The sequence below is a fragment of the Epinephelus lanceolatus genome, chromosome 6, assembly GCF_041903045.1.
Source record: "Epinephelus lanceolatus isolate andai-2023 chromosome 6, ASM4190304v1, whole genome shotgun sequence".
In the NCBI taxonomy this organism is placed as follows: domain Eukaryota; kingdom Metazoa; phylum Chordata; class Actinopteri; order Perciformes; family Serranidae; genus Epinephelus; species Epinephelus lanceolatus.
Window position 1 is genome coordinate 22,843,354 of NC_135739.1, and position 72,089 is coordinate 22,915,442.

A 72,089-nucleotide genomic window follows, 5' to 3' on the forward strand; every position below is an offset into this window, starting at 1 on the left:
GCTTTTTATTAAAGTGTTGTTGTTCTTAATGCAGTATCATCTGCCTGAAACATTTCATTACTGTCAGGGGAGAGTAAAGGCAATCACTGCTGAGTTAGACACATAATAACTAGTTGTCCAAACCTTGCTGAGACTCGTCTTTGAAAGTCTATAGCATCAGTTGCTGCCTTTGCTGAAAGCGTGATTTATCGCTCACAAAAATGTCAACTTTGTAACTTTCTCATGAGCACTAGTGGAAGAAGCATTGAGATCTTTTACTTGAAGGAATAATTCACCCACAAAATGACCATTAGTATATCAGTGGTGATGTGTACCTTGAATTTTTGAACAAAACCTTCCTTTTCTTGCATGCCTCCATGGAAAACGGTGAACATATTGATTTACTGATTTAGGGACCACGTCTAACAACAGCCTCTACAATAATTTGCAAACTCTCACACAACGCATGAAGTATAATCCAAGTCTCTCTTTATCCAGCTGTATGCTTGGGACTTCCAGAACACATGCATTTTGCTTAAACCTTAATATTGGAGTCTGGCTCTGAAAAGAATATAGATAAGTTTCACTTTCAGTTCAGTTTTAAATAATAAGGTTTTAGCAAAAATGCATGTGTTTGGGAAGTTTTGAGCATACGACTGGATACATGAGACTGCACGACTTGTGTGAGGGTTTGTAATCAATACGTTCGCTGTTTCTCGTGAAGGCATGTAATAAAAACAAAGTTTGTCCTCACAAATTCAAGGTAACACAGCATGACTTACAGATATACAAGTCATCATTTTGTGGGTGAAATATTCCTTTCAGTAAAAGTAGCAATATCACAATATAAAGATACTACAGTATTTAGAATTTTACTCAAGTAAAAGTACATTTTGCAACAAGAAAACCTGAAATATCAAAAATAAAATAATAATTACTAGCAAAATGGCTCAATTAAGACTGTACTCCATCATCTGTATGACTTTCTACCCTCTGGAAAACACTACAGATCATTCAAAACCTGGACAAACAGACCCAAACACAGCTTTTTCCCACAGCAATACAGTCTTTGAACGAATTCAAGTACTCTGGATGAATCTTTTTTATGGGTATACTTATGTGCAATATTCAGAAACACACAATGTATAGTTTTTACCTATTACACTTATTGTCTGTTATTTATTAGTGTGAGGATTGGATGGTTGAATGTCAGGAAGATGTGGTCAGCACCTTACAGGAGTAGCACCCCGGATTTCGTAGTGTTTTTTAATGATACAATAACAATAAAAGGCATTCTGATCTGATTCTGATGAGTTTTTCATATATATCAACATATCATTATCACTGTTGCTTTTTGCATGCAGAGGTGGGTAGTATACAATATTTGGCTACTCTACTCACCTCTGAGTACATAATTACATATATATATATATATATATATATATATATATATATATATATATATATATGTACAGTATATATAAGAATATATTTGTGTTTATTGTGCCGTGATTTATGTTATGTTTGTAAAGATTTAATTTATTTTTGTTTTAGTTAAAGGGGTATCGTTTAAAATACATGAATTTGCAGATTATTATTTTTGATTGATTGATTACGTTCATGTTCTTATTTTACAAATAAATCAGACGTTACTCAACAGTTACTCAGTACTTGAGTAGTTTTTTTCACCAAATACTCTTTTACTCTTACTCAAGTAATTATTTGGATGACTACTTTTTACTTTTACTTGAGTAATATTGTTCTAAAGTATCAGTACTCTTACTTGAGTACAATATTTGGCTACTCTACCCACCTCTGTTTGCATGTAAGCTGAATTTTATGGTAAAGCTCAAGTTTAACTGTTTTTATGATGTCACTTTTTATAAGATGACCATGTGTTGTACATGTACAATCTTAGTCACTATAGCTGTCAGATAAATGTAATGTAGACTTACAAGTAGAATATATGCCTCTGAAAAGTATTTATAATGTAAGGAAATGCTCTAAGAAGTCACACTTACACTACGATTGTGCGTAAGAGCAGTACTTTTACACTCCACCACCGCTCATAGATGGATATGTAATCAGTTCTCAAGTTGCAGGATTAGATGTCAGCGTCAACTAGTATGTTGAATGTTTTACGTTATGAATGCATTTAATTGACAGTTATATTACTATTTAATCTAATTTATAATCACCCTGTTGTTTTACTCTGTATTTGACTGAAAGTGCACCAACTTTCTGTCGTAATGTATGTATGCTTATATTCCATACATATATTTTTGCACTTTAATTTGTTCTTGAATTCTGTGACCATTGACTTCTTATCAGTGTTGGGTAGTAACTAGTTACATGCTATCAAATTACAAAATAAATATTTTCATTTACAGTTACTGATTTAAAAAAAAATTGTAATTGAATTACAGTAATCAAAATGTTGCTGATTACAAAGGGGTTACATCCTTTTTGGTAAAAAGCTTATATTTAGAATAAAACATTCATTCTGTCGCTCTGCATCTCTTCACTGTGCAGCACTGCCGTCTTTTAGCATGGCCCATTATAAGATATTTTTCAGCTTTATTGCCTAGTTTAAAACATTTTTGAGTAGTAAGATACACTACTTTGATAAGGTAATTACAATAGTTACATTACATACTACATGTTTTACAGGGTAACCGATAATCTGGTACCTATTATTATATTTCAAAAGTAACCTTCTCAGCACAGCTTCTTGTCAGTTTCCTGTATTGGAAAACTCTTTGGATAATTATTGTTTTGATACAAAAATGACTAATGAATAAATTGCACGTTTGTACAGGTTACACTCGACCAAAGTTGATTGTTGAACTAAGCTCTAATGAAACTAGTTGTTTGAAAATGTCCTGAGTTTTCATTTCTATGAATTCACTCCTGCATTGAAACCTCCATTTGCTGGGAATCCCAGGTTTCCCACCAGAGACTCTGCATCTTTGTGTGTGTGTGTGTGTGTAAGTGGTGTGTGTGTGTGTGTATTCATAAGACCCGAAACTCAAATCCACATCACTCACTCTCAGCGTTAGGCAACAAAATCAGCTCTTGTATGTGGGGCCACCACTACAAACTGTGTATGAGAGGATTAGGGGCTCCTTGACCGCTCCTTCAAACACACACCCAGCATGGCCGCCTCGATTATGACCATTAGATACGTGGAAAATGAGACCGAGATGAAAGGCGGGAATACTGAGGGCTTTTCCCAGGGACGAATTTGACCACACGTCCAGCAAAAATGAATCTATAATCCAAAACCCTACAAAGGCCAGAGTGGAAGCTGTCCTAGAGTGTTGTGCTAGCTTGCTGAGAGAGGCTTTATGTTTCTATTGCCTTCATTCAGCCTGGGAGTGCCATAATAATGATTAGAGACTTTAAAGGCTAGATTAAAGTGAGGACAAGGGCAGCTTAGTCTGTGAAGTAATTTAGGGCAGTTGAGCAGGTTTCTTAATGGAAAAATTCCTCTGAACAACAGTGAAAAGGACACAGGACCCCATCCAAGTGAGGACTGGGGTGTTCTCAGATCAAGCTGAACCACAAAACGAAGATATAACTGTGAAATTTACTCACACATGGACACACATGGCCCCACCAGACACCACCCTCACACACACACACACACACACACACACACACACTCTGTCTGTCAGGGAGCAGCTCATCAGTGGGCCGTGTGTTCAGTGGAGCTGCAGGCGGTGCAAGGTGATCCCGTATTATCCGGGCAGCCTTTACTCGGCAGGTGAAAGTGCTGTGGGGCAGAGGGGCTTAATGTAGCTGCTGTCTATTCACAGGATGAGGAGGTGAGGGCGTGGAGAGCAGCTGAGAGGCCCGCTGCCTCACAAATGACAGACGCTGCAGAGGCAGCACACACAGGCCAAGGTGTGTCAACACTGCAGGCCTACAGCTCCCTGAAGGGTACGGTGACTGGGTCACAGGGCTGTAGAGAAGAAACTGGTGTCATTGAAAGTTTTGTTACAGCCTGCTGGTTCTGTATTTTTACAGTATGTGATCTTTAGATTTTCAAGTTTTTTGTTTGTTTTTCTGTGTTCATTTATTGAACTTTGTCTGTTTTTAATTGTGTCACCTGATTTTTCTGTTTTACTTGAGTCATTGTTAACACTGATGTCATAGGTACAGTGTCAGGCTAAATGACATCAACCTGAGATGCTGCCTGAGTTGACTAAATCAGTATAACTACTGAACCTGTTTTCAGATGCTACTGGTCCTCTATGTACAGCCACACTCCAAGTTCAGTTTTAAAATTACCGTAGTTAAAGTTCTGGATGAAATCTGATTGCAAAGTCATCACCATGGTCTGAACTGCATCTATAGTGCTTTACAATTTGCCTCTCATCACCCATTCACATGTTCACTTGCACACATATGGCTTCAAGCTATCATACAACACACTAACCTGTGTGATTAGTGAATATCCCACTCTACCAGCCACACTCTCACAGAAAGAGTTAAACTATGAAGCAAAACTCTCAACTTTTGTTTGACTCTTTGCTCACCCCACCATGTGATCACAAGTTTTGGCAGTGATCGCTAAGAATACAAAGGAATCATGTCAGTGATCTGCTGCTCTTTGACACTCAGAGGAGCCAGATTAGGTGATTTGGGAATCTAGTAAGGATGCCTCCTTGATACCTACTTTGGAGATGTTACAGGCAGGACTGACCTGGAGGACATCCAGAGGTCCAGGATAGACTGGAAGAATAACATCTCCCATCTACCTAGTCAACAGTCAAGTCCTAGTCAACTGTTTGGAGGATAGAGAATGTCTCTCTCACTTACTTAAAAACATTTTTTGAAGGAATACTTCACCCACAATATGATCATTTGGGTTTGCGTTGTCCGCTAATCGGAGCATTAGCGGTTGGATCCCCGGCTCCTCCAGTCCACAGGTTGAAGTATCCTTGAGCAAGATACTGAACCCTAATTTGCTCCTGGTGACTGCTCCATCAGTGTGTGAGTGTGTTAGAAAATGAGTAGCAGGTGGCACCTTGTATAGTAGTCTCGGCCACCAGTGTATGATTACGTGTGAATGGAAGAATGTGACTCTTTACATAAAAAGTGCTATGAGTGGTCAAAAGACTAGAAAGGCGCTATACAAATGCAGATCCATTTACCATTTGTTCACCTCTTGCATGCCTCTGTGGCATAGGTGTAGATGTCGAAGGGGATGCAGGGAACATGTCCCCCTCGAGAACATGATCATTTGTCCCCCAGTAAGAGCATGAAAATAGCAGTTTGGGATCTTTCCCAGGGAAAGATCCCAAACCCCAAGTTTCATTTGTGTCCCCCCAAGTGTTGAAACAAAACCTACGCCCTTGCTCCATGAGGAACGAAGAATCCAAAACTGGAGAAAATTCTTTGTGAATTCAAGTAGAGTTCATGTTTAACAACAGCACACAAAAACAAATCAAGCAGTCACAAACCATCACACAACTAGCGCAGTAGAATCCAAGTCTCATTTATCCATCTGTATGCTCAGTACTTCCCAAACACATAGATTTTCCCTAAAACCTTACCATTTAAAACACTTCCACATAAACAGTCGTGCATGGACCAGTAGTGCACCTGGGCGAGCACGTGCGTGTAAACTCTGCTCAGTGGAAAGGCATAAGCACATGGGAGAGGTTTTCCCCGATAGTTGACTTTCTCCTACAATGCCCTTTTTCACAGAAATCTCTTAATTTTAACCCAAACCATAACTTTTTTCTATCCTTTACCAAGAATTCCATCGCTGGTAAAAATCCCTAAGGAAAACTTCTCCGAATTGCAATGCACGAGCACAGTTCAAGAGTTTGAGTTTGATATAGTTTTGCTGTTGTTAAAGGCAGCAGCCCCCATGACTTCAGTTCATCCAGAATTTACTCTGTTTTTGGATTTTTCGTTCACTGTGGAGACGTGTGAGAAAAACAGTGTTCTTCATGAATTCAACATAACACTGGGTGAGTGCATGATCAATGTACAAATGATCATTTTGTTGGTGAAGTATTTCTTCATATCCACCTGATAATGTAGCAGCAGTAACTACATGTTACCTTGCTAAGTAGTTAAGCTCCTACCTTATTCATTTATACCACTTTGTCTTAACCTCATAGTTACATCAGTATCAATACTGAACAATAAAAAAAGTGTTGCTCAGGCTGAAATACCTCTGAAATAAAAAGCACATTTCACAATAAAGTAAAAAAGAAAATCTTGATGTAAACCATAAAACTATAACAACCCCGTACACCCAACACAAATCAAATGCACATTTTACTTGTACATTTAACTGCCAAGTCTTCCCCACCCCACCAGCAGCCCAGGATTCCCCTCGAATATCCCCTAATTCCCAACTGGAGCTGATAACAAAGCCGTACGGGATGCCAACAAAGCCCCAGGAGATCCTGAAATATCCCACTACCAGCTCCCTCTCCCCTTCAGGCAGAATAACTCCCTCTCTTGCCAGAATTCCTTGTCTGTTCATCTCAGGTCAGACGATATGTGTTGCAGAGAATGTGAAACTCTGTGCGGATGGGCCCTCAGGGACATGTGCTCATCACATAGGCTTGGGATAAAGGAAGACAAGGAAGGTAAGTCAAGCGAGGAAAGGGGAGAAGGGACGAGCCATCCGGGGAGTCAGTGTTAGGGAAAATAAGACCTGGGTTTACTTCCCTCTGCACGTGGCTCCCACACCTCCAGGCTCAGGTGTGTTTTTCCTCTCCACTGGGAATGTTTACTGAGTGCATCAGCGCTGCTTTCACCAGGATCTGAGGTCAATTTACTGCCAACTCAGTCAATTCTGTGACTGGGGTTTGGTTAAAGTAAAACAAAACAGGACATATATTGCTAAGGAAAATATTAAAATCTGTGAATGTGTTAAATCCCTCCATCTCTTAGGCTATTATTAGGATTAAAAATATATGTATTAATAAAGCACAGTACCTTCAGCATTTGGAGTTTTCTATCAACTTGAATCTAAATACTTTTGAAAGAGTTTAATAAAACTACATAATTATTTTAAAATGACAAAGTCCAGTTCTGATGTTTGCAACTCTTCAACACACTGCATCGTTCATATATTTCAGTATAGTTTTAGTCCCTTAGTTGTTTTCTACACCAGCTTTAACGTGTTCTACGACAGGGATACTCACATTGCTTTACCCGGGGGCCACTTTTAAAAAATGACAGAGTGCCAGGGGAGCAGTCAATAAATAAACATTAATGATATTTATCAGTATGTATATCAAATGAATTGCAGAGGCGTTTCTAGGAATTTTAGACATTCAGGACATAGCCTGGACCTCTGTTGGAGGGTCCGGGGGAATCCTCCCAGTCACTTTTTTATTTTATTTTACAAGTTTCATACGCTTTTTTAATGGATTTTGGCACCTTACTTACACTTAAAGTACCAAAAAAATCACATTGTCGATCAGTTTATTTTCATTGTGAAGTAGAAATTGGTTGGTGGGCCACCTGGCACCCTATTGCGGGCAGGATTTGGCCCAAATTGAATAAACTGGGTATCAGTGGTCTTAGAGATAATGATTTCTGTTGATTGAAAACCTTTTGGTAGGATTCAGTCTGGTTAAAGTACATGTGTTAAAGTCAGTGAGTTTGTCTAAATGAGGCTAACATTCATTTAAAGTACAACAGACACTTTCTGAGCATTTTTGTGTGAACTGCAGTTTCTTTTTGCAACTTTAATTTCATAAATCAAAAGTTTATTGCTATTCTCCTTTACGTTTTTTAAAAGGAGAATACATCACGACCAAGTTTCACCCAGTGTATACAATATTTTTTTGTACAGAAGATGAAAAATGACTAGGTTCAACAGGTGGAGATGATTTTATTACAGCGGTGGATTCTGGTCCAATTTTTTACATCACATGGCCGCAAAAACACTGAATTAAAACAACCCTAGCTGATATCAGTGGTGACATGTTCAGTGTTAGCAGGATCAGTTTGAAATATACTACAATATACAATGGTAAAAAAAAAAGTGATCCTGCTACTTGTTGCGGTACAGTTGAGCATGCTGTTCATACCTCCACCACTAGAGGGAGGTGTTGGCTCTGAATGGTCACTGAAACAGTGCGTGAGGAGAGGAGGCAGACCTGCTCGGATCAATGCACGTTTCCTCCCAAACTGAGCAGAGAGGAGCCGTCAGCAGGTAACAGCATGATTACATGAATGTACAGAACAAAGCATCACACCTTATGTTTATTCAAGTGGGTTCATAGAAACGTCAGTAAAACAACAGGTACTCAAACCGCTCCCACAAGGTGAGACAGGAAGTTAAATAATTAAGTGTCCTTGTTGACGTTTCAGCTTAAATTAAACGCCTTTATTCGACTGTTTATGAGTATTTTGTGCTCTTGTTTGGAACAGACAGCTCACAAAACTGTCAATCAGACTCTTGTTTCCATGACAAACAATAGCCAAACTCTGCTGCTACCTTTTTTATATTTCATTTGTTTGCAAAAGCTTGTTTGCAAACGCTCAACCCTTTTAGCTATTTGCTACAGTTGCTTGACACATCACTTTGAAAGTATAAACGCATTTCCTGCTTACTGTCATGATCCTACCCTGCAACTACCCCTGAGTGTGTATGCTGTCTAGGTGTGTAGACAGTGTGAGTTCACCCTGAAGACTAGTCGTGCACCCTTTGCTGACAATTCACAGTCATCAAAGTGTGCCTCTCCCCTTAGAGGACGCATCCACAGCTTCAGAAGTCAGGAGGCCTGTGTTTGCTCCAGGGATTACATTACCACACCAGAGGCCTTCCGGACAGACACGCTGCATCACCACCCAAGGTAAAGCCTTCTCTGCTGGTGGGTGCAGCAGACAGTTCAGGATAGCTGCAGGGACTTCATGGTGTGTCCCTCTCTTCTGTGCCGTTTGTCCCTCTGGGGTGTGTGTTGACTCACATGGGACGAGTAAACAGAACCGGGGTGAAGCCATGTGGGCGCTCCATTCTCATGGAGCTCCGGCCCAGTGGATTAGGCTAATGCTGGCCCATGAGGGGGGTGTTGCAGTGCAGCCTTCCCTGACAGGAGGTGATGGATTAGGGCTTTGTCAGGGCCCATGTCGGCCTGAGGGACCCAGCGACCAACGAAAGAGGGAGGCAGAGGGGAGATCAGGGCCCAGGGGCAGCCCAATCCCAGGATCAGCTACGTGTTGACAAGGGATTATCCCGTTTGGTGTGTTGCTTCGTCTTATAGACAGCCAGGGAGATAGTTGGCAAGTCGACAACGATGTGAGGTGTCCAGAGACCTTAAACTGATGGCATGTGAGGGGAAGGGACTGATGATGTGATGGCACAGGTGGTCGTTGTTACAGGTGAAACACTACTCGGACATGATCCCACTAACGCTGTGATACATGTGCAGTAAAGATCTGTACATGACAGAAAGAACATGCAGGTTTCCATGTCAGGCAATGATTGCTCCCCTTTCTCCCTTTTGCGATATGAGAATCAGTAAAATCAGCTGCCGTAGTAAGTGGCAGGAGTGAAAACCATCACTTCGGTTTCACTGGCACCGGACTGAGAACCGCTGATTTAACAACAGCCATAAATCCCCCAGCACGAACAGAGATTTAGTTACAGTAAGCGCTGGCGATAGCACCCCTCCCTGGAAGCGGCGGTGGCATGATATCTCAGCCACATTTGCCTCCTTTTGTCGAAAATGCAAAAACCAGATTGTGTCTTTTTACGGGTTCCCTTTGAAATCCGGCACACTTGACCCTCCCTCGGCTGTGATTTTACTGCATGCTCTGGTTTATTTCAGGAAACCTCCTACGCTCCTCAGCTTGTTTAAGACGCCTGCCCGAGTGTGCCTTCTGTTTACTTTGCCAGTTGGGACAAACAGTAAAGTTAGGTGATTAAGCGTTTGCATGAGGTCTCTTACACCCCGAGAGAAACCACAAGGAACATTTGGAGGGAGGCTTGTCAGTCAACAGTTGCTGGTTCTGATGAGTGGAGGGGTCTGGAGGAGAATAAATTAGCAACACTTGGCAATATCAGCCACTGGCACTGTCTCCACATCTGGGCTTTGTCTGAAGTTATTAAACGTGAAAAATTAGTTTTGCACAGTGATGTTACGGTAAACGACGTGGAATGAAATTATTTGACCCAGAAGCTCTCTATCATCTACATTAGGAACATAAAACACTCTGCGGAGGGCAGATATTTGTCATTTAACTCTGCACTAACACATTCCTCAGAAGATGGATTTGCACTGAGGTTACGTTGTGTTCATCTGAAACACAAATGATTAGTTTAACATATTCAGATGATGAGGAGGGGGAGAGGGAGGCAGGGGGGAGAAAAAGGGGAGAGTGAGAGAGGATTGTGACTGACATGTGGCAAGGAGGCACTGATCCGTCTCTTGACGAACTTGTCGCCTCACCACGCTCCGTGTGTCAGGGCCTGGCACTCTCCTGATGTCAGGCGTGGGTGGCCTCCTGACAAGCGTTTGAATGTGTGTGTCACGTCCGTCTGGGCTGAAACCGCTCCTGAACACACACCCACGTAATGACACTGACACGGTGCCATCAGGCCCGCCACCAAGTGCAGACAGAGTCCCTGGCAAACACAACCTTTATCTCCCTCTTCCTTTACGGAGTTCTCTCAAACCCTCTCAGCCTCTCTGTTGCTCGCTCTTCCTCTCTGAGTCTATCACTCATTGGTTGAATACAACCACAGCCATTTACTAGCAATTTGGGCCCAAATGATTATATTTAATGTAATTACGACCATGAAAAACAGAAAGACGGCCTTGGGAGCGGGCCCGGCTCTTGGACCGTGTTCATCTGAAAATGAACCCTGTGCTGTAAATTGTAAGTACCTCTGTGAATGTCAGTGAGGAGAGTGCCAGCCAGTCCTACACAGGCGTCACTCATAGACCCCACTCTGTAATTGCCTGCTAGCTGGAGCTGCTGTGTAATTTTTGACGTGGCTCTGTGGCGGTGGCGGCGCTGACAGAATAAGGGACTGGAGATTTAATGCCCAGTCTCAACTTTCTCCCAAGCTTCTTCTGACTCTTTCTGCTTCATTGGTGAGCCTTTTTATTTCTGGCTTCAATTATTCTCTAGGATTCTGCGGGGCTGAACCCGGGCTGCCCAGGTCCCTGAAAGAAGAGCGCAGTCTGGCATGAAGTGTCAGCTGTGGAGCTGGTTGTGGGGCTGGCAGGTACTCAACACGCAAGCCGTTGTTTTTGCTGCAAAAAAGCACTACCAAGATCCCATTAATTCAGTGGGAAATCTGAGGCGAAGTCATTCATATTCACTGAGGAAGGCCGTGTGTCTCCACATAACAGATGTCGCTCCATTTGCTGACACGCTACATATTCATTCCTGTGCATTCCTGCAGGTGTGTTTGTAGGCGGTGATCTTCCTGTGATGCACCCACTCAGCATAAAGAGAAGGAGGGAGGAGGAGGGAGGCTGAGTCTTTAGTGACAATAGCCCCCTTCTCGATTCTCCGTGGGTGTGGGCGGGGGGCATTTAAAGGCCATTCAGCCCCTAGCAAGACCCCCCAAAGACGCCCCCGCATTCTGGGGATGACTACCTGCCCAGGAGCTCTCTCTCTGCCCATCTGTCCCCTCCAGAAGCTGCCGTCCTCTTCCCTCCTTCACCACAGTGCTCCTGGAGAGGCTGCAGGCTCCCCCACACACTCATACACACACAAAGTAACGCTGATTGCTGACTCAGCTCTGCATCAGGCTGACAGTGCAAACAGAGCAACACAGGGGGTAAAGAGTGTGGGAGCGTGTGTGTCTGTGTGTAGGCTGCCGTTGGAGAATGAGTGGGTGTGTGTGTGTTTGTGTGTGTGGGAGTTACTAGGTGGGTGATTGAGCATCCATTAGTGTTGATGGATGTGTATGTGGGGGCGTTTGTGTGAGTGGACGGACACATGTAGGAGGTAGAGGGCGTGTGTGGGTCCAGGAGGGTGGTGTGTGTGGGTGTAGGAGGAATTCAGGGGGTGGTTGTGGGTGTTTTGCCGTGTGGGTGGGGGTGGGGGGGGGGTGGGGGGGGGGGGGGGGGGGTGGCACTATAAAATATTTAACTTCTTTAATTTTATTACAGATTTTAAAGAAATAGACAAAACTGTCACAACTCAAGGTCCACTTACTTACTTACAGAACTTTTGACCATCTCTTTTGGTCTTTATCAGCAGACTGAGTTTACTCAGTTGCCATGGAAATGTAGATGCTCTAACTTTCCGTGATATGATGGAAATATATAGAGTATATACCCCCTGTCTTTATCAAAATGTTCTAGTTTGCACAATCTGCAAGACAAGGTCATATTGATACCTGATATCTACATTTCTGTACTCTGTATTAATGCCATTTTTTCATCTAATTGGAATAAATATTTAGCTCTGGGATATTTTTGCCCGAGATGATCCTTTCATGAAAATTTGATGCCAACATGTGGGTGTGTTTTCTCGACAACATGCCCTCATTTTGCAGCAAGGCAGCAGTTTGTAGCCTTATTCCCATAAGCGGGGCCGTACGAGCGGGCACAATGTGACCTTCATCCCAGCATGCTCAGCCTATTAGTCCAATTTACTCAGCTGTCAAACTCCAAATTCACACTCTCATCCATTCTCAGAGCAGGAGGTTAAAAGAAGAAAGGCGTTCTGCATTCCATTCACTCTCTTGGTTTTAAACCTCACGGTCTTTGCACAGAAACTTGCTGAATAAACCTTCTTCTCTGTCCAGCAGTGAGAAACCAAACCTCATCCCCCTCCCTTGGTGGGAGGATGACTGTAGATGAGTTAGCTAAACACTTTCTGGCAAGCGGGCACACCGCCGGCTGCACACACGAGGCCTGCAGGCGTGGGAAAGACCTGACTCTGATAATAAGCAGCATTTGGCCCTTGTAACCTCTGCAGGCTTTGGCTCGGGCTAGTTGTCTCTTTCTCCCTCACTTGTTTTCTCTCTCTTTCTGTCTGTGAGTGGAAGAGTCACAGGAGGGGAGGTCAGCCAGGGAGAGGCCCACAGCTGCGGCTGCGAGGTCCTGGTGTGTTTATTTGGGCAAGCCCAACCAAAATAAGCCCCAGCCAGGCATCGCTCCTGAGGACTGGGGCCACCACCGCTGCGGCGCTTTTCATCCTAACAATGGGGAAAGTGCTCTGACCGAGGAGGGAGCCGCACGGCACAGTTTACCGTACAACAGCTGCCTCATCTGTGGGGGAGGAAGTGCGCTGCAGATGTGGACAGGATGGATGGTTCATGTTCCCACACCTACTCCTGTTGTACAGTTGTTCACCCGTGCTCAGCGGTCAGTGAATGAGTTCCTTTGTTGAACATGAGAAAGTTTGCCTGCCTAGTGGAAACACAACAGGGTGGAGACCCAGAATGACAACAGTGTTTGAAATTTATTTGAAATATGTTACATAGGGTGTGTAATGTGAATACATGGAGCTGTGTGCAGTGTTAAAATAATTCAACTTATCCATCTATAATTTTGAAGTCAGCCACATGTGTTTTAATGGCCCTCGTGGGGTACTGTAAATCTTTAGGTTGTAATGTTGCTAAAGGGACAGTTCACAGCAAAATCAAAAATACATTTTTCCTCTGTGAGTTGCTGAGTGGCAAGACAGCTTTTTTTGTATAGCACTTTTCATACACCAAGATGGCACTCAGCTTGTGGTGCTCAAAACGCCAAAAAATACATTTGAAAAACTCAACAGCAATGTCTCTTCCCAAAAATCATGACCCGGTTACTCAAGATAATTCACAGACCTTGTTGTGAGCAGTTTCATGTGGCAACTATTTTCTTTCTACCGAATTACACCTGCCAACTATATTACCGTGCAGAAGGAAGTGTGCATCTACTCATGGACAAGAGGCTTATGCTCATGACAGCACGAGATGTAAACGTTAATGGCATCCTTCTCGGCTGAGCTGTAACGTTAGCTAGCTCAGTTGTGCTAGGTGGGGTAGCAGTAGAGGCAAACTTCCTTCTGGCGTGTGTAGTTCGGTATAAAGACAGTAGTTCCGACATGAAACAGCTCAGTAACCTGGTCATGATTTCTGGAAAGAGATACTGCTGTTGAGTTTTTAAAATGTATTCTGGTTGCACTGTATTTGAGAGACGGCGGTCATCTCTACAACTGATTTCCAACACTCAGCAACTCATGCTAAAACAATCTAGGTTGATAAATAGCACTTCAAGTAAGAGGAAAAATGTATTTTTGATTTTGGGGTGAACTGTCCCTTTAATCATTCTGTGGTCTCCAATAGCTATGGTTGATTTATTGGTAATGAAAAATGTAAAACAATTCATGATCCTAGAATAAAGGGCTCCAAGATAAACAAAGATACGGTCTGTCTCTACTTAGTTTAATTATAGGTGTTGCTCCTCAGTGTTTTAATAGCCTGTATAATATAAGCCAAATTTGAAAGGGCCATAAAATGCATGAGGTCACTATAGTGCCTTTGATTAGCTGACCTGCTCTGCTATCACTCAGGTGATCTGTACTGGGGGGGACAACTGCCCCTTTATATGCTGAATAACAACATCCCCATCCTGCTTTGCTTGTCACCCTGCCCTGCTCTGACCCACCCATTTAAAGGGTCATCCACCCTTATGCAAAGGTGCACAGGTGTGCCCCAGGCCTCATCAGGCCAGATGACTGACAGTTGCCCGCCCATCGGCCCCTCTAGCTGCCAATCAATCTACCTCTGCTCATCTGTTACGGCCCGTAAAGTTAACAGATGATTAGCTGTCTTGCTTATCTTGTGTGACCCGCCCATCCCACCCACTTCATGCATGCTGTGGTCGTCACCATGTAGCTGTTTACCTGCAGTTTGCCCTGCGTCATTCCTTGCCCGTGCCTGAGGCCTTACCTTAAACACCTCCTTTTGACCTCTCTGCTACCTCTACAAGACTGAACATTTCAAACTCCATCCTTCCTTCATCAACAACCTCTTCCCACCCCTCCTTACATAGCCCCTGTCGCTCAGTCAGCACCTTTGGTAAAAGCCCTGGATGTGTTTTCCTGTTGAGGCCCTCCTCAGCTCCTACAGTGGGGGGATTGCGTGGGGCCACAAAGAGGGACGCGTGTCAGCTGAGCCGACAGACAAAGCAGGTGTTGTGGCCGGGGCTCAAGGAGGGGCAGCTGTCCATCAGACCTACAGCACCCAAACACTGACTACATCACATATGGCCACTAGGTCAGGGCCTGACTGATTGACAGCCAGGCTGGTGGCAGGTTGAGTCAACACTACAGACCTTAAACCAACCACGGACAACACTGCAAAAATCATCTTTCTGATGTTTTTTAGCTGGCGCTGTTATTTGTCCTGGAAATGCAAATTTAAAGGGACCATCAGTGAGATTGGTTGTCTTGTAGCACAAACTGACCTAAATATCAGTGACTTAAGAACTTTCTCGTGCTGTCCATCTCATATTTCCCCCATAGAAGCTAGCAAAAGTCTAATTTAATCCAGATTTCTTGATTTACAAACCACCATTTGTGGTTGTAAGAACCAACAGATGCTAACATACAGTATCTGCCACATCTGCCAGCTCTTACCTACCCCCAGTTTCGTCAGCCTGCAGGATGCAAGTCGCCAACCACCACCCCCAGAGGGCTCTGATTCTTAATCATTACCCCCCACCTCCTCTGAAATTAAAATGCAAAAATGCAGACTGCCCGATGAGATTCCTCTACATAATTTGCTGTCCTCCCCCTTCTCTCTAACCCCCAGCTCCCCCAAAGCATCACTCTGAGGTCTGACAGCAAGTGGGTGACTTCTGACAGGTCGCATTGATCCCCTTGCTGGGAAAGAAGTCGGCTTGACAATGGAGAACATGTGTCCGTTTTAGGACAAGCCTTAACTTGTCTGACCTCCTCATTTGGGATGCGCCCACAGAGAAGCCATCCCTTTGGTTAAAGAGAAATTATTTCATCTGCTCAGACAGGAATTTGGTCTCGTGAATTTTTTTGGTCTGACTTGTTTGAAGTAACAGAGACATGATTGTATTTTGTTTTTCTCCCAAATAATGAATAGAAACATCCTTCTTTGATTCAGTAATTTGCAGTTTTGTGCCCTCTCTTGCGTTGGTAGGTTAGATTCGGGGCTTTTTTGGGGTTCCTTTTAGAGCGGCAGCGGGGAGAAATGTGTTATTGTCTGTGTGTGATTAGGTAGTTCTGTTCCATTGCCGTTTCTTCCATGTGAACAATAAATAAGAGCCAGCCCACTTCTGAGATGTCTTTGATAGATGATATGAATAGCTAAATTCCTTTATACAGCTTTGAAATGGCTCATTCTGGTTGCGTTAATAACAGGGATCATAATAGGGACATGGTTTAGTTTACGTTTGACTGTGGCATTCAGTTCTTTCACAGGAGGATGTTGCTGTATTACACATTACATTGATTGTTGGGAAACCACATAGCTTTACACTGTGGTGTGCATTTAGAGCGTAGCTGTGCGTGCCTGAAACACAATTGGCTTCAGCACAGGGTGCAGTTGTCCCTATCTGTCCCAAGCCTGTGTGTGTGTGTGTGTGTGTGTGTGTGTGTGTGTGTGTGTGAATATATGTTGATTCCCATTGACAAAAGCGATCTGGTGTATCTGGGAGGTAGAGCATGTAGCTGCAGCAGCTTGAAGTGTTTTTGTACTCATGAATGCCTACAGCATTCATCTTGTTTTACAAAACCCTTGAAAGCAGCAGACAGTGTGTACTAATGGGGGGAATTTAAAGAATGAGCTGCCTACATTGTTTTACAGTAAAAATTCATCCATCCTGACCTGCGTATCTGGCAGCAGGATAAGTAAGGTAGTCCCTTCAGCTATGTCCTCCAGCTCCTCCTGGGGGATCACATGATGTTCTCCAGGGCAGAAGGGATACGTGATCATATGCCTGAACCACCTCAACTCACACCTTTCATCAAAGGAATACTTTGCAGATTCTCAACCAGCTTTGTATCATAACAATGTGGTAGCAGTAGGCATATGTGAAAATGAACTTCCCTCCATCTTACCGGCACCCAGATCTCCCTGCTCATCTCTCATCTGAAATCAGTTCTATGTTGTATTTTCTTTGGCTTTGGGGCTGTTTCTTAAACTAAAGATTATACTTCCCCATTTTTGTATGCCCACTATCATGGACACAAAGAAAAAAGGATAGACAGAGAAAGGGACGCCCTCTAGCTTAGCAGGTAGAGCGTGCACCATACTTAAGCTGCGGCGTTACGCCTTGTTTCCACTTACGCGTGTGACTGGTGTCTGTAAATCCGTAAATATATGGATGATGCCTCTAGTGTCCAATGCAAGGAAGTAAGTAAGGAAAACCTTATAGAAACTACCTGTAGCCGTGGGGGAGAGGCTTATGTTGTCCTTTTTTTACCATCCAGTAGTTTGGAATATTCGCTTGGAACATTCCCAAGACAGAAACAGGAATTGCCAGGTATAATGTAGAAGAAGCAGAATAACATTACTCAGATTCACATTGTATTAAAACTAGATAAACAAGTTATTTTGTAATCATACAAACTCATTTGACAATCAACATGGTGACTGAACTGAAGGAAACAGCCCATTAGCTAGTTAGCAGCCTGTTAGCTAAGCTAGCACACTGTCATATGGTCTCTCCAAAATCCATCGCAAAAGTTAAATTTTTTTACCTACTCGAAGCAAATTCCGGACCAAAATATCACGGTGGGGATGAGTGTCGCAGGCACATCGAATATCATGGAGATTTCCAGAGGAATGAATGGACTTCCGGTTGCCTTGTCTCCGTCCACATACGTAAGTGGAAACGAGGCGTTCGCAGCGGTCCGTGTCCAGCCTGCAGCTCTCTGCTGCATGTCATTCCCATTCTCTCTCCTCTATTTCATGTCATTCTCCAGCTGTTCTATAATAAATGTTCTTGCTATTGCTGTTTCTTGTTTAAAATGTCTTCAGACACCTGTTTTAGTGCACTGTTTGGCTGTAATACAAGAGTTTGTGAACAGGAAGTGGGTGCTGTAAGTTTTGTTGTATTGTAGGCTGAAAATATTTAGATCAAACAGTAAAACTAAGCAGTGCTGATAAAATATGAACCAAGATTCTCTTACTGTGTAGCCTATTTCTTGCCTTAAATGTGTTCAGAAATGTTTTTTAGCTCACCGATTAACAGTAGTTCGAGATTGGTTGCTACCAGCTGGCCGCCATATTATTTCCTGTGTCAAACCAGCCAAGCTCACATTGCCTCACCATCCAGGGGTAGCATTTACTGGTCCAGTGCTGCACAGCACATTCTGGTAGTTGTAGGTTTTCTACCTCTTGAGTAAAAGTGAATGTCACATCCATTTTCTTCTGTTTTCTCTGGTCAAGTAGCGTCTTTCTACTGCACAGACAATCCTGTTTTATGAAAATAACATCTTTCATGTGATAAAATACGTCTTTTGTATTAGTTGTCTGAGTCCCGCATCCTGTCTTTTAAGGCTAGTTCAGACCAAAGATTCATGATGAGACTAAACCATGTTAAAACATTGCAGGGAAAAGCTGAAGCAGTGTAAAATGGGCCAACTCAGCTCGACTCAAGTCAGCTTATGGTTTCACTTGCAACTCAGCTTGTCAGGTCGCCAGCAGCTGGTTTTAGAATGTATGGCACGTCACCCATTTCAACAGCCATTCAGCTTGTAGCAAAGTCCGCTGGCTAAGTCAGTTACAAGCTGTCAGGAGATGGTGTGGTCACTCACTGTGGCTGTTTCTGTTAACAGTCCGTCTCATTTACATCCTCACAAATGTTGACACATATATTGGTCTCTGTCCTCAAGACATTTCAGTATGGGAGGGTGGACTGCTGTTGCTGCTGGCTGTATTTGTGCATGCCACACACACATACTCATCTAACGATAAATTGTCGCTGGGTATTTAAATTATTATGGCATATTTATTATGAATAAGGTCCATCTGAAGGTCATGTCATTTTGTTTTTGCCGTTTCATCACTACTAGAAATGCAACCGTAGCAAGTATCACTATCATTATCTTCATTCATATTTTAAGGAACCACAAATTAATTCAGCTACAAAATAGGCCTGAAAAGCTGGACATCAGAACATATGTAAAGAGAGTTGTTGCTATGGAGATGAGACACCATCTCATCTAGTGGCATTGGTGTAAACTGACTGCTTTAAGAACGTTGCAGACCGACACATTGCAATTAGTTTCAAGTTTCAACTCGTCCCTTAATGAATCTGTGGTCTGACCTGGGCTTAAGGTGTCCAAAGCCGTGCTGTGAAGGACACTTTCATTGTTCCAGTCACTATGCAAAGCTTATGATTATGTACTTAACCTGCAGTCCAGTGCATCTGCTGAATCCCTGAATATTTTAGATGACATGGTCTGTACATTAGTTTTTATGCCTAAGATGGGTCTGCACTGCAGGGTGGATCTGTTCACTACTCAGGGACTGTCAAAACAGAACAGGGCCTGTGTAAACACCTCTGGATGTTCACGTTGAACAGCTGGCTGCAAGTTCTGCCCTGCTTCAGTTTCTGAATGGAGGATTTTTACCACTGATTGCTTCTCAGTTTTGACACTGAGCTTGCACATCAGGGTTAAATGGGTCAGACCTACTCATCGGCGTTGACGTCTGTGAAGTACTTGCTAAAGTAGTCACTCATTGCCGCAAGATGAAAGGTGATGATGTCATCTATGACAGTCACTGCCAGGGTGTTGGTGTCCATAAACTCAGTTAATACACAAAAATGCGTCACCTATTCAGGAGGACAACAGCCTTAGTCTCCAGAGTGTGGCTTCTCATATCTAACGTTTGGATAAATTATGATCGATATATGATGATCGATATACAACAATATGTACTGTGTTTGGTGCAACTTATGACATGTTAGAGGCTTGTTACCAGATGCATTGAAAAGAAAACACCTCATAATATTGAAGATTAGAAAGTATCTTATAAGATAAAAACTGGACAGTGGAGCTTTGTTTTTTTTCTACTGCAGTTTGTTTTATGACGATGGAACATTTTCTCTCACTTTATTTTCCTATCATGTGTGAGGTTAGCAGTGGGCTGACAGGTCTTCCTCGTGTGCATATGAGTTTAGTGTGAGTGGGCTGGTATGTTAATTGCAATCCACATAGTTATAGATGGGTCATGCGACCTCAGTCTGGAGACATAAAGTTGATTTCAGGGTGATTTAAAGGAAATATTCGGCACAAACCCTCTCAGACAGTAAGTGAGTGATAGAGTGAGGCGAGGACAGACACAGCCAGAGAAGGTGCATGTGGTCAGTAATCAGTGTTATAACTGTTAATGCATTTACTCTCCATTAGGGTGATAAAGCTATGAGGTAAAAACAATTAGCAGATAATGCTGTCATAGCCCTTTTAACGTAATAAATTTCCTATCATTGTAATAAGTGTAACATGCAGTGATTGTCTGATTTTTATTAACTCTTTTGTCATAAGAATTATTAACATATTTGGTTTTATTGCATTAGCAAGACGGTTTATTTGCCGTCAACTTCCAGTGATAATGCAAGATTCATTTAAATTCATATACGGCTTCATCAGTCCCTTCCCATTGGAGTATCAATTTAACTTCTGAATGAGTCTCTGTTTAGAATATAACCTAAATTGATAAACCCATCTGGGCCCACAAATGAAAATTTGAATTTACTTACGTGGAAGTGCTCTTTGGACCTGCCTAAGCACAAATCTAACATGCAACATTATCTCCGAGTCACTGTTGAAGTGTTGCTCCAGCACTTGCTAACATAAATATGTAGTCATGGGCTTGTGTGTGTTTACTACTTGGCACAAAGCACCTCGCTTTAACATCATCAGACGTTCGCATTTGGTTAAAAAATATTTGTGCTTTTGATCAATGTCTGAGCCCAATTTTAACATCACATTTCATCTCCTAATTGCATCCCTGTGTGCAAAGCAATTCACATCAAGCTGGCATAGCACCAGCTAACAAAGCTAAATAACACAGCACCACAGTACGAAACAAAAACATATGATTGCTTGATGCTTCACCGCATTATTGAAGTGCTGAAAAAGTTTAGGCCAGCCCAACTTTGATGTGTAGCTCATCATGTCTGTCCACAGCGACAAGTGTCGGCCTTCAGTTTTATAGCGTCATGTCACTGGCTTGCATTGGAACTGACTTGTAACCTGATGCTGTGTTGCTCATAGAGTTAACACAGTGTGTGAAAATAGGATCTGCGCACTTGGATCAATGCAAGTATCTTTAATTAACCAAGCTTTCGGTCAGAGGACCTTCATCAGGGTGACAGTAACCTGAAAATGTTCACTTAAGTATTTATTTTTTTCCCTTTGACTTAGTCTTAGTCTTAGCATTTTTCAACCTGCCCCCTATTTCCCGGAGTAAATTAATTATAGAGACTACTGTAAGTGGTTATTTTACTCTCTCCAAATCTCACACACACCCTGTGATGTTTCAGAAGGAGACTTATGCGTAATATGGCAATAACAAACACATTGGATCAAGAAAGATAAAGAGACACTTCAGACACTTAGAACAACAATCTGAGCTGCTCTGTGCCAAAAATAACCACTTTTAATGGACATACAGTGACGATGTTTAGTTGCCCCGTGTGCTTCCATTGCAGCTTGTGGTGATAAATGAAAAAAATGTACACACCCTGAGAAGAGTGTCCAGTGGATACACTTTTTACATTATAGATGTGACTGAAATAATTTTTGTTTTCTGTTTTCTGGTATTTGGGGATGAAATTTACTTTGCAATAAGTGCTCTCTATGATCGTATTCCTCCAGAAGTTTCATCTTTACCTCCTCTGACCAATTTGGTTTTCTTGTCTTCTCTTCTTCTGCCTTTTTTTTTTTTTTACTATCTAACAGGCATCACAAGTGTGAGTCCAAGCAATCAAACAGTCTCCATGGACACTTTCACCACTGTAAAATCTTTTTTAACACAGTAAGGGATTCTGTGTAACTGTGTAAGTCCCTCAGCTGGTGAGAAATTAAGCATTAAGTGTCGTACATAACGAGAAAACGTAAGGTGTTTTGAGAAACTGGTCCCTGCCTTTGATTAATGATAAAAGTGCGATTTCTCATAAGACTCAAATTTCAAATTATTCTGTTAGATACCTGCCTACAGTATGTCTGTACCAGATTTCAAGACTTTAGACCACTCTCAAAAAATGTTCTGGCATTTGTCCTCATCATATAAAATATATTCTTTGGGCACAAATGGGTTAATTACATTTTTAAATCATGAATATGTCAGATGCATATTCATGCCTGCCCATGCATGCTTTTTATACCCATACAGATCTGCCAACATTTGTTAACTTGTAAATCTATTAATAATTCACACACACACACAGCACACATTCTTTCAGATCAGTATCAGATGTTCAGCTGCAGTTCTGCATTTATTTACTATTTTCAATGACCATAATGGGAATTTAGTTTCATCTTATCTTAGTCGTATATGAGACCAGACAGTTATGTGTCATTGGCAGCCTTGAGTTTTGTTTTGTTCTTCTCTGGTCTCTGGATCTCAGATGTAAAAATCCACTCTGACACTGCTCTTTTTGTGGAAATATGCAAGAAAACAATATTTTGAGTCATCTCATCTTTTAAAAGACCGCAGTTAATTGACGACATCCCTCCTTGCGTCACTCTCGACACCACAAGCTGAAGCGTGGTGAGTGCGTGTGTGTGTGTGTGAAAATGACAGCAAGTGTTCTAGTGAGGAGTAGGAGGGTGGTGCGAGTGCCTTTCATACTCATGTGAAATGAATTTGCGTTCTGATTAATGCATCACAGCTCGGCCGGTACGCCAAGCAGCATGTGTTAAGGGCTCCAATCTGCATGGAAGCTAACTAGAGTAGTGGTTATGGTTTTAATATATTTCTGTTGTTGTTTGCCAGTTTCATGGTTACTCTCTAATGACAGGCCTTTTTCAGGAGCTGTTTTGCACATTTATAACTGAAGTAGTGCACATTTTTTCAGAAAGGGAGAAAATTGGATTAGTTTATCTGTAAGTGACTCTTATTCTGCCGTTTAAAGACATGTTTTTAAAACCTACAGATATACATTTTGCAGCTCAGTGTTTATTTTATAGGAGCGAAGTATGTGTTTCTTACCCAGATTTATTTTGTTGTAAGTGAACAAACGACAAGAATTCATCTTTATATTCAAGTGAATCTTGAATCATCGCTCTTGACCTCTTCAGGACATCACTTACTTCACCATTGTTTCTCCTCTGTTACATCTGTGACCTCTGATATGTAGAACACATTAACCAGTCATTGTTGGATGTTCGGGGTCATAGTCAAAAATCAATACCTTGTTTTTAGTCTTAATGAGCCAGCCTCTATCTCCACAAACAGAAGGGTCTAATCAGTCTGGGACAGAGAGGAGCATTTGGGTTAGATGAGTGGGAAACTGTTTTATAGATGTTTTATGGCCCAGATGAGAATTAGGCTGAGTTCACACGTACAAGGGCCATTGTGAAGACATGGTTTTTCCTCCTTCGTTCTCAGCAAAAAATTCCATCCACACAAGCCCTGTTCAGACCCCTGTCCATCCCAATGGACGTAACATTTCTAAGTTGTCCAAGTCTGTTACTACTGTCATCTGACTCCGCTCAAATGCACACACTTTTTTGATGGGATGTCTGTAAGCCAACCGCAGTCTTCTACATGGTCTAAAATGGACTGCAGTATAGCCACGCTTCCTTTTTTGACAAACATGGCCGACCATGAGGCAAGCAGGAAGCCCATGGCACGTTTCAGTCCAAGTTAAAGTCCATAATTCATGTTTGAACTGTGATTAAAGTAATCAGGAAATGTATAATGAAATAACATGTCAAAAAAGCATATGAAATATTTATAGCTTCTACTTAGGATTTTTTCAACAACATCCATCCATTGGAATAAACAGGGATCTGAGTGACACTGGAAAATGAATAGAGAAATAATGATTGATTTGATATTCTACTGAAACTACCATCCTATAATGGATTATATTATGCATAATCCTACTGACTGTGCACACAGAATATTAAACCCTTTTTAAATAGGAGGAAAGCACAATCAGTCTTCTTTCAGCATTGGCAGTATAAAAACAAAATCGGGGAGTGCAGCAAAACTTTTGTTTAGACAGAATGCGCCTTTTTCGTGGCAATGGGGGGTGTGAGCAAGTAACAAAACGTGCAGCTCAGCATGTAGTGTAAACAGTGACGTACTCCAAGGGAAGCTGCGGCTGGTCTTCGGCGATTCTCTCATAAGTTGGACCGTCCTTCACCGTTCCCGTCATTTAACGGTTAATGGCCTCTTCATTTGTGAGGGCAAGGAGGGTGCGCAATTCCTTGTCTTCCCAGTTGCTCATCTTTACAGTGTCTGTCAGGTTTGCGTTTCCCTCTTGCTACTAGCTGCTCATTCCTGCTATCAGCTGTTTCCTGTTTATCCACCGCCAGTGGGTCACACGTGCGGCGTCATCAACAGCTCCTCCCACAAGTCTTCAACAGCCCCTTCTGTGGTGGAAGGCCGCCTCGTTCTTTATAAACCAAAAAAGGTTCCACCAATATGTTTACCCTTACGCGGCGGAAAATTGGGCACCTCGGATCAACTCGCCAATCCGGCTCTGGTAGTCTAAACACTCGCAGCTTGCTGGCAAAACAGCCCAACATTCGCCGAAAATCTGGCAGTGTAAAAGGGGCTTTAGTCTCAGAAGGTTTTCAGTGTATTGTCCTCTGGAGATTCTTCAGAAATTGGGATACTTGGAGATGGGATGAAATATATAATTCAAAATATAAATGCAGTCTGTTTTCCAGCATCACTTTATTAATTTATAAAAATTAACTATTCATGAAAAATAAATACACTTGTGTTTTTTGTTGTAAAAAGGTCTGTTGAGACAATTTATAGTCATTTTGCCTAGGGTGGTTTCTGCATTTAGATTCTCTGTCCATTGGCATGGACAGAAAAGATAACATATATTAAAGTATTGTAATAAAAACTGATTTATGAGTTCATTTAGAGTAGAAATCCACCATAACAATAATTTTGTTTTTGAAACATAATTGGATTAAAAAACATCTCAGGAAATTGAAGTTCTTTCAAGAACATGCCAAACTGACAGGCAGCAATATGACTGCAACCCTAAAGCCATGTTAGCCAATCACGCAAAGAAGAAGAAGATGTTGGACAATCAGAAGCCTGAAAAAAATCCAACTGTCTTGCCAGGTCTCATCCAAAACCACTGACACTGGCTGTGAGATTTGTGTCGCTGGATTTTTGGATTATGTAGCAGTGACCTCTTTATCATTTTGACGCCTCTGTTCCCCGAATATATTGGAAGAGTAATCTCTGTAAATGGATATCTGCATATGTGTACAGAATCTGTAGCATTCAGTACAAGATTTTGGTATGGGAAGTGTTCTGGTTACCATTTGCAGTCTTGTAGTATTGACTGGCTTTGGTTGCCTGCAGGTAAACAGTCCGTGTGGAGAGCATAAGGGGCGGAAATCATTGGCCAAACTGTAATTGCACAATCCATCAGCTATTGTCTGACAAGGACTTGGCTTTTTACTCATATTTTTTTCCTAATTTAGTTATCTGTTTACAGAGATTAGCTGAAACGTTGTGTGGACCTGTCTCAAGGTACTAATCGAACTGCAAACAATGACTGGCGCACGAGAGAGGAAATCTTGGCCCGGATACCCATTGGCTACACCGGATCTCCTGAAATATCAGCCCTCACCCCTCGAGGCTTTATCATTGTCAGATGATAGCCGATAGGTTTCGAGATTGGTGGAAGAGTAACTGTACATTTATGTGTCGACGAGTAATATGTTTTACAAAAGGTTAATTTTCAGTGACGTAAAATGCAGTTTGTGTGTTTGGACCAAAGGCCAAAATGTAAAGACAAAGCTATTTCTTAAATAATATCCGTGCATGTTTGGACTGGTATCAATAAATGTCCGGACTGTGCTTTCTGTCTTTGTTTTGTTGGATCCAGTCTAACACAGGAGTCTAATATTTCAAGCTCACCTGTGAGATATCACTTCTGAGGCGCTCATATTTACAAACATTCATTCTTGGAATAATGATCTTGGTTCTCTTCTCTGAAGGATATTATAGCTCAGTGCTTCTTCCCATGATCCCCTAGATGTGGACAGATGGCGAGCATCATGCTGCTACTTCCTGCAGTTGCTCAGGGGTGACGAGCTGGCACTCAGCTACATTGTCCAGCTCCTCTCTACCATGGATAAACACGGAGCTGCTCACTTTCCCTACACAGTAAGGTTCACCTGAACTCTCCTGCTCCGGTTTGTGTCCACCAGGGCTTTGATGTAGGCCATGTTGGGTCAGCCCCTCCACATCTCCAACGTGACCCGGAGGGGTGTGCTGAATGGCTTCCCCTGTCTGTGATTCCTCTGTGGAGAAAAAAACCCACACGTACTCATTACAACAGTCTCTCTTGTTGTTGCTCTGTGTGAAGGCATTCCCACCTGTGACTGGGGCTGTGAGACGGGCGGAGGGATGTGTGAAATATCAGTCTGAGAGGGTTGGAGGCTGGGCAGCGGCTCAGAGAGACAGAGGGAGAGAGCCAGCTGTAGATCTAATATCACCTATGGGCCTGCCGACTGGGAAGGCCTAGCTAATATGATACACATGTGCTACATCCTGTCTGAGCGGCTGCCTGGCTTTGTGGCTCTGAGTGGAAGCATGGAGTGTGTGTGTGTGTGTGTGTGTGTGTGTGTGTGTGTGTGCGCGTGCGCGCGTGTGTCCGTGTGTTTGTCCATTATGTGCATGTGTGAAGACAGCTGGACAGCGCTCTCGCCATGTACGTTCCAGGCCTGAATGTTTACGGTGTTTACGCTGGAAGTCATATTGTTAGCTTTCACTGATTACCATGACAGTTATGAGGAAAGCTTCGCTGCTGTTGTATGAAGACAAAAACGTCACTTTGTGTCACTTCATGTCACTTCATGTCACTTGATGTCAGTTCATCTGTAATTTTTGGATATAGGGAAACAAAGTGTATGTACAAATATATGCTTTAATGGCTTTTTTTAGTTTTAAGGACAGGAGTTTTGAGGGCTAATGCCAATACACAAGAATCAAGCCAACATTGGGCCGAATTCCTTCCTGCCAACAATCGTTAGCAAAGCCCTGATTTTTCAGTGGTTCCAAAAATCATTTTGCCAGATTTTTCTGTGGTGTGGGGTGTGTTAAGAGTATTTTTTACACCCCTGATCTGCTCGGAAGTCTATCCTGCCCACACCGGTTTCAAATGCAAGGGTCGCCCGAGGATCACCGGCGTTCCCACAGATCTCAGAGGGTTTTAATGCAGTATCAAATTCACTCAAGATTTACTCACCTCCAGCTCGGGCTCTAACATGTACAGACCAGGTTCACAGATCTCCACAACTTTATCCATATTTCTATCTTTTTTTCGTCTTAAATCTTCTGTAAAACGTAGTGCATAAACAAACAGCTAGTACTTCCTGCACATCGTGTACCATATTTGTTTACTCTATTTGTTTACTCTTTACACGATTGATTGCAAGAGATTTGTACAATTTCCAGTTTCTAGAGTCAGGACTGTGGTTGTCTATATGAATGGAAGCTGTTAAGCTGCTTTCACACCAATGTGCACAAACTGCAAGAGTGTTCCTGCAAAAAGCAAAGTGTTTTTAACAGCAGCTGTTGTTGCTACGGTCCAGGGCTGCGATGACATGCAGGTGCTTTGGTGAACTTTGGCAGAAGTGCAAACTAGCTTGTAGTTGCATACTGTAGCAAGATGGCGGAAATCAGTGATATTACCAAAGTTTACCAGTCATCTGAAGGTTGGCGTAACTCCAGGTATTCAGACGCAAACATTATCGGCTCCTCCATTTTGTCTTCTTTTTGCTCGAGACAGCAACCAAAAGGCAGAGCAAAATATGTGCAGGTTCACATAGGCGGTAACTGCTTCTTATGCCTACCGCCGAGTTCAAAACCACTTCCCCTCTGCTGCCTTCCCTTCATTGAAATAACTGGAGGCAGTGGGTTAGCATGCTGCAATGTGAAAACCCCATTAGCGTGTGGTGCACTGTTTCAGGCGAATCTTTGCTCTACACACACTATAGGAGTATAACTGTTAACTTAATCAAAAAATGTCGTCATATGTGAGGATCTCTCACATTTTCAACATCTTTGAAATATTGAAAAAATCTTAAAGCCTTAAGTCAAAGAAGTTATGTATTTGTTTGATAACCAAGCCCTCAGCAAACAGACTTTATCTACAAGTCGGCTGTGATGGAATGTACGAGCGAAGTGAGGCCTTGCCATTAATATACACTTTATCTGTAATTAACTCTCAAGTGGTTACTGATTGACCCTATTACACCTGCACGGATATGCCTTTGCTTTTAGCAGCCTCGTCGAGGGAGAACAGCTCTTTTGATTTAAATCCACCATTAGTCTCCAACTTAACCACCGGGTGAAAAGAGGTTATAATGCAACCCTGGCTGACATAGGTGAGCTGAGATTATCCACAAGTGGAGCGGTGTCGAGAGCACATTAGCGTACCTAAGAGTCTTTCTTGATAATACCACTCTGACTACCTGGGATTCAATCCATATCCCTCCCCCAGCGACTGAAATAGCCATGCTTTGATGGCTTAAAATTAATTACCAATTTACAGAGTCTATAACTTTATCTTCAACTCCTGCTTAAGCTGTTCGCTGATATCTGGTGCCAATTTAGGGCAATCATCAACCAATTTTAGAGTTAATTGGGAAATGGTGCCTGGCCAATTAGGAAAATAAGGTGCACGAGAGAGAGGCCAGATTGGATAATTAAAACCGGAGATAAAATCCACATAATAAGGAACTTTCACACTCAGTGCTCTTAATTAGTGAGTTCTCTTTTGTGTGAAGTCTTTAAGTTTATACTGTGTCTATGCTTAAATTATTAAAAGGATCATGATTCTCTGCTTGGTTAGTGAACTGCACCATTGTGCCCAGGAGACTGATTACCGGAGGCTCAGCAAGGGCTTTTTTGGAAGCCACATGCCTGGCTTGTGCAGAGCGCTGGTCTCCTAGGGAGAGGTTAAGGAGAGAAGTCCCTACCTCCCTGGGTGTTGCATACTTGTTCTCTGCCACCATGTCATCCATCCTGGAGCCTAATCGAGTTATCATATCAACAAATCTCCCATCAGGGGCCTCACAGCTGACACTCTCAGAAAGACACCCACAGGGGGGCAACAAATTTTGAGCAGCAGGGCGTTGCTAAGAGAGGCTGAGGCACCTGTAAGGGTCTTCTCTCCTGCCCACGGAGAGGGCACTCCCGCTGGGCATCACACTGCTCTCTGGCCCCTGGTCAGCCACGGAGCACAAGAGCAGGAAAGCAAGAGTCATAGTTAATGCTGTTCACAATAGGTGGAAGACACAATAGAAGCACTATATCACCAAGACTGTCAATGAATTTAAAAGCAACCCACAAACAATTAGCTGAAAGGGCACTGAGGTTTCATGGCCATAGGCCTCAGCTCTGCAGGCCAGTGGAGACAAACTGTCCACCCACGTGCAAATGGCAGCTGGTGATTCTGCCCAGAGAATACGTTCACAGACTTCTGTGGATTACCGCCTGACCTTTAAGCGTGTCCCCCAAAAATAAGCCACATGCTGGGCCCTTCCTCCAGTCATGGGATGGTTTATGACTCCTTGAATGTGGGAAATGTCGGCCAATAGTTTGTCTTTGTGGACATATAGAATTACGTAGTTTGTTCGCTCCTTGGTTTACATTGTTGGCAGTATGAACCAGCCAGCTGTTACCCTCGATGTTTTATGATGTCGATGCCAAATGTTTACTTTCTGTGATGATTCAAAGCCAGTCTAGCTGTTTGTGCTGATAACTTCTAACTTTTGAATATTGGCTTTCTTAACAAATTCCTCCATTATGCTCTTTTGGTTTAGCTAAATGAGGCTAAAGTGAGTCATCAGCACATCCTGGATAGCATAATGTCTGCCTTGATTTGATTTTTGTGAGATCATTTTAAAAAAGGCTTTGTTTGCATCGTCTATTTAGCCCTAAAATCATCCAACATGAAAAACAAATGCCATCTTTGATTTGGGCAAGTGGGTATGAAGTCCATCTGTTCACAATACCCTAACAAGAACAAAACGCCCTTCAGGGCAATCAGAGCTCGCCTGCCTTCCATGACCAGAAAACTTGTGAGGCTCTAAACTTACTTCTGAAGTGTCCCAGTTTGATGGAATCACTTAAATAGGTTGGCAAGCGATAAACAGTTCGCGACAGGATGACAGATCAAGCTTGTCTTTTACTTTTGGCAACAGATAGTCTGAAACCACATTTCTAAAGATGTGAGCTTAGCCCAGGTTTTGTTCATTAGCAGAAGGTTTCAGGGGAAACATATGCAAGGGGAAAAATAAAGGATGACTCAATGGCATCCGATTTGTGAAATTAAATGTATAAAAAAAGTCTTAAAAAGCTGGCAGCTCAAGTCAAGTGCTTGGGGGGGATAAGCAAAGCATGAACATATTGTGCCTTTAGAGTAACTTTAAGAAAAACTCTGGACAGATTTAAGTGCAGCCTCTTAGCATTCTCTCCATAAGGCACATCTATAAATCATTCGCCTGACCACCACGGCTCCCCACCACTGACCAGCTCGACCCATTGGCCAGGAGCCAGGCCTGTGTCCGGACAAGGCCCTGACCCGTTAACCTTGGCCAGAGCCCCTGGGCCAATGGGGCGAGGCTGTCAGAGCTGCGACCCCAGCAGCCAGGGCTACCTGCTGCTCTGGCATAATGCAATTGGACACAGCCATCAGAATGATGGAGCACAGGGAATTCTCCACGCTGACCACTCCAATGGCTGCTGACCACTGCGGCCAACGCTGGCTTCAGCCCCATCGGAGTGTAAGAAAATGGTCCTTTTGATATTATGTCACAGATGCCTTTTTTGTGTTTTTTTGCCTCACGTTCATATTGTGTTTAAGGTGCTGCAATTTGGACCCTTTTCAAGGGGGCAGGGTAAAGAAGGTACTGTTTTAAAGGGGCTTTGTTTTCAAGCCAGCCTTCTGCTTTGTGTTTGTTAAAGTAGTGAGAAAAGTCTTAATTGAAAAGCTGCTCTTAGAGGTTTCAGTAGAGTTCAAGTCATTTCTAAACAAGTTTAAGTTCTATGAATAGAATATGAGTCTCTTTTTATTTACTATGCTAAAACTGTGTTTCAATATATAAGTACCCATTTGTTTATTTGCATATTATGTAAATCTTTAGCCTTTGCCCCAGGTCTTACCAATTCATTTACATTGTCATGTTTTATATAAGGCAGGCCCAAACTCAGGCTCCTGCTGACATTTCCTCCCTCTGTCCCCACCTCTGTTTTGTTAATGGCATGAGGTTCACACTGGTAGTATAATTACTAACATTAGACCAAACTGAGAAAGGCTCTGCAGGATGCTAACCCCATGAAGCCTGAACGGCTGTTTGCCTATCAAGAGAAAAGGTGTGATAGTGATTCCCTGCCTGCCTGCGTAAACTGAGGGCATGCCAGTGTATTCATACAGGTGCCCTCCCACCCCCACCCCTCCCCGCCCAACAAACATACACCTGAGGGACCCCCCTCCGAATCAACACAATTAGCATCCTCCGTGCCCCGCAGAGTTAAACTCTCAGTGCAAACAAATGCACCTGACTGACAGGCAGCTTAGGCAAATGACTTGTTTGGGGAGAGGGCTGAGTCTCTTTGGGCTTACAGAAAGGCTGAGTGAATTTCAGCTGGGAGCGTTTGCATTACAGAACAGCGTGAGAAAGAGGAGCACCTGACTACAGCTCACCTGAACTGACAGAGGATGTCTTGTTGAGAGTGAGATTTAGAGTTTCTGACATCACAGGTTTAAACACCCCAGATGGGATGTTAGAAGATGTATTGAGCAAGGTATAATGTGATGGAAATAATAATACAACAAAATGGAAATGTCACCAGTTTCAGTGTACTAAAAGCAGCTGCAATGGAGTAATGCGTGTTTTGTGATGTGATGTGGTTGTTCCGTAAAGGGATGGATCAGCAATTACTGCTATAAATATAATTTTTAGTGGCTGTAGTCAATAGAATGCGTAATTTGAGGTGACTGTCTGTCACGATATTGCATGCTGATAACATCATAGTCATACATGTCTTTTGGTTTCACTCAGTTTATGCATGAACCTACTCACGGCAGTGGTAACACCCTTGACTTGATTCTGTCATCTTAAGGATAGAAGTTTCAGCTCTAACTGTCTCTCCTGTCACATCTGCGGTGACAGGTCACTTATTAAAACTGAAGCAACATTAGCCCATGATTGGTCTGTCAACTTTAACTGCTGGTGAGCGACTGTTTGTGGTCCTGACTGAGGCGAAAATTCCAGTGACTTTAACACTGCTCTTTTTAGTCGTCTGGATTCAGTTGTGCAGTCAAAGTGGTCTACAACCTGGTTTAATGATGAAACACGTGCTCTTAAGCAGGCCTGCAGGACAATGGAACACAAATGGCTTAAATCAAAAGTTTTTTACCTCTCATAGCACAAGTTTGTACTGAATTACAAGCATGCTCTGTCCGCTGTTAAAAAAGCCTATTTACCTTAAGCAGTAACAATAAACACAATCCTATTTTTGACACTGTAGCCAAGTTTACTTTAAAGCTGCCTTCTGTTAGCTGTTTTAGTGTTTCTGATTTCTTTTTCTGCTGAAAAACAGATAAGATCAGATATAAAATTGATTCCTCATCTGCACTTACTTTTGCAAAGTCTATAATGCAATATTTACTTGTTGAACCCAAGATTGTTTCTTCTATTGCAATTTTGAGACAGTCTCTCGTGAGACGGTAAACATTCTAAACAAACTACCTGCCTCTTTATGACTGGCCCTGTCCCCACTAGTCTTAATACTGCTGTGGTTGAAGCTCTGCTTAAGAAACCACAGCTTGACCCAGGATCTCTGAATGAGTTGCGTCTCAGCAACTTTCAGCCCACATACTTAACAGTAATCTTTTTGAACCCTTTCAACATGCCTTCAGGGCCTGCCACTCCACTGAAACTGCAAAAAGCGGTGAATAATATTCTGCTTGCTGTGGAGTCGGAATCCACCTCAGTGCCTCTATTATTGGATCTTAGTGTGGCTTTTGACACCATATATCACTATATGTTCCCTACACTGATTGGAAAATCAATTTGGTGTCTCTGGCCAGGCTCTTGCGTGGTTAAAGTCTTACTTATCTGAAAGAACACAGTGTGTTTCCTAGAATGATTCTGTATCATAATGTTTTGATGTGAAGTATGGAGTACCTCAGGGCTCTGTTCTTGCCCCTCTGCTTTTCTCTCTCTATATTTAACCTTGTGGATAAATTATACGAATTCATGAAACTAATTTCCACTGCTATGCTGATGAAACTCAATTTAAATCAGAGGTCTGCTTCTCTGCTGTGAAAAACTGCATGTCATGTAATTTCCTAAATTGAGATGAAATTGAGATGCTGGTCGTCGTCCCTGCAGTTCCAGTCCAGGTGAAGGTTATCACCCAGATCCAACACATATTTGCCAGAAATGTCCTAAAGCAGTTGGAACATCCAAAAGTCAAGATTAGGAAGACATTTTCTCAAGCTTGTAGGAGGATTATGTCTTTGTACTGTTTGAGTAGACATTGATACATCTTCAACTTTTTTGTTGGTTGTGATGATCTTGTACCTGGTTTTGAGCCTTGTATGCTGAAATCTGCTTTAAGATAGAAAGAGTCTAAAACTTCAGCTCCAAGCATTGCCTTCCTCCATAAAACTGCTTTTAAAATGATGTGTAAATGTGTTCATATAATAATGTGTTTCACTTTTTTCTTGTCTTATTTCCTATTTTGTGAATTCACTCATTTAAATTATCGAATGAATGAGATTTCTCCGGCAGAAAAAAAAAACCTGGAATCCAATTAAGTCCAAAGTTTGACCTCACTATGAAATTAGCCATTGTGTTATCTTTCAAAACCACAGGCTTGTCTTCAAAGCATATTCAATATGGGCCAGTAGATCCCATTACTCATCTCTGAAGAAGTTTAGTTTGGGGTCCTGACACTTTGAAAGGGGCCGGAGGCTCGGTACAATGTCCTCTGTGTCTTTTGCGATGGGCCAGGGTCTCCAAGCTGCACAGAGTGAGGAAGAGAGCAAGAGGTGGGCGTGGTATTATGCCCTGATCGGCCAAGCTGGACAGACAAACTGATAGCATCTGCCTGCTTTGTCAACGGAGGAGAATTTAATGGGAGAACTGAGCGCCAAACATTCAACAGGACCAGATGAGGACAGAGATGGATGGTTTAGAGGCCACAGGCTTCTTCTGGCCAACGGGTCCAGCTTCTTATCTCTGACCCTCACTAGCCAATCGATTGGTTGTGGGGCATTAGTCATCAACGAAACCCAGGTCACCGCTTTCTTCTCCAGCCCTCGCCCACAGGCAATGCATTGTCAGCCTTCATGCATGTGCCACTGTATTGAGATGGATGAATGTTCAAGCCAATATGTTGCCAATGGCAAAGCAACATGAATTTATCAGATAAGGTCATCATGATCTGAAACTGAATAAAAGTGCAAATATTACAGGATATTTAGGTCACAACTCCTATTGATTTTTTCCTGTGTGTTTAGATTGATATCTTTTTGTTATTATTATTATTATTAGGTTTTTTTTTTTTTTTTTTGGTGACATCTTTGGTCATAACAAGTTGTTTCCTAGGAGTCTGATTTTCAGTAGAGGTACTGACTTAATACATTTCTCACAAAGAGCACACTGCAGCGATCTATTAAAAACCAACTGCTTTTGTTGGTTGTGTAAATACTAAAATTTAGAAATCAGGGTTTTTCCAGCAATGAGGGACTTTCGCAGAAGTGTAAAAAGCTTTCTGCATTGGTTAAATCACTGTTATAGTAGGTTTAAACAGTAGACTGGAAAGGTGTTCTAATCTGGTCATATGTCACTTTGAAATCTGTTAATGTTCTGCCAACATACATTTTTCCAGGTGTGAAAAAGAAACCAGGTCCCTTTTTTGTAAAAGCCGCTCTGACAACTTGCCAAATTTGGACCCAGCACACTTTGCAGTAGTCAGTAAAGGTATCCTCTAAGACTGGGTATCGGTACTTCGTACCTCTAATTTATTGATGGAAATAACCCATTACTGAGTAGTACTGTAACTCTTCCAGTCAAGTGATACCTGCATTCAATATTTTTTGTACCTAGATCTAGAAAAAAGTATTTGTATGGTTTTGCTTACAGTCAACACTGCAAATGTTTATCAATTTAATGCAACTTGTGATAGGCCCTCTACCGCAGCAACTACAACCCATACCCTCAGTGATGTGGTGAAGTCAAGCACAGGATCTTTGACAGAGTTGGCAGTTCAGTGTGCCGAGATGCCACCAAAACATTCGAAAGTATGGCCTACTACACACAGTAACAGTGCTCTTCATATACAAAATATGAATATATTACTAAACAGCTGATTCCACCTAAATAAATGCAACCTTTTTAAAGGTCCTGTCTTCTGCCCTCTATTTGACCACAATCAATACGTTTACATGCACATACAGCTATTGCTCGACTGGGCCATTTAATTGGACTACTGTCCTTGTCCGAGTATACAAGCATGGGAGGGGAACCGATTTATTTCCTAAAGTATGCTGGACTCCGCTTTGATTGGTGGCGATATGCCCCCTTTCAGCTTGTTAGTATTGGAAATTTTTCTGTTTGAGCTATTACATCACAGACCAAATTATTGACAAACAGATTATCTACAGTTGGCAAGCGGCAAACCAGTGCCATGGCGGACAACTTTACAGCTCTGTACATTTTATCTGTCCAACATGCTTGGCTCTGGATGTAGATTTTGCCATGTTGTTTCAGGCTCCTTCTTCTATTACGCATTTAATGTTATTCAACTTAAGGGTCAAAGCTCTGGGCAGAATCTGTGGAGCATGCGCAGATCGTCTCGGCCAGTTTTGTTCCTATTGACTGTATACGTGCAGGAGTAATTCAACTCACAGTCACATTATCTGGGTGTTAGTCTGACTTTGTGAAATTAAATGTAGTACAATTTCAGTGTGACTAACATGTTAACATGTATTTTAGAAGTCCAGTTTTAGCTGGACTAACACAATAAATTGATTTTCTCTAACACACTGAATGGTATAAGAAAGCTTAGCAACACATTGACATGTACAGTCTCTCTCTGTTCATTATATGCAACTTTCTGTGGTGCTTACAAACTGATTAGATGCCTAATATTATGCAAATAATTTTGACTTTATCCACAATATTCCTGTTAACATAGAACTAAGCTGCAGGAGAAATCAGTCTGCAAAACCAGATAGCCATTTTTAGCAATCAAGTCCAGCAACATCACTGATCACAAGAGCTGCAATGATTAATTGATTTGTTGTCGACTATTAAATTAATTGCCAGCTCATTTGTTGATTCATTAATTGGTTTGAGTAATGTTTTAAGAAAAACAAGGTCAAAATTATGTGATTGCAGCTTCTTAAATTTGAATATTCTTCTATTTCTTTAGTCCTTTATGACAGTAAAATGAGTATTTGTTTGCTGTGGACAAAACAGGACATTTGAGGACGTCAGCACTGATTGACAATGTTCACCATTTTCTGATATTTTATAGACCAAACAAGTAACCGATTAATTGAGAAAATGATTGACAGATTAATTGACAATGAAAATAATCCTTAGTTTCAGCCCTACTGCTGGAGAAGTTGGAGATGTTTCAACAAAGATACAATGTTTAATGTTAGGAAATGCATCCTCACACTCAGGTTTTATGAACTTAAATTGGGTAGATGAACCTAGAGGGAAAAATATTAAACGGGCTATAGTATTTAAGATGTCTGATGGGGGTTGGGGGAGTAACCTGGCTTTATATGGCCTGAGGAGCTGCAGACAGAAATCATGGTGCCCTGCGGGGTAGCCATTAGGGCACAAGACGAGGGGAGCCAAGAGGATGTCTGCACTCCAGGGATCTAATCCGGTACCATGGTCTCTCCTTTGGGAAAAAAACAGTTGTGCAGTTCCTGAGCTCCCTCAGGTTCTGGCAGGTGCTTTAGTCAACCAACAATTAGCCATCCCCAGGGTCTGGCTACTTTTGTGGCTGAATTAAGCCCATAGGAGCATTAACTCTGGTCACATTAGCTCAAATAGAAAAGTCAGCAGGGGCACCTTTTTCAGCTTGGTTAACTTTATTGTTTCATTTTCTTGTTGGGAAGTTAATAACATCCAAATCCTGATTTAGGATTATTTTCATACAACGTCAACAAAAAAAGAAGACTGAAAAACTCTGCATGTGCTGACAAATTGCTTAACAGGTAGTCACTCTGTCTGTAGCAAATGCTAGCCACAGTTGATTCTATAGTGATGTGAAGGGCCACTGTGTTTGACTCCATCCTTCAACACAGTTTACTTTTTCTCACCACTGGCCTCTTCTGTTCTCAGTTCTTTGGTGTGTGTGTGAGCATCTGCCCCGAGCTCTTCTTAGTGAAGTCTTTACTGCCTCACCTTTTAATCTTGGTTTTGGAATCAGCCCTCTTCTTATTGCGAAGCTTTGAGCTGCTGCATGAGAGTGAAATTAATTGTGTGCTAAGCAGAGAGGAATTAATGGCTTGCACTGAAACCTGCGGCCACGGCTGGCTTAGCCCTTCTCCAATCCCCCTGATCCTGCTTGTTACAGGAGCTTGGCCATTGTAGATGGTGAGATGATTGTGTGGTTTCAGCCTCTTGTCTCTGTCTCTTTTGTCTTTCGGGGGAGCGCGGGGATCTCTCCTTTTGTCTGCCTCCATGTTCCTTTCAGGCGGTATCACAGCTGGCCCTTTTAATTCACTCAGGACATCGGATGACCCTACCCCCCAGGAGGCCACTGTAAACACACACACCCACCCACACACACACCTAATAAGGTTGCTTTCTACGGTTTAAACACTTTGACATTCAGAAAGGAGTACCTCAACTACTTGAATATTGAGTTCTTGTCTCATGACCACATACAGAACCAACCTTTCCAATCTTATCATTTCCCTAACAACTGCTGTGTATTGGGCAAGTACCAAACATGTTTATTATATTTTCTTTGCTCAGCCATTTTCCAGTTGGCAACCAAAGTTTAAACAAAAATGTGTGAGTCAGGTTTACATCAGGTTGTCCCTGGGAATCCCCAGCATGTGTTGTCTAGCCATCTGCCCCCTTTAAAGATGCCGACTCATTGAGCTCCGCAAATAGAACTACTATATGGCCAAACAATTACCTAAACAGCTTGGTAATGGGTTTATGGTGTCTAGAGTGACGGCCCGCAAAATAAAACTACAGGATCCCCACAAAAACCTTACATGGCTGTAAATATGTATTAACCAGAAAATGGGCCTTGTGTGGCATCATTTAGAAGAGACAAAGACTGGCCCTCAGACAAAGAGGCAAGATGCAGTAAGAAAGAGAGGATTCTACATAGCTAATGAGTTGCTCTATAGAAATGTAAAGAGGTGGGTCTTTAGGAAGAGTGGTTACCCCGCTGGTCAGCCCTGATAGACTGTAAAGTGTGGAGGTCCGGCCACTGTACCCACTGTCCATTGTGGCCATGTTAATTCACCCGGGCCCCTAGTTATGTCATGGAGGGCTTTTATTGTGGCGTGAGGTTGAGGAGGACCAAGTCATTATTGCAAGGAAACTCTCCGATAAACCAGAGAGGAGAAAGAGGCTTTGTTAAGTGTTCTCTCTTAAGGAATCTTAAAGAGAAGCACTCTCCTCCAGCAACAAATAAAAATAAAACTTCTAACATGAGCAGTAAAGGAGCGGCCAATTTACCCCAGGGTCCTTCAGCGTCAAGGGCCACATCAGACAGGGCCTACTTTACCTCGTGAGAAGTGGTCAGCCATTAAGAGGAATTGACAGGGAAACCCTTGTGTCAAATGAACATCATTTAAGGAGACTGACATGAAAACGCACAGACAAGCCTCGTTCTTTTGTAAGTTTCACAAGGTGTTTGAGTTTAGACAAAGGACTTCTTGGAAAAATTAAAGAAGTGATGCAATTTCTCCACTAGGTAAGGCAATGAAAACGCAAGACTGGAGCAACAACTATATACACCAGAAAAATCTTTAAACCATCAGCACCTTAAGATGTACATTTATATGTTAAAAACAGCATGTAAAGCATAGCGGAGCTGCTCGTGCTATATAGCAAACTTTAGACCGATCCTCTCATTATCACATCTAAATGGCTGAATTAGGGGGATATCAGTGTTTTTGTGTTTGGGAAGATGGGGACTTGGAGATTATACCGCCGATTGAAATGTAAAGCAGCTATTGCAATTACCCATAACCTCAGCGCGAACCTTGCCTGAAACAATGCAACTAGTTTCAAAGGCTGAGAGGCAGGCGCATCCCTGAGAGGCACGGCTAGATAACAAGAAGGCATCATTAAAGGTAAAGGAAGGGAAAAAGAGCTTTTTTTAATCTTTCCTCACAGTGATATGGTCAACAGAGGGGCCCCCTCAGCCAAACACCGTTTTAAATCTTCTTTGAGTGGGTAGAGAAATCATTTAAGATAAAATGTGAGGTTAAGTCAGGTTTGTTTCTGTGTTTTGGATTTATTCATCACAATATCAAAGTGTTTAGTAAATAGACCACTGGAATTTGATGTGCTGAGGCTGCAAAGTGTTGAGTATGAAAGTATTAAGTGCAATTATCAAGCGAATAATGTGAGATAAATAAATCAAAGCTACAACTATTGTTTTTGGAGATATGTCCAATTGATGGAGGCATCTGGTTTGAATCCTTTGTGGCAGGATTGGTGGAATCAGTTGTGTGTGAATTACTCCACCCTGACCTGCCGTGTTCTGCCGTTTCAGAAAGCTGTGAAAGGTCTGTTCAGCCTCGGACAGAGCTAGATTTAGCAGATATTTGCATGTTAATGTCCACACATGCCCCCAATACAATCCAGAGCAGAGAACAGATAGGCTATAGGATCAGAGCAACTGCTACCTTTTAAAAGGGTCCTATGTCCCCCTTTTTTCATGGGAGGTCTTTTGACTGTTGGAATTAGCAAAGTGCACTGTTTCAGTATGTGTTGGAGAGGTGGGGGCTGAAACACACACTACCACACACACACTTACGACACACCTAATCTCACCCTTCTTGGTTCCCCCAGATGGATAGGTTTCTCTCTCTGTTTTGATGTTCGCTGCTGTCCCCCTAATTCCAGCATTTAATCACCCCGAGTGTCGGCACAGAGACCTCAGCCTGCCCTCAACCCACTTGAGAACGACCCCGATCCCTCTTCAAATCTGCTTTGCCTGCAGCCTCAGTATGAGGGGCAGATGCAGGACATGAGCCAATCTGCTCCCCGAAGGTGTTTGCCATCTCCATCCTCTCTGTCAACACTCTGCTTTCTCTGTCACTCTCACAATAAGAGGCAGAGCTCTTTGTTCTAAGATGAGTTTATATGGAGACGGCAAACTCTGTCCAACACAGATTGAGGTTGGTGGATGTCAAAGGGGGTCGTTTGATGTTTGATCGGCTGTTGCCATTTGTGCTTTAAAGGCCCGTCCATTTGGGCCTTGAGCCGATGTGTCCTAACAAGTATTCTTTAGATTGGTGTTTGCATAGATTTGCATACTGGCCTGAAGACGAGCTTTAATGAAGAAGTGGGTTTTGGTGTATTCAGGTTTTGGAGTGAATTGTTCAGTCTGTTGATCAATAGATGACAAATGTTGAGCAACTTATAGAGAAGAGAAGCTTTAGAACCTGGTATATGGGTCTTTTCCCCCCACATCATGTGCAGTGAATTGCAGTTTGCATGCTCAAAAGCCACATCGACTGAACTGAGGGCGAGGTTATACTCGATCAGTACTGGTGTTTATAGTTGTTCCAAACGGCCACACTCGAAGGCTGAGTAAATAGTCGGCCCAACAGCAAAAGAAAATCCAGTGACAGTAGATCTTGACTGTTAAGGCTCATGCATACCCACATTTTCCAGTAGAGGGGTGTGTAGGAGGGAATATCCATAGGCAAGAGACGACAGAACTTCAGCACACCGTCCTTTTACTTGCAATAAACTTTACTGGAGATACAACATTTTGGTCCTTAGACCGTCATCAGCCTATAGGTTGGCTATTTCTGTCTTGGATGTTTTTTTGTCCTTCAGTTTTACCCGTTCTATGAAGCCATCATGATGTGTTTAAATGTAATCTTGTACAATTTTGTTTTTGGCGAGGAACTTGAATAAATTCAGCTATTTGAGGGAGAAATTTGTTGTTGTTTTCACAGCAATATGAAATAGATATTAGAGAGGGAATTAATTAATCGACTAATTAATATAATGAAGATTTCTGGCACAAAAGGGGGAAAAATAACAACAAAAACAAAAAAACAACAAAAAAATTGGTATCAGCCCAGAATTTCACAATGGGTGCATCCCTACTCATAATCATCATTTATACACTTAGAATCCTGCATTAAAGATGAAATTTGAATTACAGAAAGAAGTTACTGCTTGATAAATGAGGTGGAAATTAAGCTAAAGAACAGAAGTGCTGCTAAGTTTTTCTGTGCTGTGAAAAGTATTAAGTGTAAGTAGTGTTTCCGCCGTCAATTTGGTCCAGTGCATCTCTGCTGACTTTGCATTTAAGTGTAAATTACCTGACTTTTGGGAAGAAAGAAGCTTGAATGTAGTGTTGTTTTGACATCATCTTCCTCACACATTTACAGCCTGAGATGACTGTAATTATAGGTGAGGTGTAAGTAGCCACCTTGCTGGGCAGCACAAGGGCCCTATTGAGGTGAACAGTGCCTCAGCAGAGAAGATGGGTGCTCCTGTTTGGAAAAAGGAAGCAGTGACTCAAATCACTGCCCTCAGACCGGAAGGTGTGAAACAAATTAACACCTCTTAAGTCCACTGACACGGTAGCTTATGCATGTGCGTCAGGGTGAGCATTCATTCGAGCCATTCTCTATTCAGCCACCTCTCACAGTGACGGTCAGCTGACCCACATGTCGTGGTAACGTGACAGGCAGAGGTCTGTGTGCGATAACATCTGTGAGAATGAGTGTTTAGTTGATGAGCCGGGTCCTGTGACCAGTTTGGTTGCTTTATGGTCTTCCCCTGGCTGTGCTCCAGTTGGAAGTTCAGTTCAGCGGTGGCTAAAGGCAATAAGTTCTGGTCATGCGGCTGGGTGGTGAGCTGACAGTGAAAAAGTAATATCGCTGCAGGGCCTTCTCAAACAAGAAGGCTTGTATCTGAAATATCAGTCAACAGGAGGACTGTCATAATGCACAGACATGCCAGTATTTAGCAGTCCAGATGTGGGGACGTGGCGGGTGAGATTTCATGCAAATCTGTCAGTTCAATTTCATTTTCTACACGTTCCAGACAGCAGAGAAATAGAAACAGAAGTCACAATGAAACTGCAGGAGAGAGGATCTTGCTTTCTTTGAGATTTGGTGCTGGGGATGAATGTAGAAAGATTAGTAAACATTTCAAACTAATAGAGCCTTTTTCTACGAGACAGAAAACCCACTAACAACTACTAACAATAGCCCCTTTTCCATCAACATTTCCAGGAACTTTTATTACCAGGAATTTATTTACCTGGGTAAAAGAATTCCTGTTAATCTGTGTGGTTTGTGTTTCAACCGCACCTCAAAGTTCCAGAAAATTTATTCAAATTAGCGTGATGACGTAGATGATTCGGCGTGTGCCCTGTATTTGGCTCCGCCAGCTTGGCTGGTTACATGCTGGTGTAGAGAGTTGGGGCTGTTTGCCTCAGCCAGCAGCTAAGTTTAAAAGTATTTTAAGATAAAACTAAGTTAGTCTACATACAGACAGCTGTCATTTGAGCTTATTAGTAACAATTTGCTATCAGCTGAACTAGCGTGCTGTCCTTGTGCAAGACATTACCATAGTGTCAGTGGATGAGAGACTGTGGACGGAGCATATTGAATATCACTGTCTACATGTTTCATGCTTGCTGAATACATGTATTGATAAAGTATTGGCTTCTTACTCCCTAAGGGTTAATGTCACTTACAGTAACGAGCGTAGCTGGCGTCACCTCGAGACATTTTCGTGTTATCTTATCTTTGTTTCCACCGCGGCCGCTCAGCTATGCACTGGTTACCGTGTGGCGTTGGTGTACGTGTGTGTATGTGGAGGAGATCAGCACCGGCACAGAACACAGAGGAGAACCGATACCGTCAGCTCTTATCAGTACTGCAGCCTTTGATAATTTAGCCCCGGGCGAATTTAGTACCAGGTTTCGGTACCCATCAGTTTCCAGTTTTTAGCGGCTGCCCGTGCCAGGAAGTGCGGAACGCTGCAAGTATGTGTTCCACCAATCAGACCAATCAGGGTTCCTCAGCAGACACAGCCCAGCCCCTCAAGAATTCCAGGTAATCTGAAAAGTCCTACCCCCCTACTAGGTACTTTTTTCAGGGAAAGTTTGGGGTTGAGGGAAAGTTTTTTACCTGGGTAATTTCAGTGGAAACGCACAGAGGTTATTCAAAATCCCGGGTAAATGATAAAAGTTCCTGCGATGGAAAAGGGGTTAATATGACTTTTTTCCTTTGTGGGAAAGATGATCAGCATTCATTCAACACTGGGACAACATTGCGGTAGTCTCAGGTATTTATTGACTCCAGCTCCAGTTAGCTTCAATCAGCAGTTATGGAAACATGACACGCAGGTGGATGCACACTAGTTTTTTCAAATTAATTAATTTCACCATTATCCAGTGCATTCTAGATGTCTGATATGACACACCAGAAAAAAAATGCATTTGGGTTGCCCCCTGAAAGTCTGAGATTTGAATCATCAGTTGGAGACACCTCAGTTGAGGTTTTTTTTGTCAGTCAGTGTGCAGTGGACTTCTGGAGATGTTTCAGTCACTAGGTTTAGCTGCAGAGTGAGCACTCCTTGTTTTCATGCTGCTCTTCAGTACAGGTAGCCGTGGACCCAGATCCAGAATGTATCTATAGCCTCTAACCCTACATTTTTAAGATGGAAATTTTACACCTTCATGCTGCCTCGCTGTTCTGTATAAAAGGTACAATTGCAGAATGGGGGGGGGGCAGAGTTGTATTACCTTTAAGGAGGTAGCAGCAGCACTAACTAAGGCTAACTTGATTATGTTTTGTGAATTGCTGTCAACACGAACGTCCCATTGAAACACGTTCAAACCCTCAAACTCTATATGGAAAAAAAGGACCAGTAGTCAGATAGTCGTAATAAACAGCCAAATCGGAGTCTACTGACATAATCTTGAGTCGCGTATAGCCATAAAATGCATACTTGTCTACTGTCTTGTCTTGGTCTCTATTAGGCAAATGAGAAAGGAGTCTATCGCCTATTTATAGTTAAGTGGGCTTTCCTGTGTTTAAAAAGCGTGTATATGTGGCAATTTTGCTGGGAAAGGGGTTTAAGTTATCTTTTTGAGAGAGAAATGCAGCTGGATTTGATGGGAGTAGCGGATGTGTGTTTAAGAATCTCACAATATTTGTGAAATACGAAGGTTGTGTGATAGCTAGAGCACACTAAAAACAGCATGTATGTATCTGATGAGACGACGAAGACAAGTACAGGCTGGAGCACGGCTGAATGAAATGCTAATTGAGTATTAACCCAGTAAGGAAATCCATTTTTCTGGTTCATCGTCTCTCCTCGTGCCTGGTCAGGATGTCGCACTGCCACCTTGCAGCTTTGCCACTTCCACATCTTTAATTATACTGTTTAGCTGGTCCGCTCCTGTGGCAGGCAGAGGTGTACCACGTGTTGGTAAGGGAGCTGGAAAGTGTTGTGGGTAAATCAAAGCAATTAGGTGCACCTGCACCAATTAAACCTCACTAAATATGGCTCAGCCCCCACATGCTGTAATATATGCTGCATTTCAGACATGTTAATAAGGTAGATTTCTCTGCATTTTCATAGCTGAGATGCTGTTTTCTGAGATTACATGAAGAACGGCTGTGCACATTGTACCACTTACACGCATATTCACAATAAAGTGAAAATTTCAATTGTTGTAGGTCAATCTAAAGACACTCTAAAGGGTTTAATTGTAAAGTTGCTCATATCTTTGCTTTCATTTGATAATGCAGTATTATAATAGTGCACTTCCCTGTGTCCTACCTCAGCCTCTCTCTTTAGCAGCTGCAGGGAAATCAGAATTTACTGGAGCTGCTATTCATCGTGGTTACGGTTGGTCATAAAGCAGACGATAAGTACACCTTTAAAGTGCGTCCCATCCATACTATTGATGTAATGGTTGTTTAATGTCCGTGTCCTCTCCTAGTTTAGTGTGTAAGTGGCTGCTGATTGCCAAACGCAGGACAGGTCTCCTCCCCATGGACATGTCTAAAGGCTGGCGTAACACAAGGCCACGACCTGGCTGCCATCCATACTTTTCCTCTTCTCCCCTGCTTCTCCCTCCCTGTCTCCCTTCATCCATTTCTTTGTTCTGTCGTTATTTTATGAACTGATGATGGTCATTTCTGGTGAGAGGTGGCCGGATCAGAAGGGGAGCGGAGTGTGCCGTCCATCAGGCGGCTCGGCCCTCGCTGTCTCCTAATGATGATATCACTGGAGCCAGACAGGCAGCACACACACATTCACAGACACGCACACACATCCCGTGTCGCCTCGCCTCAGGCTGCTTGTCTACCAGGCTGCACAGGTGACTCACAGTGGCCCTGATGGAGTGTGTCACCATGAAGTCTGGTGTCTGCATGAGTCTGGGTGTGTGTGTGTGTGGCGTCAGTGTGAGTGTGTGTATGTGTTTTGTGTGCGTAAGTACAGCCGAATGCATCTGTGAAATGGAGCATGATTTACCCAGTCACCCCCTGGAGTGCGCCTCTCTTATGAACTCATCAGTGACTCAACTAATAGCTAAACCTGCCACCGATTTAGCTGTGGCCTCATCACCCCACGACCCCACTGCAGGTTTATTGAAGCACGACAGTGTCTGCATCACTCGGCTGGCATCCAGAGGGGAGCGGGCGCTCGTGAACTCACGGTTTTTGTTGCCTTTAGGAGGCCTCACTCCGTGAAATCATGCAGTGTGAGCATCCTTTGATGGCAGTTAAAGCCAACGGGCACAGAGGATCACTAATAGTCTGGAGCCTTCAGCACAGGACATTACTAATGAGTGATCAGTCTGTTTTACAGCCATCTGGTGACAAGGCATTCATATGTCTGCAGCTCCCCGTGAGCGACATGTTTTAGCGTTCCGAGCGATGGAATGGCAGTGACGTTAGATTTAATTGCGACACACAGAAGCATATTTTACTTTATGGCCTAATATTAATGCTGTGCATGTATGTGTGTGTGTGTGTATATGTGTGTGTGTGTGTGTGTGAATTAAATGGTCGGTTAGACTTCTGAGGGGGTCAAAGTTCTGTCTTATCGTTGAGTGTGGTTGAACCTGCCCGCCTGCTGTTGGATGATGTTTATAGTCCTTATCAGGCTCCACAGCAGCCAAGCGCACACACATGCACACAGACACACACACGCATACACACTCTAAACATACAAGCTGCTGCCCTCTTGATTGCTTTAGTGGCAGAAACTAAGTAACTACACACCCACATACACACTTCACATTAACGCACACAAGTCTCTGCCCTCTTGATTGCTTTAGTGGCAGAAACTGCACGCAAACCAAACAAACATGTCTATGTGTGTGTGCAGATACACACACACATAGACACATAAGCACAGTTCCTCTGGCCTCTCAGTCTTTTCCCACACTGATACAGATCTGGAGCATGCCATAAAGCACAGTCTTGGATCACAGGGCACAACAGAGGCCCTCCTCTGCTCCCTCAGCCCACTTGGATCACTCACAGCTCCCAGTGCTGATAAGATGTCTGCGGTGCCTCCCTTACCCCTCTCCAGCACCTCCTCCCCCTCTCTGCTTCTCCTCACCCACTCCTCCCGCTCTCCTCAGTGCCGCCTTGTCTTCACCCCTCTGCCTCAACACTCCTCTTAAATAATTTATTCACTTGCAGAATCTATCATAGCTGTCAATTCATCATCAGTGAATACTGTATGAATCCAGATCACAGCTAATTCAGTCTGCTGGTTTGATGTTACAGTGATAACTTCAAACCATATAACACAGTGCATCACCAGCCATAACTCTCCTGTTTCCTTGACCTCATCGCCACACAACCAGCATGACCTCAGCTCAAAGAAAAAAAGTTTCTGCCTGCACAGACCTCACCTGCCTCCCCCAAGCAGATTTTTAAGTTGAAATATCTCAGCTATTTCTATGATGTCATGATTTAATGTCCAATTAATGGATAGCAGTGGAAACTGAGATTGTTTAAACACTGTTCTGGAGATTATTTACTGGTGTTTGAGCATGTTAAGCCCTCTGCCAGTTGTAAATCACCTGCCCTCTTTTGACCCTCACAGCGCTATAAAGCCGCACTTCCTCTGGCAGGACGGCTAAGTGAGCTTTAATGGAGCCTGCAGTGCAAGTTTTACCCTTTAAAGATGATTATTTTTAGTGTTTGTTTAGTAGGCAGGAGTTTGTTTAAAAGTGTCATGAAAATATAGATATTTTATGTAATTTACACTTTTCTTAATTCATTAGCTCAGTACTGTTGAAGGATGTGAACTGGGGAGATGATAAACTGCTTTACAGAAAGAGCACACGTGGTTTCTGTTCTTCTGTGATTGTAATTGATCCTCCCAGCTTACCCACCATAGTTCTGAGAAGAGAAGTGTTTGCAATACTTCTACAGATATGTAGTAACAGGATTTTTTTCCCACTGTTTTTGGCAGATATAATCAAATTTAATTCCCTCAGCCTCCTGTAGATGTGTAAGGGCCAGGACACATGCTGCGTCTTTTACCGCCTGGAAAATGCAAGGTCGGGTGCTGGGTGCTACTCTTGTGCATATTCTTTGCCAACTTACAAGGGTGTCGAGGCAGGTTGTGTCTGACGTTGCTACGCGACCATCACGAGCACCATTTCATAGCCTGCTTACCAGAAACACAACACTGATCTTCTTCCAGGCGTTGTTTTTGAAGTATGTAGGTTATTAAAAAATTGTCAGTGGGACAGGTCGTCTGGCCGCCCTTGCACTAAAATAAAGACATTTTTTATTCATAGTTACCATAAATTGATATTTACTGAAGAACGGAAAGAGATATGCCAGCTGTGGCTGGTTGTTCCTCGTCACATGACATGCAGTGTGTGTTGCTGCATTCCAAAAGTTAATTTTGTTTATCTTAGGGCACAGATGTCGTGCCTGGAAAAATAGGTGGTTGGGAACGTTTGTGTGCCATGATGGCATTGCTCTCGCTTTTGAGCACACCTTCCTAGCATCTACATAGACAGCAATGGATTTGAGGGTGCAAACAACATGGCAAGAAATAGAACAGGTGTCGATGCTTCCAGGTGCCTCTCTGTGAGCTCCGCTAAATTTGTGCTAAGTTTAGTCTCTAATGACTTTTTTGCAAGTCCTGGTGGTGCTTTTTGTGGTTGGCTTTGGATGGTGTTGGCGTTCAGCTCTGAGTCACTCATCGGGATGAGGAAATCAACTTACTATTCTGTAAACTCTCCTTTTGTTGACTTTTAGCTAGCTAGCTGCTAGCTAGTCAGGACGAGGTTTTCAAATGTAAATATTAGTAAACATCGAGGAAAGATGGAGAAGAATGAGCACCAGGTGAAGAAGTATCCTGCTAGCCATTGTGCAGACATTGGATAATGCACTGGACGACCTCTGTGCAGTTTCCAGTGGGATATCAGGAACTGTATTATCCTTTTATTCATCCTGGGCAGTGCCATGACCCTTTTTCTATATGCCGATCTGAGAGAACAGAGGACTGTGGCAGGAAAAGGAGAGGAAGTGTGCGCTTTATGGTTAATAAGGATTGCCGTGAGGTGTTGTCCTGTTCCTGCTGTGGATCACTGCTGTACGCTGTTCAGAGGTGGCTGCAGAGCGGTGCTTTGTTCGAGAGATGCAACTATATAGCCATCTTGCTGAGGTCAGGATGTGTATGGGCTCTCACCATGCCAGCTGCTCTCAGTTTGGATCTTAAGAGGAAACATAAGTAAGTCCATGTTCTTTATAATTGTCTAAACTGCAGATACCCCCCCCCCCCCACAGAGATCAGGCATTTTGCTTCATTATCAGTGAGGTCAGCGGTGGTTGTTATGAGTTCAAGTGGTCATCTAGTCATTCAGCGGTATGTTGGGTGTGTAGAGTCTTATCACTATACAGGACAGGAGTGGAGGGAGTAGAAGGAAACGAGTCATGCAATTATTCACCATGGTCATTAACCCTCTAACAATGCGACGCTGCCAAACAACCAGCCACAAATGTCTGCACATACGCTTATATATCTCCCAACAGTGCAAGCTAAAGTCTGTCTATATCACTTATCGATCCATCAGATATAAGATGAACTACGGTGATAGTCTCTTTATCTCTGACAAGTAATACACCATGACACATTCATAAAAATGTCTATTTTGCTACTTTTTATCGTCTGCTGATATATCACAAGTGATTCATCCCATCCTCCTCTTTTCAAGAAAGCTTTTACATCTAAGGACTCCCTCGAAAACAAGATGATTCATCTTAAGGGACTATCCTTCAAATAATTAAATAAAATCTGCTTGTTCCGAGCACCTGGTGAAGCTCTTTCCCTGGAGGAATCTCCCAGACAGGACCAGCAGGGATGTGTTGCAGCAACTGCAGCTCCTTTGGAACCGATAGAAGAAGAAATGGGCAGTTGACCAGCATGGCCGTTAATAGTTACCACAGCCAAACAGAGACAGAAACCTGTTTATCAGCAGAAAGTCCAAGAAGAAAGAACCTCCCACACTGTTGATTGGCAGGTTGCAGTGTGAAACTTCCCCTGCGTTGAGCTCTTAGCATCAAGGATGTCACCAGAATTTAAAGAAGTGGATTTGTATGAGACAAAAAACATTAAAATACTGATGAACTTTATCCATGTGTAGCTTCATCTACGTTTCACGCTCCATTACTGCTTTGACAAGGCACAGCAGGCAAATTTATTACAGACGTACTGTGAACTCAAGATCATCTCTGAATATCGACCCCATCAAAGAGTGGCAAAGAAACCCACAAGTCTGTCCATCTCCATCACTTTGTCTCGATGTAATGCAAACGTGTAGCTTAAACAAAGAGAGTAATGGGATGAGACAGCGTGTGTGGGAAAAGACTGGAGAGACAAGTGATCACAGTGAGGAATGAGTGGGTGAAGAAAAGGGTCACATAAAAAGCGAATGACCACCCCGAGTTGATTGTGATGGAAGGGTGTGTGTGTGTGTGTGTGTGTGTGTGTGTGTGTGTTTGTGTGTGTCTATGATGAGGGGGAATCCCAGCACCAGCCACAGAGCCAGATATGGGAGTGTGGGAATGAGACTGAGGGCTGGCAGGCTAACAAGGTCTAACACAGGAGGGGGAGGCCCAAACCAATATGGCACAGAGACTGCTTATTCAACCAGCAGAGAGAGCCAGGACCGTGTGTGTTTGTGTGTGTGTGTTTCTATGTGTGTGTTTGTGAAACCCTTGGCCACTTATCCTCCCCGCTGGCTCAGTTAAATTGCACCCATCCTTGGACTTGCAGTGGTTATAACGTACACACACACATTATTCTTCCTCCTGTCTTTCTCTCTCTTTCTCTCCCAGGGATATTTGTATTTTATTTCTGTGGGGGTACTTGGAGCGGTCTCTGCGTTGATGTGGAGAAGGGAGATTTGGACGAATTGTGGATCTGCTCTTGGCGCCTGGCTCGCACTCAGGATGGCTGTGTGTGTGTGTGTGTGTGTGTGTGTGAGTGAGTGCTCAGTGATGGTATTGTGCAGACATAGTGAGGAAACTGTCTCCATTAACAGGCCTGAATACGTTTACCAATATTTCATCTCATTGATGGTGTGTTTGATTTACTGTGTTCTGGAAACCAGGATGTAGAAAGTGGGCACATCCTTTGCAGCTTAACAGAAATACAGCTGTCTTTTTGTTCCCAAATAGTTGTGGTATTACTAATAGACTGAGCGCAAGCTTAAATGGCACTAAGAGGAAATGTTATGGATATAATGTAATGTGTATTAATGCATTATAACTGGCTTGTTGGCTGCTGGAAGGTGACTGGAGAGCACTACCATGTTGAGGTCACCCCAGGCAAGTGAGGACACGTCCCACAGGGCTGATATGTAGATCTGAGGGGCCAGGTTTGGAGCTGACCAGAGGTCGGCTTTATTTTGCGACACTGGATGACATTGACAGGAAACAGCAGATCTGCTCGTCTTCCTCCAGCTGGAAGACGGATCAGGAGGGCTGAAGACTGCTTATGTCATCAGCACAGTGTGTCTCAGAGAGAGAGTGAGCGTGTGTCTCAGCAGACATGTTTTATGACATGCGGGTAGGCTGGGTGAAGCATGGCAGGTGTGAGGAGTGTATTTTTAGGCCCTGTTGCGGAGGAGCACAGTGTGATTGACGGAGACGTCGCTCGATAAAATCTGCTGACCAGAGAAAGGGACAAAAACACAAAGCCTCGACTCTGTGTGGACGTAGTGAAAGAGAACAGATAAATTTGGATTTCCAGGGAAACCAGAGGGTGTTCACACTGCACGCACTATGAGCTAAAAACAGATTCTCACTTCCTCACCTCGTGCACAAAAAGCGAGAGTAGCTGAGAGGAAATATCTTTCCAGAGAGAATCCAAATAGATTCACAAGTAAAACCATGACATTAAAATTACCAAACCTAATTGTGAAAGACCAGAATGTGACAGCAGCAACATGACATTCGGTATTTTGGTTATTATAACTTGTGCATGAGAATAATTTTCCTTGTAGGGGACCTATTGTGCTCACTCACATTCATAGTTGTATTTAAGGTTTCTCCTAGAATATGCTTCAATATAAAAGGGCCATGCAAAGCACCCCAGACGTCCCTCTTCCCAGCAACACTTTCCAGCTCCTCCTGGGGGACCCTAAGGCGTTCTCAGGCCAGATGAGATATGTAATCCCTCCAGCATGTCCTGGATCTACCCCGGGACCTCCTAGCAGTTGGACGTGCCCAGAACACTTCTAACAGGAGGCGCCCAGGAGGCATTCTGGTCAGATGCCCGAACCACCTCAATTGACCCCTTTTCGACGCATAGAAGCAGCGGCTCTACTCCGAGATCCCTCCGGATGTCCGATTAGAAGTGTCTTTTAGAAAAATGTGACCAAGAGCAGCAGCATCTCCCTGCTCCCCTACCAGATAAACTCTGCCACACATGTAAAACAAGTCATCCAATGGAGTTTCACTGGCTCGCTCTCAAACTACAGGCTTTACCCCCACATTGCCCTCCATCCATACCACCACCGTGAACACAAAGGGTATCAAACAGTAAGTCTAGGCTGATCAAATATAAACCAAAACTCTGTTACTGTATCGCCTATTACTCGTCTAAAATGTATTTTAGAAACATTTTTAAGTGCCCTGTTTAGCTGTAATAACGAGAGTTTGTGAACAGGAAGTGGATGCCATAGTATTTCCTGCATAGTGAAAACAGAGACGGAAAAAATTGAATTTTAACTGTAAAACTAAGCAGTGTTGATCTAATATAAACCAAGATTCTTCTACTGTGTTGCCTATTTCTCGCCTCAGATGTTTTCAGAAACATGTTTTAGCTCACTGTTTAGCTGTAATAGGAGATTGTTTGTTCCCAGCCGGGAGCCATCGTGTCTAACAGACGCGTTCTCTCAGCCCTTTTTTGTTGTTTTGTCTGGTCATATAGCACCAATCTCAAAAGTCTTTGCGTCTTTATACTGTATCGACAGCCTAGTTTTAATGAAAAGACCATCTTTCCAGTGATGAAGTGCTTCTTTAAAGACTGAAGAAGTCACATCTTCACAGAAGAGGGACCAGACTGGCTGTAAGCAAGGAGTGTGCAGACACATCAGTGAAGTTTCTGGTTCTTATGTGCAAATTTTGTGTTTGCAAAGTGAACTCTCTGTTAAGAGGGCTGGCGGATATGTACACTTGATGTTGGGGAGATTTATAGTTCTATGCTGAACAATTTGTTACTTGTAGCAAAGTATCTGGCTTGTTGGCACGCATCAGAGGAACTCAGAGTGTAGCCGCAGCTCCGGATCCTCAAAGCAATGAGAGCAGTGTACACAGAAAGAGAAGATGTCAGTGTTTGTGTTCGAGAGGAAGAGGCAGAGAGGGGGAGATGGGATACAGAGATAAACATACAGAGAAAGAGAGGGAAAGAGCAGCCTCCCTCCTTCTCGGGGCGTCTTGGCTGTTCCTGATGAGGTTGCCTATGTGAGTGCGAATGTGTGTGTTGTTGAGGGCTTGGTGTTGGCATAGAAACTGTCTGCAGGAAGCGGCAGTTCCAGGCGGAGCTCCGCTGGCAGACTCTCTCCGCTCACTTCCTGTGTGCTGCGAGGCAGGCAGGCACGCGCACAAACACACACACACACTTGCATGCACACACACTCGCGTAGGGTTGGAGCGGGGCAGGGCGTTCGCCTGGAGAACAGTCCAACGAAATGAGAGAGCGAGGGAGGGAGGCATGGAGGGAGGGAGGAGGGAGTTCAGCAGAGAGCAGCACTTTCCCACAGTCTGGGGATTTGACACATGGCTCTCACACATTCCTCAGCCCTGCGGCCGACCGAGCATCGGCACTCAGAGAAAGGAGGGAGAGACAGAGAGAGAGGAAGGTTCCACCCTTGGCGCTTGCAAACAATATGGAGTTATGGAAGACAGGGAGTGGGTGTCTGTGTTTGCATGTGCCCTGCGTATGTGTGTCTTAACATGTGTTTGCCTCATGCACCAGTGTTTAACCCTTTCGCAGCCACATTTGGCCTGTCAGGCACAATCAGTCAGTGACACGTAGAAGCTGGCAGAGAGAGCCATCAGAGACGAGCCATCAAGCGGGGAAAAGCATCTGTTTTGCTGACATACACCTGCGGTTTTCAGCCTGTTGCTGGACAGCGAACACACATTAATGACACACTGACACACTGTGTTATGCTGCAGGGACCATCAGGTTAATGTGTTATTATTAAGGCACTTAGATGCTTTGTATCAGGGCTGACCCAAATGCTTAGAAGCATTGAAGCTTCAATCATTGCCATGGTAATCAATGTCCAAAATAGTATTTGAATGCTTCAGTTTTTGTTTTGTGTTTTCACCTTAAAAATGGTACAGGAAATTGAAAGAAGGTGGCAAGCGTCAGAAACAAATGAGGCCAGTGCTGTTGGCACAGTCGTCGACCCCTGCTTTAAGCAATTAAAGTGGCAATCAAAGAAAAGATACAGATAAGATGAGTTGTGCATGCTTATCTATGGCTGATGAGGCCTGACCCACTGCGGTGTTCCCAGTTATTAATAACTTACAGAAACAATGCCTGCAATAGTCCACCTTCCACCATCTCTTGCACATGCAATGGTACGAAGTTCTGTTAATGCCGATTTGGGGGTAGATGGTTGTTTGGCAATCCTGTGGCATCCCTCCAAAGCTTCACGTAATTCACCCTTCGCTAAGTCCCATCCCCAGACGCAGACTGGCCAGTCATAATGTAGAACACAGCTGTGCTCCATTGACTCTAATGCATTTGTTTTAGATTTCCTTCATTTTCAGGCTGGTTTTGTGGATTTGGAGCTAAATGTTGTGCCTGGGGCACGTCGTGTATTAATGATACTCGTTACCTGGAGAGGTTGGAAAAAGATATACATTTCTTCCCTGTTCCAAAACCAAAATCAAACCCTGAAAAGTGTAGGGTTAGCTAGCTAGCTACTGAAGATATAGCCTACTGAATGTATACACATGCTGCTTTTGCTTTTTAATGATTATAACAGTGAAAAAAAGACCGACCCTGCTGTACAGGAACCAGTGAAGGGAAGCAGGGAAACTGATATTTAACCAGTTCTGTGTCATTGCAATGTGTACAGATGAACGTTGTTTGACTTTCCCCAGAGATCCCTGCCTGTCCGGCGGCAGAGGTGCAGGTGCTGGCAGCGGCACGGGGGTGAAGTCAAACACTGTTCATCTGCACACACTGCGATGCCACACAGCTGATTCAGTATTGGTGAAGTTTCCCTTTATATTCATTGTCTTCTGTGTTGATCAGCAGTGATGTGATGGTTCACTTTTACACTGTGATCTGTAGCCTATAGTTCGGCTTTAGCTTCTAACTATCTTTGTCTTTTTAACCTGTTGTTGCTGCCGAGTCAGTTTGACATCCTGGATATATCCTTCAAACACAGCCTGTAGACCCCTCTGTCTGCTTCTCTCTGGAATCACTGTTTAATTTTTCCAAATATATGATAATATTTCTTCAGGGAGTGCAGTTAGTTACAGTGTGGGCTCCATGCTTACTCTGACAGCTTGTCAGACCATCACAAAGAGGCGGGGCTTAGCAAAGGGTCAATTATCACTTAAGCTTTGAAGCTCCTAAAATGGTATTCAGGACAGCCCTACTTTATATAACATTTAAAAAATCAATACATTTCTCTCAAACTTACTGCATAGCCATTGCATAATTGCCATGAATAATTGAACACAGCAGTTCTCCACCTCAAACAAGTGGTATTGTTAATGCTAATGTTACCCAAAATTAAAACCACCAAAGGCACAGCGCCTTACTGTATTCGTTGGGTAACAAAATTAGGAAGCAAGTGTCCACTTCAGATTGAGATTTTTGGGGTTATCGGCTATTGTTCACACTGCTTTACTAACTCCTTACTTACATCAGAGTAATCGGCTTAATAGAGATGTTATATTTAAACTGTCTGAATTCCACGACCTTGTTTGCCCCCTCAGCTCTATAAAAGACTTGTGTTCTTTCTTCATCACACACAGTCATGCGACCGGGCACTGACACCAGCCCTAAACTCTTCTCTCTGGCAATCCATTTACTTCAGTTGATTATGAGCAAGACAGAACAAAATGTTAATACTGGAAAAGCAAGACTGGCTACACTAATCTCCGTGAAATGTATAATAACAATCCAGAACGGGAAAAAATTAGGACTGTGGTCTTGTGGTTCCCCGTCTCTCATTTTCCCTGTCACTTTCCCTCTCCCTCCTGTCCCACCTTGTCTAGTTTGGTCTTTGATGTTGTGGCCATGGGTCCGTCCTGTCGCTCTCCCCCCTCATTTAACCCCCCTCTCCCCTCCTCGCCAGCCCCCCATGCTTCCTTAAATAAATGTTCTGCTCGGCGGGATTTTAAAAGGAAGCCAAGGTCGCCCTCCTTGACAATTACAACGCAGCCTGGGAAGAGTTGCTCCGCAAAGCTGCACCGGCAGGCCCCCGCCAACAGACACACGGACCACCCGCACACGCTCATGATTGAGTGTGTGTGTTAGTGTATATGTGTGTGCAAGCGCTGGAGTTAAAGACCTGACAAGCAGGAAAAGAAATGGTTGCAAGAGAAACCTGGGGTGGAGGGAGGTGGCATGAGAAGAAGATGGGAAGATGAAAGTAGGCAGGCCAAATCATTTCTTACTCGAGTGCCTGTCCGCTATGGAAGATCCCAAATTGCCAATTAGGATACAACCCCCCCTCTTCTTCCAGCTTGCAAGCATGGGGTCAAAATTAGAACATCTGAGTCTCTAAATGGCTGTGTTTCTCATTTATGAGAGAATCCAAACACAGCGGGGAGGAAAACGGCTGCGGTCCAGGCGGTGAATAGCAGGCAGGCGTTTGATGCTGGGAAAGCGACAACAAAGCATTCCCGGAGGGAATCAATAGGGGGACGGACCAGCACTGCTATTCCGTACTACACGCCTGTGACACCTTGACACTGCAACTTCCTGCTAATTAAGAGCCGGCAGTCTCTTCCCTGTCAGCACATCCTCAGTGTGCCTGTGTGCGGTGTGTGTGTGTGCGAGGTCAGCTGGACTGATGAGCCAGGTCAAACTGAGATAGGAAGGGATGGGTGGGAACGAACATTTGAGTTGAGGTGCGTGTGTGTGTGTGTGTGTGTGTGTGTGTGTGTGAGAGAGAGACAAAACAAGTTTCTGTGTGACACTGTGGTCTAGGTGTGGTTTGGTAGTTGAGTGCCTCTCATCTTCTGCCAGTTTTGTGTGTGTGTGTGTTTGTCAATGGAGGCATCAGGAGCACAGCTGCAGAACAGCTTAGCGTGCTAATAAAAGAGAATGAATGATATGATGGAGGTGGGCTCCATTCCATCGTTATTCAGAGGTGCTGCAGGCTGGTTTCAGGAATCACCTGCACATTTGCATGTCAAGGATCAAACCAGGGATTCATTTTTAATGAGGGCATCACTTTCCTCTGTGACAGACATCATAAAGAAAAGGGGCTTCACATGTTGCGTCTGTGTATAACCATCTGTTACTGCATTGTAAAGGTTAACTTCAAGTGCATTTCTGTATATCTACACACTGTGTGTGTAACCGTGTTAATCCTCTGTTGACAGTCCAACATCTGTCCTGACATGACATGAAGCGTGTGCATGTTTTTCAATTGATTTGAGTGTAATTAACTTTATGTGCTACAGGGCAATTTCCACGGCAGACATTAAAGATAAAAACAGAAACCTCAACAGAACTGTTATTCTTTTGTTTGTCACATAAATTGTTTTCTTTGTCATGTGTGTGAGGGTGCGCGGGAGTGCAATCAGTAAGAAAACATAAGTGTTCATATTTTTATGATGGGGCCCCACCCAAACGGCAAGTTGGCGCATCTCGGTGACCCCATTGTACCCAAGCAGAGACTGTTTCCCATTAATGTCTAACATTTTTAGAGGTGGCCAAAGTGCTCCTTTGTTTCCAGATGACTTGCAAGCACAAAAAAAGTCTCTCACCATAAGCAGATAGCAATGGTGCAGCGAAGGTGAACGAATAACACACACACACACACACAAACACAAGTCTTTAGTTTCGGCAACACGGATGAGAAGGGCTTTGATGTTTCCTCAAGATGTTTTGTTCGGCATGGCGGACGCCATGCACCACAAAACCGTTCTCCCCGTGTGTGAAGGCAGGGGATTAGCAGTTCCTGGAGTCCTTCTAATGAAGCCTGTTTGATGTGAGGGCCCAATTACCGTACAGGGGCCTAGAGAAAGGGCGGGGTGTGTGTTCGTGTCCGGGGGGTGAGGGTCCATCAACTGCGACAGCTCAGATGACCTCGCCATACACCCCTTGACTCTCCAATACCCCATTCCCCACTTTATCCTCCGTGTCCCCCTGCCCCATATATTATGTCCAGAATAAAGGTTTGTCCTAAATAAATCTTTACAACTCAGATGCAAAGTATATGATTTATATCATCTCTGTTAACTCTTGTGTGATGTACAAACTGGCTCAAAACAAACCTGGAGAGACAAAGGCAGTACATTGTAAAGTCAATTTAATATCTAATGAATGATGCAGATACGTTTGTGACTTTACGAGAAAAGAAAGTCTGACGTGATGTTTTTGACTAAATCTGTAGTTGTAGTTGTAGTTGTTTGCATTATGGTGATCACCTACTGAAGACCATGGTTTATGCACTCAGTGTCCTTTTATATCACAGGCTGATTCAGGTGCTCAGCCTGATTCATCAGAGGTCTCCAAGGGTTCAGCATTTTGGATCTTATTCCAAACGGACTGGTGAAACGCATACCCAAACCTGACATAATACAGGCCCTGTTTACACCTGGAGTCTTGGGTGATCAGACAGTCAAAGCACCTGAGATCCAGTCACTCAGTCCACCTTCAGAGGTTGTCTTGGCCGCATATGGCCACGTTCTTTCAGTAGCGATATCAATATCTTTATATGCCCCAAACACTATTTTAGGTCCTGTTTTCACCCCCTGAGGAGGCTGCTTTTTGATGCAGTGCCAGCCAAGGTAGGGAGCAGTTCACCACAGGCAAGAATGGGAGTGTATGAGAATGAAAGAGACTGAGGACAAAAAAGAAACTGCTGAAATGTTGTGGCGTCATTCAGACCCATATCTGAACAAGAGCAAATATTTAGCTTGTGGGAAGGGAAGAGGTTGGATATGTTAGCACCGGGAGTCTGGCGGATGTGCTGCATGCTGATTGCACCCAAGTGAACGTGTAGAACGTGTGTGTTTGTCTGACAGAGTGTAAAGAGACAACTGTGATGTTTGTGTAAGAGGGGTGTGTGGCAGTGTGTTAAGGTGAGCATGCAATTATAAACATAAGGTTGTGTGTTTGGGGATGTATAGTTTATTCTTTAATAAATCGTGAATATTTGCCCATAAGACCGTTTTGACAGTAGTGCAGGAAGCTAGGGAGGCACTTGTCGTGGTAGCCAGTGGAAATGTCTATCTGACATTACATGCAGACATGGAGGTGGCTGAGCCGAAATGGTGGAGGGAGCAGGGGCATTGCTATTGCTATGATGTGGTCCTGCCACCATGGGTTGGGACGGCCTAATCTGCAGGATAATGTAAGGAACAGGCACAACCAAAAATGCAGCAACGACCCACAACTGCTAGCTAGCTCATAGGTCCTGTTTGCTGGTCATTAACTGGCAGGATTAATAGTCATGGGAGAGTGACACAACAATTTGCGAAAGCGTTTCATTGGACGAAATATGAGTGTATGCTCTGAAGTGCATGAGTCATTAACATTTTGTGTCAGACCTTTTACTGTTAATAAACAGAATTAAGTTTTTTGATGGGCGGGGTTTAGCTAGAGGCAAAACAATGCTCCACAGACATTAGCTAGCGAGTTCTGTTGGCTTGTTTTAGACAATAGAGGTAGATGATGTGAGTGGCACAAACTGGACCATTTGTAAATTTGGAGTGTTGTCGAAATGTACTGTTTGGTTATCCAGGGCACCGCACTCTCAGAGTGGCAGAGAGCACTCTGGGTACTCTGTCTGGGGAGACGGAGCAGCAGAGCGCCAAGCCAAATGAATATATGATTATCTAATTCATGTAGACATAAAATGCTCTGTTTCTTCGACCAACAGGGCTGTTATTTTTGTGTAGAGCGTCAGACTGAATTTACGAGAGCACCATGTCAGGTCACTCACTCTTTTTTAAGTAACCGCAAGTATTACTTGAAAAAGAAAACACTGACCAACGGGACTAGACTGACCAACCTGTATGCTCTCACTCAGCGGATGGATTGATGAAGGTGGGATGGCCGGCTTTGTGGTTGATTACTGTGTCAGTCATACAAAGGACATTTGAACAGTTCCCTCCAGTTTGTTAACATAGCTAATGCGTTTAAAAAGTTTGTGTTACAGAGAAATCCAATATTTCTTTTAACACCGCCACAATCTCTGATGAGGTGGACATGATAACCCTTAATACACATAACGTTTTTCATCCCTACAACAGGAAATACTTTTCCCCTAACCTGATATAAAGTGTGTGCTGCACATGCGAGCATTTTTGACCATCACCGCCGTCCAGTCCTTTCATCTTTTCGCATTTAAACATAGTTGTCTTTGTTTTTGGTGACGGGCGGTGGCAGCTGGTACGCCATAAAATTGCCATGACTCCTTCTATTCTGGCACCCAATAACACAACAAGATGACATTTTAAGACTCCTATGTAGCCTACAGCCCTGTGGTGGCAAGTCGTGTTTTGCCTCCACCTAATAAAATGCCATTATTGTGACGTCGGCCTGTTAAGGGTCTATACAGGAAATGACAAACTCTAAAACAACATTAAGAATACCTACAAAATGACTTTTTTGCCATTGTTGGTCCCGATGCTGGCATATAGGTGACAATCAGTGTAAGATATATAAGAAAAAAAAAACCTAAACATTTAGTTGGAGTTCATGATGTCTTTAACAAGACTTCAAAAAAAAAAAAAATCTTTTTTCTAGAATTTCACCACAAGACAACCATTTCCTCCTCACTGTGTAGTCGAATGACGAGCACATTTACTTTGATACACAGACACGATGTAACTGCATGTTGTATTGAGCTGCCATAGATTATTGATTCTCACAAACCTTTAATTCTTTATGTAGAACTATTATCCTTTTGTTTGACTGCCAAGTCTTGTACAAACTGAATTGGCTTTGCACTCAGAAATAGGTTTTCTCTTTGATTATTGGCATAATCTGTCTGTCTGGTAATAAAATATGATACAGGTTGTTGATAGGAACTTTGTCTCTCAGATGGACTACATGATGTGTAATGTGATCTATTAGACTGTGTATTACTGATTCACTGCTAATGTGATAGTATCCCTTGACAGTTTAATGCATCACTATAAACTCTGATATCTTCCTCATTAACCTCATCTGGGCCTCATTATAGTCTCTCAAGTGTAAGCTGGAGATCAACATTGTACAGCCCAGAGAACATGTCACCAAAGCAAACCCTCCGTCTGCACGCTCACTTTGTTAATTTCCTTTTAAGTACGTAGGACAGATCACAACAGAAGATATGGTAAACAAGGGACTATCCCGCCAGTCAGAGCTTACTCATCGTCTGCTTGGATGAAGTCCGGGAACCAGGTTCACCCACTCAGCACCAGTCTGTCTTCTTTTCACCGCTGTGATCAGTTGAAGTCATGACTGCTGACTTCATCGGCTCCCTCTAAATGTTGCATGAGCAGACGTCATGAAAACAAGTCACGCTTTACAGCTCAAATGTTACATCTGCGGATCACTTTGTGTGAATGACTGACTCAAACATGTCAAAACAACAGAGTGGAACAACATTTTTATCATTCCTACTACTATGACTACTACTTCAACTACTTCTACTACAAGTGGTTGAGTATCGTACTTAAGAACTGTACTTTGGACCTTGTACTTAACTTGATTATTTCCATTTTCTGCCAGTTATACTTGTAGCCCCCACACTTCAGAGAGAAGTGTTATACTTTGTATTCCTCTACATTTATCTGACAGCTGTAGTTAACCACTTTTCAGGTGAAGATTGTATCTTGAAAATACGATAGACTCGTAAAATACAATGTTTTGATAAATTAAAGTGTGATTTGGATTGTGATCCCGTACAAATTTCCCAACAGTGGGACTAATACAGGATTATATTATCTTATCCAACAAGAAAGCATGTCCAGTTCGGGCATTTTGTCACATTTCAGAACCCCCAAACACAACAAACCGATATCAAAGAACTAGCACCTACGAAGATCTACTTAACCTTGCCTCACGTAGCTTGCGTCTTAGCCAATAAGTTGCATTGGAAACACCGCAAAGACCACAGCCAATGACCACCTAGCACATATGTTCTACACCTGTGGGAGAGGAAATAACGCTCCATACCAGCAGGAAGCTGTATGTATTCGTTATTCAAAAAGGGAAACCGGAAGACCGACAGGACGGATTCAAAATGCTAGTTAACCAATTAGCACGTTAACAACACAACCCGATGTTGAAAGAACAAATGATCTTTAACATGTGGCAACGAATAAAAACACAAATAACTACAAACCGTTTCTGATTAAGAGCTAAAAACATAGTCTTACGTCATATAACTAGTTTGTTTAGATCTCACACCTTCTCGACTTTACTACTGTCAACGCTGCAGGACACACCGAAAGAAATAGCGACAAACGCTTATCGACAGCCCAACATTGACGGACGGTTGACTGTTGGCTTGGTGTGACAGGGCCCTTAGATGTCTGTGAGTTGTCAGCAGTTCCACCAAAGAGACATTCCAGCTGTAAAAACATCTGTTCAAGGTACAAATACATCAAACAAATGTCCACTGTTTTAAAAATGAAAGTAAACTAAACTAACTGCATGTAAAGTAGTTCAAACTGGCTCCTCCTCGACCAGATACAACATTAAAACACTGCTTTGCACTGATGCATCGATCAGTATTAACAATCTAAGCAGTAGAGCAGTAGTTAATGAGAGGGAGAGGTATTCTTTGTCCTGAAATGCAACAAAATATTGTTAATACATTATTGATGTGATCTGTGTTTCTTCTAATCATCAGTTCATCTAATCTTGAGTGGGTGGGCCTATAGGGGGCAGAGATGGCTGAAAGGAGCAATCTGTGGGGTGAGGGATTTCATAAACAAAGACAGGAGAGGAAGTAGATGACACGCACTCTGTGGCATGGCTGTACTGGGTCAGTGAGATCCAGTTTGGTCAAAGAGGATGTGTGTATGGGGGCAGGGGGGGTACTGCTGCGTGCCAACAGGGTCGTGTTTGCATCTCCAGAGAGGCCCGGAGAGGCAAGATCTTATCTGGCGCGTGCCTCAGCCGCTGTTTCCCACAATCTGCATGCTCCACTGCCAGGAGGGGGGTGAGAGGGGAGACTTATGATTATGTGTGTGTGTGTCTGTGTATGTGTGTGTGTGTCAGCGGGGGTCCCGTCCTGTCAACTTTACGCCGTTTTGACTGCCATGACATAATGTGCCTCAATACAGTGACCCCCCCCCCTCCTCCACACACACGCACACATACACCCACCCTCTTTCCGCTTTTTCTTTCTTCTTCAAAGGTTCCGCACATCAACAAGGGCCTCCTTTTCTGTGAATGTCGCATATTTGGCTTTTCATCAGTGCCCCCATTCCTCTTTTTTTTTTTCTTCTAAAGACCCGCACCCCTCTCTTTCTTTTCCCTCGCCGATGTTTTTCACTTTGATTGGGGCTTTGCTAAGGATTAAGACCCCCACCTCCCCCCTCGGGTCCCCCACCATTACCACCATAGCATGCTTTTCTTATGCTTTTTGCTATGAATGAGAAGTGGCAAACCATTACAGGACATATTGCAGAGATTAAATGACGACCTTGGCAGCCTTGTTGAATGGAGCATCTCTTCTAATAGGCTAATTTTGATGGGAAAACACACGTATAGGCTAAATCTGCACACACATACAAGACAAACACACTCTTTCATACAGGTGCCTTCAAGAGAATATACTGAAGCATCATGATTTTCATTTCCACCCTGTGTTTGAATGTGATTTAGAATGCTTTGTTTATCATGATATATATATATCATATTTAAAGGCATACTCTGCAAATGTTTCTTGTACTGTTTGTAAACACAAGATTCAGACTTGGCCCTTCCTCCTCAGCTCAATGAATTACCCTGTGTCCACCAAAATTAGCGTGTGTATGCAGTTTTTTTTTAAACACAAGTAAACTCTGAAAAAATGGGCTATAGACTCCTTTCTCATTGTCAGTGGAGCAGACCTGTGTACACGGTTCTGCAGCAGACAAATTTTATTTCTGTGTGTCACATAGATGTCATGGACAGGCCGGAGAACAGATAAACAGTAGACAGCGCTATGAGACATCAGCACAGAGAAAGAAAACTTTACGGTGGTTACTTCTTTTTATCTCTTACTTACCTCGTCTCTCTTTGTTTTGTGATGGCGCACCATTGCATCTCGCCGGTTAAGTGGCTAAAATTAGCGTGCTCACCCAGGTGTACTGTTCCCATCAATGCTGATCGGAGCCAGAGGCGATAAATACTTGTGACTACTACAGAGACATTTGACCGGGGTTTGAAGGCCTAAGTTAAAACCTTTCCCAATACATTAAAAAGCTAAATGTCAGCCGGTGTTAGCAGCAGTGGTCAAGTAAGCTAGCGAGGGAATGAAGAGAAAGAAGAACAATCAGATAAGTTGAAGTGTTATTTTTATGATATTCATCATGATTCCATGTTAAAGCACAAATTAACACAACCACACCTCGCACACCCCTGCAGGAAGCAGGAAGCTGCATTGCCAAATTTTGTTTGAATTCAGCACATGCTTCATCCTGTCCGCTTGGCTTCTCTGCTCTGTGTGTGTGTGTCTCAACCTCGTCCTCGATCACACAGACGCACAGACCTGCAGTTCGCATTAACAGAGCAGACAAGAGAGACGGAGACAGCAGTGTAACCTGGTCGCTCCTCGTCTTTTATAGAGTCCCGACCTCGCTCCGCTATTGGCTGGGGGCTATACATCACCACCCAAAGGTTGACACCCAGAAACCTCCCATATAAACCAAAATAAGAAGAAAATAAGAGAATACAGGCAAGGGGCAGGTTCTGTACAGACATAGACACCGCCACGCACTGCCAGTGAGTCATAAATGATGATTGAGAGGGATTACTTTTGTGTTAGTCTGTATATTGTTTTTTAGGCCAATCCTGCACAGTATATCTTTAAACAAATAAGAGGGTCCATATCTCTATACTGCCTGTAAATGTGTGCGTCCTGCAGGGCTCTCACATGCTTATGCATGTGTCGGAAGTATGGCATTTGTGCTAATTAGTGAAATGTGTTAGAGTGAGCGCGAGAGGAAATTATCTCATGTTGCAAACCGCAGCTTGCGTGTTGCAAATGTGGTTACCACTTGTGTCAGCAGCTGCAAATGTTATCAGGAGGTAACTTTTTAAATGTTAAGACTTTGAAACCAAGAATACATGTGACAATGGACACTCGGTGTTTGGTTCACCAACCGTGGTGGAAAAGACAGGCTGAAAACTGTCTATAGCATGCAGTGAAATTAGCAGCTATCTCTGTTCATGTTTGACCATGTATTCGTGGCTTCCTGGCTGGTTTGCATGTGTGCGATAAAGTGTTTGTGTGGGTGCACACGTGGGACAAGCTTCCAGAGGTTAGCTGAAGAAAGCCTGGCAGATTTCAGGGAGTCACTCCAGGTCGAACCCAGAGCCCCCTTACATCCACCGCCACCGCTCCAAGGTTAGGAATCTGATGTGTGTGCGTGTGTTTGCAGCCGCCCCCACAGCTGGGAAAAGATCGATGCAGCCTCCACCAGCAGGCTCCTGGCCCCCGGCTGCTACTGTCTGAGAATGAGAGGCGGCGGGATTTGTGTGTGTGTGTGTGTGTGTGTGTTAGGGAGGGAGGACAAATAGAAGGATGGAGGGAATGAGTGAGTAGCAGAGGGAGGGATGAGGGAACAAAATGAGAGGTGAGGAGGGAAGGAGGGAGGGTGGGGAAGAGACGAAATATGCCCAAGCTGGCTGACTCACTCCCTCCTTACCTCCCTTACTCACAAACACACACATGCTCTCTCCCTTGAGCACACACAAGTATGCACAGACACACACACACTCATGAACACACTCCTCTCCTTTCTCCTGCCAAGCGCTCCTGTGCCCCTGCTCATCTGCGTGGGGGGCCCTGCAGGCAGTCTGGGCCCTTACGTGCCCTCTCTTTACACACACACAGATGTACGCACACACACTCTGGCACACAGAGGAGTTGATGTGTAAGACACGCTCTGATCCTGCATGCTGATGATGAAAGACAGGCAGCCAGGCTCCTGTCTTAGTGCCAGAGGGCAAGACCTGAGAGGAACTCGCTGATTCTTGATCCTCCTCCTCTTCCTCCTCCGTCTTCATCACTATCGGAATAATTTGAATTTCACCACAATTTTATTATGCTTGCTGTTTTCTCCTCTCATCTCGAGCAGCATCGACTCAGGTTCCTCTGTTTTCCATTTAACTGGATTTTGGTAGTCACCAGCGATCAGCAGGTCTGAAGTTGAGGTCTAAAGTTGACAACTTGAGCAGTTGTTTTTTTTTTTTGGGAAGTAAGCAGGAAGAACAGTTGTGTGCTTGTGCAGAAACTGAGCATTAGTCTTATGAACATTCTCTGTATATTTGTGGTTTTGTATTAATGCCTCGCTCTGCGTGGTGGAGTGCAATGCTTCATGTTTTTACGTGCATAGCCCCCAGCCTCACACCTGGCCTGGCAGGAGCTCTGGTCCCACCCCTCCTCCTCCTCCTCTGGTTCTTCCATTAAACCCACCACCTCAAGCACCACCCCCCCTACACCCAAGAGAGGGAGGGACAGCACAAGACTCCTTTTGGGTTCTTCAATCACATAAACAGCGCTCTCAGGTCTGAATGAAACCTGTTGCCCACATTCAAGGGCATTTTGAGAGAGGATATACCATATATGTGTGTGTGTGTGTGTGTGTGTGTGTGTGTGTGTGTGTGTGTGTATGGTGCAGATGGCCTGGGCGATGAAGGCATAAATTAGCCTGTGCAAGGAAGGGAGATCCCCCATTGTTCTGATGAATTGCACACACACACACACACACACACACACACACATACACACATACACATACACATACACACACACGCACACACACAAGCCCTCTGAGTCTGGCTCAAGCAGGAAGATCACACACTCTCTGTCACAGCCTCTCAGATCAGGCTGCCCAGAGCTTCCTGTAATCCCTCCTCTGTAACATTAATTATAAACTAGTGCTTTGTGCCCCGCGGACCAACCGTGACTTTCCCAGGACAATTAAAGTTACTCAGTGGAAGAAGGGGGATTGGGTAGAAAAGGAGGGAAAGGGGATCAGGGAGTGAGTCAGGGGATTTGACTAGAATTGCGTCTAAGGGCGCTGAAATAAGGCAATGGGTGAGATGAGAGTGGGAGTTTGGGGCTGGGCGTACAGGATGTCTAACTTCAGTCGGAGCAGGGATAAGTCATAGGCACTGGAGCTTTTATATTGTTCTGTAAGTGAGGTTTTTAGCATAAGCTTTGGCCCCGGAGTCGAGGGTTGAACAGGGCAGGGTCTGGGTGGGCAAATGCCTGGCCGGGTGCGGATTAGCTGCCATCTCAGGGGAGTAATTGGCCGATGTGTGAGAAACACGACCCTGTTTTCCTTCTCCACCCCAGTAATTCATGAATGTAATAAAATCTATAAAGTATCCATATACCTTTTTTTGTTTACCACTTATCAAAACATCTTTTTTGGCCTTGTGACCTGCAATTCCGTTGTTAGGTAAGGCTCCAAAATGGCTGCACAGTACAGCACTGTCCCTGGGGGCTTGCAATAATTGCCTGAATATCTGTCCAACTGGTCACTGACCTTTAACAGGCCACCAAATCACTAAATCCTGTTTGACTGTTTTTTTACTTCCTACCAAGCGTGACTTGCTCTGCTGAGGGCACCTCCACAGTGCTGTGCTGGCCTACAAGAGATGGGAAAAAGCATAAAATACAGTATGCGGCCGAATAGAGACTGTGGCTGACCAGACTGTGTCCTTGCCCTGCCCTTTGCCTTCTTCATGGCCCTGAGATGACTTCACTTCTGCAACTCACTATGCCAAAGGCAAACCCTTTCAAGATGCTCCTGATCTGTTTGCAACAAGAGAGTTGATTTCTAGATAAATGGAGGCAGGATAGTTATCAGGCCAGCCAGTGAAGTGGTTCATTTGACAGATGTTGTTATCCCGAATGGATCTGATAGGCTGCTGTTTAATCCTGTTAAGGCACCTTGCTTCAGGACATGCGCCTGGCTTCCTCAGTGACGCCCTTTCTGTGAACCCTTGATCCCTCGCTGTGGCTAGTGGATAACTACTCCTAGCCATGATGATATATGGGACGTGTCACCTCCTCCCACATGTTCTCATCATATATGCAACTATTCTGTATCAGTGATTCATATTCAGTGGAAGCATTATGTACCAAATGGGTAAAAACAGCTCATCTGACTGACTGGAAGAATCTTTATGTCACCACTGTGTTTAAGTGTAGGGTGTTTTACTTGAGCCTGTTGCCTTCTTTTTTCACTTATGGCCCTTTGTTAATTAAACATGTAGTTGGTTGGTGAAGTTGTTACAGCACGATCCTCCTAAAGGCTGATTTATAGTTGTACATAGGCTCTACACCGTAGCCTACGCAAGTGCCCCACACTGTTGTGAGCATTTATTCTTGTGCTCTCGTGTTGATAGCGATAGCGATGGTGTTTCTATGCCGCTGTGTTGAGTTTCTCTTTTACTGAAACTCAGTGGATCATGGTGGAGTTGGAGCGACTGCATCTGCCATCTGGTAGTATTTGTAATGTAATGAGGAAAAGTCTTACAAATATACAAATTAATGGACTCTCTCAGTTAACCTCTCCTCAATTTGGTCCATGTTCACAGAGAAAAAGGAGCTTTCGAGAATGTATGGGAGGAAATGCAATGTTAAGTGGACTGATCACATTGCCACGACTTGTAGTTAGATTTCTGGGGAGTTGCACGTCAGGCTCCTGCGTAAGGTACACATCTACGCCGCACCTACACTGTACCTAAACAGTGCCTACCATGTAGATTCAACACAGAAGTATAAACCGGTCTTTGCATTCAGTTCCAGTGCAGGAAAGACTGGTGCTCACAAAAGAAGACAGCACAAAGACAGGATAAGATGGTGATGGGCATATAAAGTATTTTCACTGACCCAAGCAGCCCATGTTTGCATTCATGTCTCATACTGCAGTTGTGGTTGACATTTTTATTATTTCACCATAGTCCGTGTCTTTGACTAGTGTTTTTTGTTGCCAAACTGAAGTATCTCACAAAATTCTATTTGAGGTGGTGCACCAAGATTCAGTCAGTGCCCTATAGCAACTCTGAACAAGTAAACAAGCACAAGCGCAGTGTTTCCCCACTGGATCAGCAAACTTTCTGTTGCTGTCTTTACACAGGTTTGACCCAGCACTGCCACTGGCCACCAGCCTGCTGTGATGACCCCCCGCACTGGAGTTTACACTGGCTGAATTCAAGTCGCTACAGCCGTGCTGAAGGTATGTCTTAGGAGCTGTGGCCCGCTCTCCCCCCAGCAAGGAGGCTTGAAGTGAGGTAAGGCAACCGCAGAGTGTGTGAGCTAGCTAGTTTATATCATTTAGCTTGTCTCAATTGTGGTCTGACAAACAGTCAGAGGCACAGAAAACAGAAAATCAGTATATCAGTGTCAGAAGTAGCCTCCACAAATATGGGAAACACTGCTAAACTTACCTGTACCTCAACCATACTAGAGTTGCTATGAAAAATAAATGTGGTACCATGAACTATAGTGAACATATCAGAATAGTTGGCCTTGAAATTAATGAGACACAGAAGTTGGTAAGCGGGACTTTGAAGTTACCTTCATCACTTGTGCATGTGGATTATCAAAATTATAAAATAAAAAGCCAAAAATGTAAAGGACCACACATTGAAGTCAGAGGACAATGCAGTAGGTTGAAGAGAGATCAGGAGCACACGCTCCTCCTGCAATCCATGCTGAGTGTGCCACAGGCAGAGTAGCTGCACAACAACAAATAAGAATATCTTGTTACTTGGCTAAAGAGAGCAAGGACAGGTATCGCCTCTGTCCACGGAAATATTTTAGAATTGTAAACAAGGCCTTGGCATAATATTACTGCTTGCTTGGTTGCTTTTGTTTACATACCCTAGATACTTTGCGAGAAGGAGAGTACGCTGTTTTTATTTTTTTCCTCCTTACATCCAGAGAGAAGGCTTGTGGTCATTGTTGTTCTTGAGTGTTTTTTTTTCTTCATCTTGTGACCCTGCAGAGTAAAATATTACACCTCCTCGGTAATAACTGAGTGTTTATGTTTGCCTCCAAGGAATCTGTGCTGTTCTGCATAGCATAACAGTTAAAGGGACAGTTCACCCTAAAATAAAACCAGTTCAATAATCCTCTCACCTCCATCTCACTTGAAATGCTGCTGAAGGTGGGAGGGCCTCTGAACCCGCAGAGAGTTAAGCCAGGTCACACTGCAATCTGTATCCTGCCGTGTTTGCCTGTCTTGCAAGGTTTGATCATGTTTGAGTGGAGTTTCAACAGAGATGATAATGAGTGACGGTCTCCTGCAGAATGTTATCAGCCCCTCAAAAAGTTAGACATGTTGACACAATCGGTTTACTTTACTTTGGTAAGTAGTAGGTGGTGCATTTAGGTGGAATAAAAACAATTAGTTATCCAGTATGGATTAAGTTGAGTGGAAAAGTGGACGGGGTGAATAGAAGTAGTTAGCACAGTGTGACTGCTGAATGAATAAAGATTATGTACACTAGATATCATTCTCTTCATTGTTACGCCACGCTGTGAGGAAAGTAGCGCCTCTAATGGCCCTCGAGGAGCTGTGGTGAGCAAACCAGCCCTTTTTAAATCACTGAAATTAACACTGCAGCAGCCAGCACTTGACTCCGGCCCAACCACTTACATGTCAATGGCCTTTCCCATAATCCTTTGCCCAGTGGTGACTGCGTGCAGGCTTGAGTGGGTGGAGGAGAGAAACTGATTGCTGAAACCAGTGTGAGGCTGAGAGTTGTAGCCAGCAGGCCTGCGATCTTACAGCAGCGGCAGTTAGCTCATCTCCTCATTGAAAGCTGAAGCTCTCTGACGGGGAACAATGGAGCCTGAGATGGGTGTGGCAGCAGGGGAGGTGAGGGGACAGATAGGGTGTTAGGGTGACTGAGACGGAGAGACTTTGGCAGCGATGGGGGGCAGCAAGGTGAAACCTGGAATGTGGTGGTGATGAGGTCATACCTGCGTGTGTGTGTGTGTGTGTGTGTGTGTGAGAGAGACAGGATTTGGTTCACAGCCCCTTGAGGCCCCATCAGTAGTGATGTCATGGGAAACTATTACAAAGCCCATGTTTGTAAACTCTCTCCATTTCCTTGTCGATATCTGAGGGCCACACGGAGGCCTCGGTGTTGAACTCCTGAATACACACACAATGCGTCTGAGGACAATCTACTGTAACATATAACACAAATACTGAGTGAAAAAGTACTCCGACATGGACAAGACGTAAATCATGACTCTTCCTTTGATGCCGTCTCCTCTCAGTCTCTGTCTCCCTCTCGTCTTCATTACTTATCATTTCTCTCGACCATAAACATTGAGAACTGATCCCCGCTGCTGTCCTGCAGGAAAACGGGGCCCCTTTCTGCACGGCGCGGTGAAAACAGATCAGCTTGGAGGAGCTGGGAACTTGAAAGGAGGGAGCTAGCTACAGGGGATAAAAACATTCCTCTGCAACCCGGCCTGCCACCGTTGCTGCCGCCGCTGGCCAGTGGCAGTGCAGGGGAGCTCGCAGCAAGAAGCATTGTTGCCACAAAGCAAGGTGAAGGGGGGCAGCTGAATATCCCTGAGCTCCCTTAGATCTCACAGGCAGCAAGCAGCACTTGACCTTTCCAGCACTAAAGGAATATGACAGCCGTGAAGCCGACTGAGAGAATAGGGAGAGAGGCAAAGGAGGGGGGAGAGAGAAGCAAGAGACAAAAGCCACACAAAGTGCAGGCTGCCACCAAAACAGTTAGTTTGCAATCAACGTCAGTCATCCCTCTTGTCGGGACAGTTTGATTTCCACTTTTCAAATGAGGCGTTTATTTTTGGCCTG